Source organism: Oryctolagus cuniculus, chromosome 14 (genome assembly GCF_964237555.1).
Source record: "Oryctolagus cuniculus chromosome 14, mOryCun1.1, whole genome shotgun sequence".
Taxonomy (NCBI): domain Eukaryota; kingdom Metazoa; phylum Chordata; class Mammalia; order Lagomorpha; family Leporidae; genus Oryctolagus; species Oryctolagus cuniculus.
In genome coordinates this window covers 36,474,171-36,546,259 of record NC_091445.1, presented here as the reverse complement: position 1 = coordinate 36,546,259, position 72,089 = coordinate 36,474,171, and positions in this window count along the sequence as shown.

Sequence of the window (72,089 nt, the reverse complement as noted above, 5' to 3'; positions counted from 1 at the left end):
GGTCAGGGCGCCGGATTCTGTCCCGGTTGCCCCTCTTCCAGGCCAGCTCTCTGCTGTGGCCAGGGAGTGCAGTGGAGGATGACCCAAGTGCTTGGGCCCTGTACCCCATAGGAGACCAGGAGAAGTACCTGGCTCCTGGCTTTGGATCAGCGCGGTGCGCCGGCCGCAGCGCACCGGCCACGGCAGCCATTGGAGGGTAAACCAACGGCAAAGGAAGACCTTTCTCTCTGTCTCTCTCTCTCACTGTCCACACTGCCTGTCAAAAAAAAAAAAAAAAAGAATAAAAAAATTATCTAGGCAGGGCAGTGTGTGAAAGTACTTGAGACACCAGCATCCCCTATCAGTGTGCTGGTCCAGGACCTGGCTACTCTGCTTCTGATCCAGCTTTCTGCTAATGCACCTTGGAAACCAGCAGATGAAGGCCCAAGCACTTGAACCCCTGCACCCGTGTGGGAGACCCATATGGAGTTCCTGTCTCCTGGCTTTAGCCTGTCCCAATGGCTTTAGAAGATCCCCCACCTCTCTCTCTCCCTCTCCCCCCCCGCTTCTTTTTGTTTTTCAAATAAATAAAATAAGTAAATCTTACAAAAACTAATCTCAGTACAATTTCCCAGCTCTGAACACCTGTATATTGTAATGACCCCATAATGAACGCTGAGTTGATATTTTGGAAATTTATTTTGGACTGCAGTGCACAATCTCTGACACAGAGAAACTGAGAGACTTTTACCAAGCCACAGTTACAAAATGAGCGAGTAGAAGAGCGCAAATTCAAACCCAGGCCATCTGTCTCCAGAGTTTGGGCTCCGGAAAGTCCTAGTCACTCTTGTTGTATCATGTATCACTTAGACGGAAAACCCAACTGAGAGTGGCTCTAGAAAGTAGGAATTCATTTTTCTTACTTGGCAATGGATATGGAGATTAGTACTGGAGTTGTATCCAGTGCCCTTGGGAGCCAGGCACTCCCAATTTTGCTGAGCCATCAACTTAGAGCTTCATACTTACCACCATGTGGTCCTGGCGCGTCCAGATTCGGCCTCTCCTTTCCAGGGGAGTAAAAGGGGTAGGAGAAAAACATCTTCTTAGTAGACTTTTTCACTTCCATTTGAGAAACTCAGTGAACCTCAATACTTTTCACTGATAGCTCAGTAGGCAAAACAGGAATACACACACATCCTTTCAACCACCAAATCCCAGGTAAAGTAAAATTATTGTGACCAGTTTTAACTATTTTTGGTACTGAGAAAGGAGCTGAACAGAAGAGATCTCTAACTCCTAATTGTACTTCTTTCCCTGGGGACGAGAGGCAGCCATGAAGGAGGGTGAGTGTTAGGTAGCAATGAACAGTTCCTGCCACACTCCCCTACTTTGAATTTGGTTTTCTCCGTTATTCAATGCCTATTTCAATTGAAGTTGGGAAAGCATTGTGTGAAAAGTGAGACTAGTGATAAAAGAAATAATCTTTGTATAATTATAGGTAACTTAAAGGCTTCATTAGAGAGAACCAATTGCTTAGTAAATTATTTTAAGCTTGTTTATTTCTATTTATCTGAAAGGAAGAGCAACAGAGAGACACACAGAGAGAGAGAGAGAAAGAGAGAGAGAGAGATCTTCTATCTACTGGTGCATTCCCCAAATGCACATAACAGCCAGAGCTGGGCCAGGCAGAAGCCAGGGGCCAGGAGCTAGGAACTCCATCTGGGTCTCCCCTGTGGGTGGCAGGGATGCAAGTAGTTGAGTCTGTTATATCTTAATGTTAGCCGTCGCAAAGCACACCGGACACCAGAGTAAGGGAAAGGGTTTATTGGGGAACAACCTACAGACCAGAGTGAAGGGGCGGCGAAGGAAAAAGGGAAAAAGAGAATATAATAGAGAAACAGAGAGGAGAGGAGCTAGCAAGGAGAGAAGATAGAGCAGAGAAGAGGAGAGAGGAGAGCAAAGCCAAGAAACCAGAGGAGGAGGCTAGAGAGAGGAACTGAGAGAGAGAGCAGGAGAGGAGGGGCAAGAGAGAGCACGTGTTCAGGAACAGGCCCTTTTAAAACTTTGCCTGAGGGCGGGCAGCAAAGCAGAAGCAGCGAATCCCATTAGCCTGGCTCAGGTAGCTGGGCCATTCAGCCACCTGGCTACAACTGCGCCAGTTTCCTAAGAGTCCACATCTGCTGCCTCCCAGGTGCATTAGCAGGGAGCTGGATGAGAAGCAGGGGTGAGCCTTGATCCCAATCACTTTGATATGGGATGGGGGTGCCCTAAGCAACAGCTTAGCCCACTCTGCCATAGCACCCACCCCTGCATGCCCCATTTTAGATAAAAGAATGAAAAAATTAAATCACGTGTGGCTGAGTTGACAAATGGTTGTCAAGAGAATCCAGGAGGTTTTTCCTTGACTCTGAATATATAGCAAGTGAGAAAGAACAAGCCCCAAGGTACTGTCCTTAGACTATAAAATGATAAAAAGGGAAGATTTGTGTATGTGCTCAAAAATAGACAGTATATTTAGTATTCTTGAGGCATTAGACACTTGGCTTATACCCAAGTGTAACCTGAATTTCTCCGAGCCTCACTGCCACTAAGTATAGAGTCGGGGAAAGCAGGGCAATGAGGGAAGTGTGGTTGTCTTCTTGGAACTGCACCTATAGAAGCATAAAATCTTTTCTGTTTATATTAATAAAAAATTAAAAAGAAAAAGAGAATAATGACTCAAACTTCACTTACACACGTCCCTACCAGCCCCCTGAAAATCACCCTGCTGTCGTACTGGGAATCCCCACGGGATTCTCACATGTGCATACAAACAAATCCAACCCCATCGGGCTGCCCCTGCCCTGGATTTGCCACAGACTATGTAATGGCTTGGAGCAGAGCATCAGCTATCAGAAGAGTCTGGAAGCAGAGCCGCTTGTGGCTTCTCTCTCCCTGGACCACAGACAGATGCCCACAGGGCTGGGCTGGGCACAGATTCAAGTGATAATGACTGTGATAAACTCAGCATCTCTCCTGTTCCCCAAATACGACAGCTTGTGATTGCATCAGCTCATCTTGTCTGACTCTTTTTTCCCTTAGGACAACTGAATAATCATCTCTGTTCTAGGAACTTATTCTTAGGAAATAACCGGACACATGGCCAAATATATGCATAAGGAATCAATTACAGAGCTCTTTATAATGGTTTTTAAGAATCCTCAATTTTATCAGAAGACTGGCTAAATTAATTATAGTACATTCATTTTGAAAAATAATATGCATCCATTTAAAATAATGAGTTAGATATACATTTATTAACATGGAAAGATATTCATGATATATTGTTGAACTGGGAAAAAGGATGATCTCATTTTTGTAAAAATATCAATAAACACATGCTGTCGCATAAATGTGTGAGCACTAATGTGTGCATGCTCACACAAAGAAAATAGAAGTTATCTACAGACAGCGAGATCAGGATATTTCTGCTGTCCTCGCTCAAGCCCTCTGAATAGCGTAAATGTTTTTATAGGAAGCAGGAACTGATTTCACAATCATAAAAAGATAAAGCCATATTCATTTTGAAATATAATTCTTTCCATAAGATAGGCTCTCGTAATTGATGTATGTCTTAAGGCGAACTGGGTAGGGGTATAAAATCTCCATTTAGTGATGACATTCAATTTGAGGAAGATCTGATCATTTGCTGGAAATTCCTGGGTAATGTGGAAGAAAATGAACCTTGACAGAAAGATGGTTAGGACTGTGCATCTCCCGAAAAACCCAGTGGTGCTGGCCTGCAGTGCAGTGCCCCTAACACTGCAGCTCCTCGAAGCCTGAGAAACTGCAATTTCTGGAAGAAAAAAAAAAGCACGCAGAATGGAACAAACACATGGGCTGCATTTTGTGGCTGCCTCCTTGTAGTCCTGGCTCATTTCATCACTTGGTTGTTTCTTTTGCTAGTATTTGTAAAAGCTCAAAGCTTAACAACACCTGGCATTTATGTTACATATTTTTAGTCTCTATTTGTTTGTCTTTCATATTTTGCGGGGAAATTTTATACTACACAGAAGTTTTCATGGTTTGTGTGATCAACTATAACAATCCTTTCTTTTATGAATCTTGGCTTTGGTATCCTGCTTGCAAATGCCTGTTCTACACTCAGAGATGCCAAAATTATCCACCCAGGCTTTTCCCAACCTATACCTTCTCATCTCTTATAATTAAATATTAAAGTAATCCGAATGTTTGAATGTGCCACATATGAGGTAGTGATATAGATATCTTGTCCTAGAAGTTGTTTTTCCCAACACAGTTTATAGACAGTCTTTTCCCACTGATCATAAATAAAATCTGTATCATACACCAAAACAAAACAAGTACAGAGAACACACATTTGAAAAATCTCCTAAAAGTTCATGGAAATACATATTCTGAAAAAGAACTATGCAGGCATTTCAACATTTTTGGAGCCAAAATAAATTTATCTTTTAATCTCATTTTTCCACAAACCTTTGGAAAGGTCCTCGTCGATAGCCTGGGGGTCACTCTAGACTTCCACTGCCCTGTTCCAGCCTTCAGCCAGCCTACTCTGGGCCAACACCACAGCCAGGATCACGACACTTTTAAGATGTGTTTTATTTTCTGATACGGCCAGGGTTCTCTTCAGATTTTTTTCAAAACTATATTAGCTATTCCTAAATGGTCATCCTTTTGAATATTTGTGAATTATTTACTTTAAATTCCACCCAAGACTCCATTAAGATGTTTACTGAAGTTACATTAGCTTGCACACTGAAGTATAGAAAAAAGGTGTTCTCAATCAGAAGCTTTCATTTTATTCTCCCATGAAGCCTCTGGAAGTCTTGTCCCTCCATTTCTGAGTGTTTCTTGGTGAGTCTGTGAGAAACTGATTCTCTTTGTTCCTCCCCTGCCACCATTTCAGTTCCATACCCGGTACTGGAATCTGCTTATCAGACTTAGAGCTGTCAGACAGGTTTCTATATCTACAGTTCTAAGGCAATGATCTACTTCCCCATACTTGACTTCTGTCTTCTTGAGGTGGCAACATCCTGTGGTTTCTGGTGTCTGAGAAGCGATGAACCATTCTGATGCCCAGCACGCCCTGCGCCCAGGTTCTTACTTCCTCCCTGCCGCAATGTTCACACTGCAGAAACTATAATTCGCTGTATTACATTCCTTATGCAACCTCACAAATTGCCGCAAACTTTAGCAACTTAAAACAACACGTGCTTACTTTCTCACATTTCCTGTGGGTCAGGAGCCATAGAGTACTTAGCTAGTCCTCTGCTCAGGGTCTCACAAGGCTCCAGTCAAGGTGTTGGCTGGATTCCTCTTACAAGCTCTTGGGGTTGTTGGCAGTTAAGTTTCTTGCAGCTGCAGAACTGAGGCTGCTGGCTGGCCGTCAGCCAGGGCAGCAGCTAGCATCTAGAGGCCCCTTGGAGCTTCCTTGCACATGGCCTCTCAGGTTTGCTCACAATATGACAACTTAGTTCTTCAGGGTCGGCAAGAGAGTCTCTCATTACAGTCAACCAGGATAGATCTTAGGCAATGCAATGTAATTGTAGGAGTGGCATTCATCACCTTCACCATACATGGCTAAAGCCAGTCAACCTGCAGTTGAACAGTTCAACCTGTTCTCAAGTACAGGGAATTAGTCAAGGGTAGGACCCTTGGGGGTCACCCAAAGTGTGTCTACCACACTCGTAGCTGTTGCTCATTGCCAACCATATCACACCACTTCCTGGTCACTTCTTTTCTGAGATTTGGGGTCTTAGCCTAATATAACAAGATGGTGACCTGTGTGGGTACCAGAAGGAGCAATAGGGCATTTGGTGGTTGGAGAAACAGAAAGGGAGGACCCTCTGATACTGAGTCAGGACCAGGACTGCTCTGTTTAATGCAGACACCAGGTTTCAATCAGAGAGGCAAAGTGGAGCTAGGATATTACTGGTTATTTAAAAAAAATTTTTTTTTCATTAAAACAACTAGTGAGAAATGAATAGAAGTTAGAGAGCTGAGGGGTCAGCACTGTGGCACAGTAGGCTAAGCCTCTGCCTGCAGCGCCAGCATCCCATATGGGTGCTGGCTTGTGTCCCAGCTGCTCCCCTTCCAACCCAGCTCTCTGCTTACAGCCTGGGAAAGCAGTGGAAATGGCTCAAGTGCTTGGGCCCCTGCACCCACATAGGAGATCCAGAAGAAGCTTCTGGCTCCTGGCTTCGGATCGGCTCAGCCCTGGCCATCGTGGCCACTTGGAGAGTGAACCAGTGGATGGAAAACCTTTCTCTCTGTCTCTCTGTGTCTGTAACTCTCCCTCTCAATAAATAAAATCTTTAACAACAACAAAAGAAGTTAGAGAACTGAAAACAACCTGGTCTTACATTGAAATGTTACAATGACAGTGAAAATGGGTGAACTACATCCTCCTCCTCCTTCTTCTTCTTCTTGTTCTTTATTTATTTATTTATTTACTTGAGAGGTAGTGTTACAGACAGAGGGAGAGAGAGAGAGGAAGGTCTTCCATCTGTTGGTTCACTCCACAATGGCCACAACGGCTGGAGTTGCCCACACCCAAAGCCAGGAGCTAGAAGCTTCTTCCACATCTCTCACATTGGTACAGGGCCCCAAGCACTTGGGTCATCTTCTACTGCTTTCCCAGACCATAGCAGAGAGCTGGATCGGAAATGGAGCAGCCGAGACATGAACCTGTGCCTATATGAGATGCCAGCACTGCAGGTAAAGGCTTAGCCTAATACACCACAGTACTGGCCTCTAAACTACATTTTTCTATATCAACCAGAAGTGATCTTAAAACATAATTCAACAAAAAAAAGTTTCGGAATAAGCTTTGGAGTATGAGCCCATACATTAAAATTCTCAGTTTTTCATCTGTCAATCAAGAATAAAAATAGTACAAACATGCAAGGTACTTATGAAAATTAAATGAGCTTTAATAAATTAAACTCCTTAATTTGCTCAAAATAATGCCTGTAACATAGTAATTGTTCAATAAGTGTTACGCATTTATGCTCTTCTTATGTCAAGTTATTTGGGGAACAGAGAGAAGTGTATACTCCACACTCTTCACAATGGTTGATGATCCAGGTATTATAAAATATACACTGACAAGATATGTAATTGTAAAAATGTAAAGAAAAAAGGGAGCTACCTGCAGTAGAAGGGTAGAAGTCAACAAGCAAAGGGAATAGAAGTTAGGGAGCTGAGGGGCAAGCTCTGTGGTGCAGTAGGCTAAGCTTCCACCTGTGGCGTCAGCATTCCATATGGGTGCAGGTTCTAGTCCCAGCTGCTCCCCTTTCAACCAGCTCTCTGCTTATAACCTGGGAAAGCAGTAGAAGATGGCCCAAGTGCTTGGGCCCCTGCACACATGCAGGAGACCTGGCAGAAGCTCCTGACTCCTGGCTCCTGGTTTCGGATCGGCCGAGCCTAACTGGAGCCCGCTACCCACGTCTTGGTCATTCAACGGTCAGGAACTAGTGAAAATGACTCAGTGTTCGAGAGTAAGAAAAATGTTACTACAAAGAACTTGAGAACTTGGTGCTGGCTTTGTGGCTCAGTAGGTTAAGCTGCACTTCTGATGCTGGCATCCCATATGAGTGCTGGTTCAAATCCCATCTGCTCCACTTTCAATCCAGCTCCCTGCTAATGCACCTGGGAAAGCAGTACTTGGCCCCAAGTACTTGGGCCCCTGCACCCAAGTGGGAAACCAGAGGAAACTCCTGGCTCTTGCCTGGCCCAGCTGCAACCATTGCGGTCATTTGGGGAGTGAATCAGCAGATGAAAGATCAATCTCCCAGGGGCCAGCACTGTGGCACAGCAGGTAAAGCCACCCACTGCCTGCGGTACTGACATCCCATATGAGTGTTGTTTTGAGTTCTGACTGCTGCATTTCCCATCCAGCTCCCAGCTAATGGACCTGGGAAAGCAGTGGAAGATGGCCAAAGTGCTTAGGGCCCTATGCCCACACAGGAGACCCAAAAGAAGCTCCAGGCTCCTGGCTTCTGATGGGTCCAGCTCTGGCCGTTGTGGCCATTTGGGGAGTGAGCGAGCAGAAAAAAAGAACCTGAGAACCTTACATGGCTGAATAGAACCTCTGTTTCTTTAGAAAAGACTTGTTGGGGTGGACTTGTAGCCTAATGGTCAAGATCCCATTAATGATGCCCCCTTCATGTTCCACAGTGGCTGGGTCAATTCCTGGCTCCAGCCTCTGCACCCAACTTCCTCTCATGCACATCCTAGGAAGCTCAGTCGCTGGGCTCCTGCCACCCCTGTGGAAGTCGAGTTCTCAGCTCCCAACTTCATCTGGCCCAGCTCCAGCCATTGCAGGCAGTTGAGGAGTCTACACTGAATATTCTTGGTCCCCTCCATCGGTCTTAGAATTATTGTCAGTTCCTTCATAACTCTGGAATTTGGCAGTTCACCATTTTTCAACGTTGTAACTTTTAACTTTTTCTGAAACGTCTTTGTATGTTTGTTAGTAAGAAGTTAAGGAAAACAGTTAACTTCCAGACGCTGTGAACCAGAGTCCCAAGGCATTTCTGGCTCATTGTTGCTTCTGTCTTCCTGAAATGGTGCCACTGCCTGGTTTCTATTTCTTTTGAACCAAGTGCAAGTTTGAGTTGAACACTCTTTATAGGAACCTTTCTGGGTTCATTGTGATACCTCAGAGAAAGCAAAGCAATAGCTCCTCTGTGCCTTGGGACACCATATCAGAAATGTATCTACATTATTGGTAAGTGTTTCAGCCTCATAAAGTCTCATGAAGCAAGTATTATTTTCCTCAGACTAGACAATAACTTCCCCATTGCCATACAACAAGGGGGTAGAGTTTGGACTCAAATTATCCTTTGCCAAAGTTCCTATGTCATGTCATGTGTTCCTGAAATATTTGGAGGCATTTCGTAATAGTCATTAAAGCAGTCTACGACCTCACAGCCCTCAGGCAGCAATGCACTACTACTTTCTGAAACAGGGAGCATCTCAACATGAAAATGGACAACCATCCTGCTTCCAGGATTCTACTGCACCACCTTTGTCCCATAAACTTTAACACCTAAAAGACAAACCAGGTAAAGTCAGTTACTAAGGGATCCGATCTTGATACAGAGAATTGTCTGTCAAACTGGGGCATCAACTGTAGAAGCTGTGCCCCAGGCCTCCCTGGAGCAAGCCACCCAACAGTAGGATAAGCAAGTCATGAGTGGACTCTCACAAAAATCTTTAGTGGGAGCTACAGCCAATCAGGAGACATCAATCTGTTCGAGCTGCAAGAACAAAATAAAGCCATTCTAGACTGGATGGCTTACAAACAAGCAACTACTGTTTTTCCTGTTCTGCGGGCTGGGGAGGCCTGGATCAGAACACTAGCAGCGTTGGTATCATGTGAGGGCTCGCTTGCTGGCTCTGTCCTCACATGTCGGGCAAGCACACTCCTTTGGGCCTATTTCTAAGGGCAGGGGACCCATTCATGAGGTTCGTTACCTAATCGTATCCATAAATACTGCACCTTTCTAATAGTTCTACCCTGGGGCGTGTGACTGACATGAATTTGGGGAGAACACATTCCGACCACAGCAGAGCAGGACCCAGGTGCTAGAATCAGGGTGCCTGGGTGTGATTCTTAGGGCTGCGTGCCTGCCTGCTGCCTCTATGGGAAGACTGAGTGATGGGAGGTGGGATGCTAACAGTCAGTGCAGGTTCTTAACTAGCAAGTGTGTTAGTCAACTTTCCATTGCTTTAACTAAAGAGAAGCTAACTTAGAAAGGAAGTTTATTTGGCTTACAGTTTGGAGGCACACAGTCCAAGCTCCAGAATCTGGTGGAGGTTAGCAATGGCAGAGCAAGTGCAGAGGGATCACAGAGCGTGGAGGCAGGAAGCAGAGAGACACAGGGAGCACACTCTTCCTTCAGTTCCATCATGGGTCCCACCTCACAACCTAATCCAAGCTGATCACTCTCTAATACCCCACCTTCACACACTACAATTCCATTAATTCCCATCCTGAAACCATTAACCATTAATCCATTAACCAGTAACATAAGACTTTGGGGTTTAAACATCAGCATGAGTTTGGGGAGACAAATCCTGTCCAAATCATAACAGCAGGTGACACAAAAATTAAGGCCGATATCACACAAAAGAGGAAACCAAGGGTCCGTATTTGGTTCAGCACTTAATATACTACTTCAGACACCACAATCTCATATCAGAGTACCTGAGTTCAAGTCCCAGCACCACTTCGGGTTCCAGCTTCCTGATGGTGTGCACCCTGGGGGGCAGCATGAGAACACTGGCTTAAACTCCAGGTTTTGGCCTGACCCAGCTCCAGCTGTTACAGACATTTGAGGAGTGAGCAGGCAAATGAAAAAATCTCTTTGTCTTAGCATTTCAAATAAATGAAAGAAAAGAAAATTTTAAAGAGCAGAAACAAAAACAGGAGACCACAAAAGCATGCTCCCAGTTAGAGGTATGGACTTCCTAGGTTCCTGGCCCCCATGACAACCTAGAGCTGCTACTGACTAGGAACCCAGCTCCCCAGCAGACTGAGTAACACGCCTGCTTGCTAACTAGGTGCAAGTAACTCCTGAAACCAACCCCAGCACATTCCTAAGTGGTTATAGATCATTAAAGGTCAATTTCTCATGCATAGTTGCCTCATTAGGCACAAGTTTTAGCCCTGCCTTGGGCTCATTCCTGCAACAATCTTGGGCAAGTCACAAAATCCTGCTAATTACCAGCTTCCTCTAATACAGGAGTCCTCGAAATGTGGCTCCTTTGCCAGCCACACCCACAGCCTGTGGAAACTTCTTAGATATGCAAATTCTCAAGCTCCACCCCAGACCTACTGAATCAAAAACTCCAGGTATGGAAAAGAAGGATCTGCTTTAACAAGCTTTCCAGGTAATTCTGATGCGTGCTAATGTGAGAGCCATTGCGATAAAATCTCATGGAATTATGAGAATTAAATGTTCTACAATGTGCGTCTCTATAGTACAAATCAGCTCATCCATGATTGGTCAGAGGAACAACATCAGGATAATGTGGAAATCACATTGCTGTCCAGATTATCATGAGTGGTTTTTCCTAACCCAAAAGAGTTAGGAGAGCAGGGGTAGAACCATTACTTCCAACAGGAAGTACAAAACCGGGGGCTGGCTGCCTCACCAGTAGCAGGAACCCTTTCTCTGTATTCCAGGAAGTTTTAAAATGATCACCTGCAACCAGGGCTACCTCGTCAGATACACGCAGCCCAACCACGCGAGCTCTCAGCTCACCAAGTGGTCCGGCTTCCTGTGCTACCATCGCAACAGCCCTGGCCTCTCACAGGTCCGCTTCCATGGCCCTGTCTCAGCCCTGCCAGGGTGCTTTCCCACTGAGGCTTTGCCAGCCTTCCTCCTCTATTGCTGTTGTGCATTTCAATACCCCATGACAGCGCCAGCCAGGCAGCTGCTGCCAAGGTGGTCCAAATGACATCCCTAGGTAGCTGTGATTGTTTTTGTTAATCAGAGTTGTATGGAATTTGAATAGGCTGCTTTGGCCCTATTTTCCCCATAAGTCCTATTATTTTTTATACTGAGTTTTGCAGACTGCAAGCATTTCTGCAAAGTGTGATTTTGTGTTAGAGCAGAAATGTTTGTGTATGTAAAGTAACCGGCATGCAGTAAGGGCTCATTCATTACTACTATCAGTCCACGTCTGCTATACATTGTTCTTGAAACATTAGCAAAAACAACAAAAATGGAGCCTAGAAAAGCCCACAATGACAACACCAGTGCAAAGGAGCACAACTTCATATAACAGGTTTTGATCATGAAAAGGTGAAGTCTTCACCCTTTTTGATACCATTTGGAGCAGTTCCTCCTGTGTTCATTTTCTTTCCAGTTTGAGCAGTTGTTTTTCTAAGCCGGGAACATATTTTACCCTTTTCTGTGCACTGAAATCCTGCCATCCTCAGGTCCTTTCAATCTCTTTCTTTGTGACTTCAGAAAATGAGATAATTATCCTGGGAAAGAAATCGCCAGGTGGAAAGGCATTCTCTCGGCCATGATCCTCTGATCTTTACACAGCGTGGCACTTGGACTGGAAATCCCAGAAGGCCCCTGCGGGAAGTGTTCCCTGCAGCCTCCTCATTTGACGTGAATGGGGACTGAGGTGTGGTCCAAGGTCTGACAGCAGGATAATCAGGCCAGGAAAGCCAGCCAGGTGTCCTGGCTCCTAATTCACTCCTCCGCCTCTTCACATTTATCCTCTAGTCCTGTCTGGCTTCATGAGGTCACTTCTAAATTGTTTCCTGGAACCTGGGGTTACCAACTGGTGGTCCGCAGGTCAAAGGCAGCCCCAGACATGTTTTGTTTGCCCATGTAGTATCTTAAAAGTTGGAAGATTTCATGTTTCAAGAAACGTCTAGCTTCCCTTGGAAACTCAGAACATCTGGCAACACTGAGCCAGTATTCTCACATGGCAACAATTAGCTGCTGGCGAGCAGTGTCCCTTGGAGGCAGGATCAGCTCACTCAACGCCGCCACATTCCCTACCCCTCTACCATGCTGCATGCACACTCACGTCTTTCTGCCCTCGTGCACTAGGGCTGCTACAACAACATACCTCCAACTGGATGGCTCAAACAACCAAAATCCATGTCATCCGGGAAGCTTAATGTATCAGCAGGTTTGGCTTCTGAGACCTCTCGCCTTGACTTACGGAAGCCATCCTCTCCCTGTGCCTTCACATGGTTTCCCTGAATACGGCTCTGTGCCCACGTTCCCCATACGGACACAGGTTGTCTTGGGTTGAGATCTACCCTCAGGGGCTCTGTTAACTTAATCACCTCGCTCAAGACCCCTGTCTTCAACTGAAGTTGCTCTCATATTCCAAGATACTGCATATTAGGACTTCAACCTTTGAATCCAGGGGAACACAACACATTCTTCTCCCCTTTTACACAACCTGCTTGACCCTGAAGGTACTTAAATCTGCAACCGTAACAATAGAAAACTTTGGTTTGCTATTTAATTTTTCACAGCTGTTTTATCAATTAGTTCCAAATTGTCCAAATAAGGAAACCCCCTCAGGTATACTTTAAAAACAACAGTTTAAAGACAGAAAGAGGGGCAGGCATGGCGGCACAGAGCTGGCATCAATGCTGGCATCTCCCTGCTGATCTCCTGGGAAAGCAGCAAACGAGGGCTCAAGTACTTTGGCAGACCTGTCACTCATATAAATTCCTAGATCCTGGCTTTGGCCAGGCCTTGCCCTGGCTGTTGGAGAATGGATCCATGGATGGAAGATCTCTCTCTCTCTCTCTCTCTCTATCTCTATCTCTCCTCCACCTTTCAAATAAGTAGGTATATCTTAAAAACAAAACCAAAGACAGAGACTAGCTCCTCCAGTGGATTGCAAACCACTTTGAGTAATGGGCCTTCTAACAGAAGTTCACAGGAACTGATACATACAGTCGCTAAAAGCTTCACATCTGTTTGTCTGAAATGGTATCCAGGGGAACTCCAGAATCTACTGGGCCCTCTTACATGAAACTTGATTTGAAAACCACTGATACAATCCCAATTATTCCATTTAATATACTCAAATGAGAATGCCAAGAGCTATCCACAGGCCCAAAGCCACGTGGAGCTGGGAACAAGACCAGATCCCCATCTCCTGCCTCCCACGGCTCCTTTTCTCTATGTGGTTCCAACAAGGACATGATGACCATGGACCTTGATGAGGCTCGTTGAGTTACATCATCAGGACAGGGAAATCCTGATACTCTTCCCGGGAGAGGAGCAGCCTGGAGCCTAAGTCTAAGAAGCAAGAACCCCTGGTCTGGGGCTGGCGTTGTGGCACTGTGAGTTAAGCTGCCCTGCCTGAGATGGCAACAGCCCATATGGGTTCCAGTTGCTGTCCCAGCTACTCCACTCCTGATCAGCTCCCTGCTACTGCACCTGGGAAAGCAGAAGATGATGGCCCAAGTCTTTGGGTCCCTGATATCCACTTGGGAGACCCAGATGGAATTCCATGCTCCTGGCTTCAGCCTGGCCCAGTTGCAGCCATTATGGTCATTTTGGGAGTGAACCAGTGGATGGAAGATCACTGGCTCTCCCTCTCTCAATCTGTCTCTCCCTTTCTTTCTATAACTCTGCCTTTCAAATAAATACATATATCTTTAAAAAATAAAACAAAAGCCCAGTTCTGTGTGTTGCCAGTACTGGCTGTGTTACCCTATGTACAAAGGGAGGCCCCCTCTGTTCCTCTTCAAATATAACACAAAAGAGATAGACTCCATGTTGGTTCTGCTAATCTTACTTTGGCTGTTTGTGGGGACTACATGATAACTTCTTGCCCCAGGGGCAAATGTACCAGCAATGGGCAAGCTCACCCTTCCCACACACAGAGCTCTCTGCAGAGAACAGGGTCCTCAGACCCAAGGCCACCTCAGCATCCACCCACCAGCTTGCTACCGCAGAAGATAAAAAAAGAAAACGCAAAAGACCTTTCTCAGACGAGGCAGTGCCACATGACCCACTACTTCCCCAGTAGCATGAAGAAAGCATTTTGCACCCCAAGGAAAGTGGAAGCAGAGGCTGGGAGGAATCACTAGGCTGCTTAGGAGCTGAAATTCTAGCACCCCAGAGTAGGAGCAGCAGGAATTTGTTCTCCAACCAGCATCCCAGTGACAGTGAGCTTATTACTTCGTAAGGTTGCCTGCTGTGGAACAAGCTGATTCTCAAGGGTAATTAGTATCTCCTTTTGAGCCAAAAATCTATGACGCCAAACATCCAAATTTTGGTTACCACCAACATGCACCTTCTCCCCATCCCCCTAGACAGACAGCTGGACTACATTTTCCAGCCTGTCCTGTATTTGGTTTGGGCCAGAAGTCTGAGTTCTGAGCCAGGTGTTATGCTTGACCTCCAGGTGTGGTCCATAGAAATCTCCCACCTGTGATCCCTGCACTTTCTTCATCTGCCAGGGAAATGCGAAGGATTCTGGGGACGGGGAGGAGGAGGAGGCCCCAGCTAACTGGGCAGAGGTCCCTGAATAACTGCATGGAGCAGATACAACCCTCCCCTCATCCTCACTGGCCTGGGAAGTGCCCAAGAGCTAAATGTTTGTTCCGTTTACTTATTAGAACTTGAGAGTTGTTTGTCTCAGCAAGTAACATCATTTACTTGAACATAAATATTTTTTGAAGCAAAAGAGGAACTGACTACTCTTCATCTCCCTTGCTAGTCCTACAGATCTTCGAAGACGGCTCTCATCTAAAGGTGACAGGGTGACAATTCTGACATTCTCCCTGAGCATCTCCCATTTTCACCCTTTCCTAGTGGAAAGAGCTGCCTGATGTGCAGTCCCAGCATCAGGACAGTGGTTTGCACACAAGATTCTTTTTCTTTTTCTGGCCAAAGTCTCCAAAAATCTCAGCCTTTGGTAGATCAGGGATGATCCCCAACAGAAACAGAACACTTGGGACACACCGCATCAGTGACAGAAGTGGGACTCAGGAGACTGGAGCTTCCCCATGCCCGGATGGGGCAATACTCCACAGACCCAACAGTCTTTCTCAGATTTAGGTGTACAGCAGAACTGGGCCTCAATGCCCTATGAGTCCATTGCATCTAATGAATTAACTCCTCTCTTTCATATCTTGGGTGATGCTACTTATTTGGGAGAATTGTTAAACATTATATCTGAGAATTGAGGTTCAAAAGAGAAATTCTACTCCAGAAAGGCTGGCCAGAGAGAAATAAAAAGGGTGAGGCATTGAAGGAGCCTGGGCAGCACAGAGAAAACTGCCAAGGAGTCTACAGAATGCCGAGCACATGTGGCCTAGGAGGCTGGTCTTGCCGACCAGGTGGAGCCCAGGAGGCAGCAAGAGCCAGGGAAGGAGGAGCAGCACGGCCAGCGGCAGGCAGCTTCCTCTGGCCTGGGAGGCTCCCAGGTGGGGAGAGCCCCCTTCTTGAAAGACAAGAACGGTCAAAAGGGAGATTCCCTTCAGTTGTAACCTGAAGGACCGATCATTGAGGAGTCCGTGGGTCAACAGGCATCTCTGTGAATGTCTCTGCGTACAATTCAACGATTTCCTAGAATTCCCTCATTTTTCCATTCACCTGCCAGGCAGGTAAGAGCAGGCCTACACTGACTCAGTCGGATACTGCTCGGCCAGTGCTTTCAAACTGCAGCATCATCAAGAGTAAAGCATGTCTCCTCCAGGCTCTGTTTTCTCTCCATGGGGACACAGAACATCTCCAAGACCCCAGCACAGCCCTTCTTCCAGTGCTAACTCAGTCGTGGGACTCCTGGACCTCACCAGACCCAAAGGCACTCCCGACAGGCTCCAGTTGTCATTTCACTTGATACTTTTTACCAGAAGAATCCTCTTCCTCACTGCTTGCAGAGTCCAGCGTTCACCCGAACAGCCACTCTGAAATAGAGGCCATGAGGAGAGGAGATTCACTCCAGGGTTTCCTGCAGAAGGCATTGATCACTGAGGCCAGGGCTGGCAAATATACAGTCAGAAGGAAATATTTAGTAGAGATATGGAAAATCATGAAATTAAAAAAGTAAAATTTTTGTCAGCAAAAGCAAGTATTTCAGTAAGTATAAAGTGTCAAATGCAGGAATTAAAGTAATCCTTAATGAAATGTTCTTAGCACACATAAAATATGTAATTACATGGATGACTGGAGAAAAATCCACGTGCTGTTGTTAGCCCGGGGCTTTGTATCTTCAGCAGGACATAGGAACACAGGAGAGAATATAAGCAATATGAGTTATTGAAGGTCCTGGGAGGAAGATTAATGGAATTAAGACGGTTTTATTCTTGGTGAGGAAGCTAGAAGAAGGCTAAACAGCTGTTCACAAATATCTTGACCATTAGGCCCAGCGCACAGGCCCTTCCCAACTCAGAGCACGTGGACTCAAATGCTAGCCGAGAACTGCTGTGTTTAGTGGGAGGTAGTCACCTGCTCACCCATCCCTCCTGCCAGCTTGCTCCTGGGATCCTGATTTCTCACCCACATCCCTACTCCCTCATCTCATCCATCACGTTAGCAACATCGACTACTCCCCAGGCCACTCCACCCAAACAGCACCTGGAGCCTGATCAAGTCTGATGCCCACCACACTGTTCTTCAGTCCTCTGTCCTGCCCTACTCAAGACTTCTGGCTTGTGACAGGCCTCCCCTCCTCCCGCAGCGTCCCTGAACTCACTTGGCAGTCTACCTCCTCACACCACCACCCCCGGAGCCACCACCCAAACACAAGTCTAAGGGTATCACTCACCCGCATAAACACTTTCCACAGATCTCTAGTTTCTCATAATAAATAGTATTGTTTAAAAATGTCGGCCTTGGCTTCTTTATGCATCCAATCTCAACACTGTTCTCAAGCTCCTTTCTGATCTGTCCCATACCAACCTCTTTCCTCTCATTTGCCCTTTCTCGCCCCCACTGAATACCAGCCACCAGCACATTAGACACTCGGGGGTCCTTGAACATGCTCAGGACTCCCTGCCTTTTTCCTTGCTAATTCCTTTACCTAGAATACCCGTTCTTGTCTCCTCCATGGGATAGAGTGTGAGTCATGTTTTATGACCAAGGTCAAAAATCACTTTCTCATGCCTTATCTACACCCAGGAAGAATTTATGACCTCCTTCTGTGGTTTCCATCATGCTTGGTCCTGAAGTCGCATTTGTCACATATTATAATGACTGTTATGCATTTTTGTCTTTTCTGCTGGACTGTTAACTTCCTAGAAGTAGGATCCATATCTTATTTATGTGAGTTTTCCTCTAGTACTTAGCACAGTATCTGGCACAGGTAAGTGCCACATAACGTTTTGGCCAATGGTGGACAACAATACAATGGTGGTACCATAATATTACCCCACCTAGTGACATGGTAACTACCTTGGTTTGGGTAAGTACACTCCTATGATGTTGACACAATGATGAAATCACTTAATGATGCACTTCTTAGAATACATTCCTGTTGTTAAATGACATCTAACTGTATTTAGTACATCTTTGATCATGGCCTGTTGAATGAAAGAATAAGTTCCCAGGTTAAAGATTCTCTTTCTGGTTTACCCAACAGATTCAGCCTGCCTGGGAGTGCAAGAAGCAGGATCCCAGGAGTTGATTAAGAGGAAGTGAGCTACAACTGTCTTTAATGGCTCCTGCTGGGTATAGTTTTTCATCCAAGTGTCTGGATCAAAGCTGGCTGTTTCTGCCCTGCCTGTTCCTAAATGTCATATTGGAGCACAACTCCTTCATCAGTCAGTCTGGCCACACCGCAAACACGTGGGTTGGAAAGCAAGGCTGCCTGGCTTTTCTCAGGTTGCCATGGATACAGTGCTTCCACTGGCCCCTGGGACTCCTCTACAGAGGCAGTCACCACTTCTGCACTGCAAGTACAGAGTGAACAGGCACAGGCAGGAGGGAAAGAAGGGGATGGCAAGAGTGAGTAGGGAGAGGGCAAGAAAGACTTGAGAGAGAGCAGATGGGCAGAACAGAGAGGCAGGCAGGTTTGCTACGTGTCCCTGCAGAAGACAGAATGCACTTGCCAGCTTATTGAAAACCAAGCACATTTTTTAAAGTTCCTTTGGCTAAATATAAAATGTAAAACTCACCCATGGAAGATTACCTTCCTCTCTGCAGCCGGAGCAGAGCTCCTGGATGTATTTGACCAGTATTCTCCAGACACATCCTTCACAGCCATGACCAGCAGCCCTTCTTCTGCCATGCACTTAATAAGAAGCACATTAGGCAGTCAATCTGCTAAAAGGTAGTATGGTGTCTTTTTCTTTCCTTTGCTCATTTTATTAATAAACATGTGCATTTAAGTACACGATAATAATAGTACTTTATATGGTTGTGTCATTACAGTATAAAAGATTTTCTGCTTAGAACTTCATAGAACCCAGTGAAATGGGCAGACCACACCTAGAGTTTCTGGGGTATGGGGCTGAGGGGGGAGGGGGTGGCAGTCAAGTCTCGAACCCAGGACTTCAGCTTTCAAGACTAGCTGCTATCCCCACACTCAATACCTCAGCTATTGAGGTATTGAGCTAGCCACGGGCTGCTTCTCAATTAGAGAGCAAAAGATAAAAAAAGAACGATGGAAAGGAGGGTGTGGGTAGGATTGGGCATGTTGACAAAGTTTTTATACTCCCCTGGTTTTTTATAACCCACATTAGAGTAAAGCAAATGAATGCATGTCCAGTAATCAACCACTGACTTACAATATTTTTATTCACTATTTTTTCTGACTTTATAACTTTGACTCTTGCCAATGCATTGAAGACTTGAACATGGCCCCTATGCTGGATCAGTCTTTGAAACTGAGATCGTGGTTTCTGTCCCCACGGGCACTTGTAAGTTTGGTTCTGTGTGGCAGCCTTTCGCTGCCTCCCATCCCCTTGAGCCACAGGGCACCCCTGCACACAACAGAATGTCTCTTTTTTAACCACGTGTCGTCAGTTTCTCAGATATCTGTATTTGTGGGTGCAGAGATGACATTACCTTTACAGATCCTTTGAGTTCATGAAGAGCTTTACTGTTTCATATACCTTGCTTACTATAGTGTACCTTCCCCCTCCCCAGCCATGAGATTGGTGGGGAGGTAGATGGCGCTATTTTAATTCTACAGATGCAGACAGGGAGCCAGAAGAGATTAAGTTGTATGTCTATTTTACATAACTAAAAAGTGGTAAACCAGAAACCAGGAACTACTAAATCCTGTACTGCTAATTCCAGTTTCAGTACTCTTGCCAGTATGGCTCTTTTGTTGGCCTGTCCCACTCCCACCACAAAAACAATGATAGCACAGGGAAAACCCATTACCATGTTTGACACACAAAACTGAAAGCACAGGTTAGCATGTTGGAGAGACAGTAGAATCTTCCTCTTCTGGGATCCCATTTTTCTGGACAAGTGCAGAGATAGAACATACTGACCCACATTCACCTAACTGTGCCCCCCATAACCTAAGAGAAATCCGTAAGTCTAAGCCCATGGGTGGCTCATGAATTAAATGGATTTTTCCTTCAGCGAGAAGGTCCATTGTTAACATCAGATTCTTAGAGGAGGGTAGGAGAAGCTAAAAGTCACTACCCCCATGTAAGTTCACCAAGCATGGTCTCTCCAGTGTCTGCTTGATGGAAGGATGAATGGATGCACGGTTGCATGCTTCTACATTTTGGTTGTGTATGAAGCTCTAATTCCACCATTGGCCAAACTATTATGCAAATTCAATGATGTAAAATTTGAGAAAGAAATTTTTTAAATGGAGAAAAAGTCTGATCTTAATTCTACTACATGTGATATTACTGACTGATATCACACTCTGCATATTCTTCCAATCTTCATACCCATCATTGACTATCACCAAGCAAGAAAAAAAAAGGACTTACATGTGACCCATTTGATCTGAGTCATGGGAGAAATTACATGCTGCGTGTTCCAGCCCTGGTTGGCTGGTTGGTTATATACTTCACATTTTAGAGCCATTTTTTCCAAGAACTAACTTACAATGGAGCATATCACAATGTCACAATTTAGCAAAATACAGTGTTTTCCTGATAAATACTGCATAACTAAGTTTTATTTGCACACTGTGGTCTTAGAGGCTGTTCAAACTACACGGTAATTTTGGACTTCATTTCCTCATCCCAAATATGGGACTGATTTCAAGAAGATAATTAAAGTCAATGATACCTGGTATATTAAACCAAACACCCATCCTCTACTCTCTGGATTCGGTAAATCAAAGACCATAAAACTGTCATAAACCAAGACAAAGGGCCACTGGAGAATAACAAATCCCTATTAGGTTTATGTTTTGTCAGAGCAGTCAGTGTAGAAATGGAGTCGGTGAATATGTCACTCCTCCCCCTGGCCTAGAGTGAACCACATTGAAAGAAAATTGGCCAGGCCTTTCCACATGTTGGCAAGGACCACCCCCGGATAGCAAGAAAAAGGAGGATGGGGAAAATGTGTTGCAGAAGAGTGCCCGTCTGTCCTGCCTGCCCTCAACATAACCGTGGCCAGAATCTGGCCCTGGTTATTTGTATGTAGCTATCAGTAAGCTGTACGTAAAAACTTACCTGGAGGCTGAGTCTGCCTCTGGGATTCAGTGTTAAATACCAGAAGGGATAAAGTGTCTTGCCAAGGACAGACTTTACAACTCTACATTCCTCTACGGGTGCTTTGTGTTCTTTTCCTTGTCAGATTTGAAAGAGGCAGCAAGGTACAATCAATGGATTGAATATCAAATCAAAAGTCCTAAGGTCTGGAGTCTATTACTCAATTGTTGAACAAAAGACATTCTAGGATTCAGGACATTGCTTCAACTTAGTCCTTACACCATAATGATAAGAGGATGGAGAATTCTTTGTAGTTTATCTGTTGTGTATATTATCGTATTTATCTTCACAACGCTGCAAAGCAAGCAGAACTAGCACTCAGACTCTGAGTGTGTAGATAGGGAATTAAAGATCAGAGATAGCTTTATTGGGTTCACACAGCAATGACTAGAGCTAGGGCCCCTGTTTTCTAAGCCCAGAGTTCTCTCCAAGGCAGTTTTTCTCTGGCGGTTAATAAGGAATCTATCCACTTTTATACAGCTACTCAAATGGTACCCTACATTGGCAAGTCATCTTAAACTCTTTTAAAAAGAGGTTCTTCTAGCAGTTTGATTGCTAAAGTCCTTTGGATGGATCTAGAAGGTACTCATTTGTTACTGCATTCTGTTCTCTCTGTAACAGCTTTATTTTTAGTAATATAATTATAAACAATATCCATATTACTATTGTATAATCTATGGACAAATAGCCAGGCTAATCTAAGGTCTTTTTGAATTTTTTAAAAAATATTTGAAAAGCATTATTTAAGGAAAAGCTTTCACCATTCATTCAATTCAAGAACAATTTGAGTACCCACCAAGCACTGTCCATTAAGAAGACAAAAGCAGTTAAGACAAAGTCCCTTCTGTAAGAAGTTTAAAACAGAGACAGGAAGTTGAATAGGAACAAGTAGATGCATACATCATACTAAGAGCCACAGTGGGATGAAAGACTTCCAGAAACACAGAGAAAGGGCATTTAATGCAGTGTTGAGGGCTTTCCAGGGGAAATAAAATCACTGCCAACAGTTCAGAAGAGTGGGACTTTGCAGAACTTGTCTAGCCTCGTCTGTGCCTCTAGAGCCACGTGGGAGTGAGCTCATATTTAAGCACCGCATGCATTTCTCCACCCAGCTCTATCCACACTATTGGATTTTGATTCCAACATCATCACAACTCAAGTCTCAGCTTCAGTGTGGCCTTTCCTTGGAAGCCTTCTTTGACCTTATTTTAAGAAATAGAGGGGGGCTGGCACCATGGTTCACTTGGTTAATCCTCTGCCTGCGGCGCCAGCATCCCATATGGGCACGGGGTTCTAGTCCCGGTTGCTCCTCTTCCAGTCCAGCTCTCTGCTGTGGCCTGGGAAGGCAGTGGAGGATGGCCTAAGTCCTTGGGCCCTGCACCCACTTGGGAGACCAGGAAGAAGCACCTGACTCCTGGCTTCAGATGGGCATAGCTCCAGCCATAGCGGCCGTTTGGGGGATGAACCAACGGACAGAAGACCTTTCTCTCAGTCTCTCTCTCTCTCTCTCTCTCTCTCAGTGTCTAATTCTATCTATCAAAGTAAATTAAAACAAATCAGGAAAAAAAAAAAAGAAAAGAAATAGAGGAGCCAGCACCATGGCATAGCAGTTTAAGCCACCATCTGCAGCACCAGCATCCCATATGGATGCCAGTTCTAGTCCTGGCTGCTCCATTTCCAATCCAACTCTCTGCTAATGTTCCTGGGAAAGCAGTAGAAGATGGCCCAAGTACTTGGGCCCCTGCACCCACATGGGAGACCCGGATGAAACTCCTGGCTTCTGCATGTCACAGCCCTGGCTGTTGCAACCATTTGGGGAGTAAACAAGTGAATGGAAGACTTTTCTCTCTCTCTGCCTCTGCCTCTACCTCTCTGTAACTCTGACCTTCAAATAAATAAATGAATCATTAAAAAAAATAGGTTGCATCATATGCTGTTTGGGCATTTGTGGGGAAGCCTAGAGGAGGAAGTGGCTGTTTGTAAATTCTTCCAAGGGTTGTGTTATCATCGTGTTGGTCTTCACCTAAAGCCAGAGGAGTAAGAAATGAAGTTACCAGATTCCCCCAGATCTCATGTAGGGTATGTAAGGCAGCCTGAAGGGTAACCACCATCAGGACCTTGGTCTACCAGTGGCAAATTTGGATGAAAACATATCAACGTTGCATTGCAGAACACTTCCACTGCTTCACCCTGAAATTATATAGCAGTTCTGTTCATCATCATATCTTTACAAATGAGATGAAAACAATTTTCCTCAGAGACATCAGGGAACTGAAGAGACAGCAAACTCTCCCAATGTCCTAACAAAAAAGTATAGCTGTTTAATCCAAATTAAGAAACTAAACATAATGTGGACTCTAAATAGCAATTTTCTATAATTTGAGGAAAATATTTGGTAGCTCAATTCCCCAAAGAAAAAGTTGGAAACAGTTCTGTTCTCTGTTAAACAGCCTGTCAGCTTTTCTTAAGGATAGGATCATAGCCAGAGAAGAACAATAGATTTAAAAAAAAACACACACAAACTTTATCAAGAAACTGTAATTGGAAATTTCCTTTGGACATATCAGTATTATTTTATAATTGAGGAAAGTATTAGGACATCATGGGGCCTACATTTAGATTTGCATTAATTCTACCGAAGCATGTCTTGGCTTTCATATTTTGTGTTATTACCTTGGTCTCCTTTGTTTTGAAAAGAAACTTTATCAGTTTTCCTGTGGCATGCCTTGTTATCTCTCTATTCTGCCTGCAATGAGATATCAGCCTTGTATTGGCAGAGCTACTTCCTACAATGATTCTTTGTTCCAGGGAAAAAAAAAAAAAGCATGAATAGTACATTATTAAAATAGAGAAGGAAGTGTGTTTCATTTCATTTATTATTTACTTAGTGAATAATGCCATGGAACCAGGCACTTTACAAAAGACAAATAAAGTGAGGCAATACAAGTGCACTTGGATCTTGCATTTAATATGAGGATCTCCAAGTACTCACCACACACTGCCTCATAAATCAACCCACTTCAAGAGGGACAGAAAGGTTGTTTTAGATTTGCAGTCAAGTTTATGGAACCTGCTGTGCTAATGCTCCCTGCCACCAGCATGGCACTGCCCCACTGGGTCTCAGGCCCCTGAGGACACAAAGGCAAATGAGATCAAAATGCAGATAGGATGATGAAAATGTGGATGAATTTTGAAAAAAGGAAGCTGGATTTGAAATGATGGCGAACAGAAGGGAGTGTTGGAAACTTAACACTGAAGCAGTGATTTTCATGGACAACTGACCGATAACTCCAGACTCTAAATCAAATGCACACTTAACAGCTGTCAGAGGAAATGCTTTACCCATCTCAAATATGGCTCTTGCCTTTGTCTAACCCACTCATGGCATCTCAAGGTGGGAATTTTTTCCGCACAAGAAAATATTTTTCGAAATACTTTCAAGATATTAATAGCCTCAACTATCCTTTTGTGTTCACGAAGTTGAAAGCTGTTCCATCTTACATAAGAATCACCAAGAACTTGCCACACAGCACCTTGATGTGATAGTTCAAACCAGGAAAGCCTCATCAACTCCAACCCCTCTGAATTCTGAATTTGTGGGATGACAACCAGAGATTAGGGAACATTAGGCTTATTAGGTTTCTCAGGTATCAGCCCAAAGGACTACCACACAGGACCACAGAGGGCGAAGGTGAAAGACAGCAACCACTCAGGGCCCCTGACCTTGGAAACACATAGGGCCTTCATGAGGAATCCAAACTCAAAACTTAAAAATGCACATCTTTTCTTGTGGGAGGAGTACAGTAAGCTCCAGGCTCAGAAATAAAATGGAAAGCATAGGGCCAACAAGTGGGTCTTCCAATTACTATTTCAAAACCAGAAAGCATAGCTATGTGGGGGATTTTAGCTTCAGCCTCGATTTCAGCCATCCACGTCCAGAGTTCGGACCTCTCCGGGCCTGGGCTGGTGGCTCGGGCTTGATGGAAGTCTACTGCATGGGGACAAGCTGCCTCCTGGGAACAAACCCTTACCGCACCTTCTACTGTAGGACATACAACTGGGCCATGTAACTGCAAAAACCCACTCTCAGGGAGAACCCAGGAGCCCCAGAAGGGAGCTCCTTATAAGAGAGACAGGAGCCAGGAATCAGGCAGAGAACCAGAGACGAAGGTTTCAAAGAGCAGGATGGGAGGAGGGTATGTGCAGCAAGGGGCTGCTACTCCACCCCTAGTGCAATCCTGGGCTACAGGTTCAGGTCCTAGAGACAGACAACACCATAACCAAATTGTAAAATAGCTGTTTCAATAAATGCTGCAGTTCCCTGGGGTCACGTCCCACACTCTACATCGTGTGACACAGGAGGGAGGGAGCCCTTCCCTGCTTCACCAGAACCAGAGGCCATCTCCCAGCTCTGGCAGCCATTTGTCATGGCTGGGCTCCGCAAGAGAGACTTCAAAGCCCAGGAGAAAAGGACAGAGGAGCTGCCGTCCCAGGGTTCAGCAGAGACCGTTGGTCTGGGGAGACTTGGGAACCACTCCCTGAGGTCCCCAGAATTACTTCAGGGGGAAATTAGAGAGCTGCTTGCGGAAGTAGGATATTTGTGGCTTTGATTCAAATAATTATATTTCTGGATATTTATACTTCTCATATCATTTGCGATTTGGGGTATCATTTGCTTCAAAATGACTAAATGATAAGGCGTTGCATGCCTGTCTTTGCAGAACGTGAGGAACAGGTGAGAACACGGCCTGCTTTACAAAGCCTGTTGGCAAGGACAGAGCAAAGGCCTGGAGAGGGTTGTTGGTGGAAGAAAGGGAAGCAGACTAAGCCATTCTGGCTTCAGGAAGAATGAAAAGTGTATGGACTCTGAAGAATCACAAAAGGACTTCAGAAAAATATTAGAAATGTCCCAAGCATATTGTGGGAAAAGGAACGTTCAAATTTCATATAAGAACAGACTATATTTAATCACTTAGCAGGGTTTATACTCTCCTTCAACCAGCATGCTCATTGCAAACAAATTCTTTTTCTTTTTCTTTGAGATGCAGTGAAATGGAGAGAAAGATAGAAAGAGCGCCAATTCATTGGTTCATTTCCCAAACCTGCAGCAGCCAGGCCTGCACCAGGGCTGAAACTGGGGACCAGGAATTCAACCCAGAGGGTAGAGGAATCCAATTACTAGAACTTGCACCATTGCCTCTGAGGGTCCTCATTAACAGGATGCTGGAGCCAGGAGCCAGAGCAGGTATTGAACCCAGGCATCTAGATATGGGACACAGACATTTTACCTCATGGTTTGATCATTAGACCACACATACAACTGCCCCAAATTATTTTTATCTATATAGGATTTGGTCACGTAGCAGATTTTCCTTCTAATCTCCTACATATAAATATCATGTAATTATTTTGATAAAATGATAATCCCAAAACTCTCTGGGCCTTCTGTTGGCAACATTTTATAGTCTTTAGTTGAATTACTGTGGAAGTGATAAAGTAATACAATCAGATTTCTTCTGCTGTTCAGGCCCTTTGGGGAATTCAAGCAGCTCTTCCCAACCACCAGGAGCAATGAGGGAGGTGATAATGGTTCCAAATTCCCAGGGGACAAGAGTTGCTCTGACAGATCAGGGCCAACAGGATCCAAAGGAAAACCCCTGGGATGGGAAGGACTGACACTTCAGTCAGCAGAAAATGGCTCTGGTTTCTCTTAAAGACTACTAATGTTCATGGTGAGGACAGTGGGCATGGTGCAAATGCACCCTACACAGTCCTCTCTTCTGGCCTGTAAACCACGCTCTTGGTGTCGCAGCACTGGCAAAGCCACGCAGTGGCCTCTGGCGGCTGTGCTCCCTGTTTTGGAATGGGGACCACCAGACAGCAGCAACCACAGCACCTATAGTTCAGTCAAAAGCACATGCTTCAGTGTTATGGAAATGAATCATTCTCTGTTTTACAGATGGTTTGTTTACCAAAGACGATTTCTCTTTTGGGGCCGGCGCTGTGGCTCACTTGGTTAATCCTCCGCCTGCAGCACCAGCATCCCATGTGGGCGCCAGGTTCTGGTCCCGGCTGCCCCTCTTCCGGTCCAGCTCTCTGCTGTGGCCCAGGGGACGGTGGAGGATAACCCAGGTGCTGGGGCCCCTGCACCTGCATGGGAGACTGGGGGGAGGCTCCTAGATCCTGGCTTCGATCAGCATAGCGCCGGCCGTGGCGGCCATTTGGGGGGATGAACCAATGGAGGGAGGATTTTTCTTTCTGTCTCTCTTTCTCACTTTCTGTAACTCTGTCAAATAAATTTAAAAAAAAAAAAGATTTCTCTTTTCTTTCCATTCTAAGTTTCCTTCCACTTCCTGTACCCCTCCTTCTGTTTGGACCCCACATGTCAGTTTATGATGTCCCCCTTTTTTTTAAACTACCAGGACACAGTCAGCTTCCTCCCTGAGAACAAGAGGAAGAAGTGAGAACCTTCCTTTTGGCCTTTCACTCTGTTGTCGTATCTCTCTCGCGCTCCCTTTTGGGTCTTGATTTCATCCTCAGGAATGGTCTACTATGCTTTCAATTTCTCATTCTGATCCAAATTCTGTGACTCAGTCTTTACTGCCATGTGTTCATATTTAAAGTTAAAGTAGCCACGTGGTGAAGTTTCCATGTTGATTATTTTGCCTGATCCTAAACAGGTAAAGAGCTGTATTCAGAGGTCCATAAGGATATTAGGTGTATCATAACAATCGTTTTTAAGTTTTGTTGGTTTGAAAGGGAGGGAGGGAGAGAGACAGAATCTTCCATCCACTGGGTTCACACTCAAATGCTTAAAACAGCTGGGGCTCAGCCAGGCTGAGGCCAAGATCCTGGAACTCCATTCAGGTCCCTCACACACATGACAGGGACCCAATACTTGTGCTACCACCTGCTGCCTCCCAGGGTGTGCATCAGCAGGAAGCTGGATCAGAAGCGAAGTGGAACTTGAGCCAGGCACTCATCACTGCTCCAGAATGCCCACCCCTATCTGCTCATACTTTTTAAACAATTTCAGTGCCATTCCACAGTTGTGAGAAATATAACTTCTCATGGTTTCTGTTTCCCCAGTTGACTTTTCCAGCTTTACCAGAGAATTACAACAGGGACATAGACATCTATTACGAGTCAAAAGAAATCGGATCAAGATCCACAGTTTCTGGGAATGGATCTATAAAGAACTGACCTATGGAATCCACTTGTTGTTTCATTTCTGTGGCTCCATGCCCCAACTGTCTTTCATACACAGAGTGAGTGTTGAGCATTGTACTCTTTTATTTGATGGACTCCCTAGGTTAGGTCTGATTCCTCTTCTTCATGCTGTCACTGCAACTAAAGGTTTATTTATGTATTTGGAAGTTAGAATTATGGAGGTGGTGGGGGAGTGGTATTCCATCTCCTGGTTCGCTCCTTAGATGGAAACAATGACCAGAGCTGAGGTAGGCTGAAGTCAGGAGCCAGAAGCCAAAATTGTCATCCAGGTCTCCCACATGAGTGTAGGGCCCCAAACACTTGGGCCGTCTTCCACTGCTTTCCCAGGCCACAGCAGAGAGCTGGATCGGAACCAGGGCAGCTGGGACAGGAACCAGCGCCCATATAGGATGTCCGCCTGGCAGGCAGCGACTTTACCCACTGCGCCACAACGTCAGCCCCAAACCTCGGCATTTTTAAAGGCAAATTCTTGCTCTGCCCCTGCCTCAGCCCTTCTCCCCCTTTGTAGCTTGAAAGGACATGGACACCCACAAGTCCTCAGGGCCACAGTGGGAGAGCCTAGCTGAGAATGCCAGCAGCTGTGAGAGGGGAAACATGGTGGAGAAGAGACACTGCAGAAGGGCGGTGTCAGCATGATGCACCTGGGAGAGCTTTTGCTCAATATAAAGAAGATTCCCAGGAACGCCTCGCCAACCACTTTCACCATCTAGCTTTCTATTTAAAGTTTTAAGAAATAATAATGTAAATAATCTTTTTTTTTAAAAAAAATCCTGGTTAACAAAACATAAGACTTGGCAACGTTATACTCATTTTCTACCAGCCTCTATTCTACTTTCTTTTCTTGGTGTCAAGGGCAAACCTACATAAAGGCTCTGCTCCACTTAATAACCTAAACCATTCACTTAGTCCTGAAATCTCAGGCATGTCTTGATGTCTCTCAGTCTTCTGGGAGACAAGGGCAACTATATTTTACTCACAACCTCAAAGTCAAGCTCGCCACATTCATTCTGGTTTAATATGCGTTTCTTAATTATTCTTCTGCCAGACATAATATAGTTCATCTTGAGAAGAGGTCTGGTTCGGATGCTAATTTGCGGTTATGAGTCGGCAAGAAGTTTCTGTCAATTATTTTTGTGACTACATGCACAGAACATATTTTCTCAAATTTTAACAAACCAGTGAATAAAATCTTCTTGGGAAGAATGATCCAAAGATCATCACCCAGACTTGGAATAATTTTATCACAGTCCATCTTCTGCGGGCTGCTTCAGGGACCTGAAGGGTGAGATTAGACCCTCATTATGAACTACTTATAAACATCATTTGAGATGATGGGAAAGTAATTTGAAGAATTTGGGGCCTGGTAATGAGCTTCCTTTGAAGTTGGGGAGGGACGGCAGTGGGAACAGAATTTGAGATAATTGCTACTTGTCTCCAAGGAGTCCAAATGTTGATGACGCTTCTGTGTTTAATAATTAAAGAAGCTAACCTCAGAGAAAGGCAGAGCAAGGTTGTCAGTAACCCTTGGACATTTAAAAAGCCTGCATCTTAATCTAACAATCCACTCTCCAACTTTATCCTCCTCCTCCCTCTTAGTTCCACCTCTGCACTTGCTGTGTCTCCAGCTTAGGCACTGAGTAGAACTTCTGAAAGCAGAAGAAATGGAAGAAAAGCTGCTTAAGAAACTTGACTGGGGCAGTGCAGCACACAGGGTAGTCACAGAATACCCACCTTTCTGCCTGAGGTTCCCTTCCTGAGAATAAGGATACCAACCCCTGGCATGCTCAGGAAATCAACAACAGTTTGCCTAATTCTTCGAAGTTTACGAACTTTCCATCTAGGCTAAGTCCAGTTGATGCGTTCATAGGAGGTCCTTTCTGAGGAACAAGTTGATCCTCTGGGTGCAGCTTTTGTTGCCAGTTTGAATCTCTGCTGTTAGACTCATGAGAACGTCACTCTAGTTAATTGTATCATGCCTGGAATATTCTCCCAGGACCTACTATCGAAAGAACTCACAGTCCATTTCCAGCGTTCTCCATTTGCTTGGGTAACCCTTAGTCCAATCAAGAGGGCTCTTGGCACAGCTGTGTGGGTTGGGAGAATTCTAATGGAAAGCAGAGAGTTGTGCTCATTTTTCAAGCAAATTCCCAGAGCATTGCTCTGGTCTACAGGCGCTTTACAACCAGGCCAACAGAGCACTACAGACAATGGAGAATGAAGAGTAGGGCCAGCATTACCCAACAAACAAGGTCAAAGGCACAACCCCACCTCAACAGAACTAATAATAACTGCAGTGAGTACATCCAAATGAGGCCACATGCCATGGGCTGGGACTTCAACACAGGAAATTAGAGAGGACACAATTCAACCCATAACACTCACCTAAATTGGTAATTCCCAAACCCTGGTCCCAGGTTGAAGTAGACGGAAGCCAAAACCTCCATCTCAGATCAGTTTCTCCAGATGGACTTGTCTGCTCTGTCGTGGGCCATGGGTGCTGTGCGACCATACCTCTTGCTAAGAGCTCCCTGGCTCCCTGTATCCCCGTACTGACCAGACACTGAGTCTGCCACTGCCTGCTCTCCTCCAACTCAGGCAGGGGCAGGAGAAGAGGTGGGAGGGAGAAAGTTATTGTTTCTTGGCTCAGTTGATTGACCCAGAACCCCAAAGAAGTGGACCAGCAGAACATCTTTCCCAGGTGCCAACCTAGGATACCACAGGAGCTCTTAAAATCCCCGAAAATTAAATAATACAAAGAAAACTGTTTACCAGGGTGTGTAGGACTGCGCCACCCTCTCAAAGACTGTTCAAATAACAACAGATGTCTCCTTGATTGTCTTCACAGGAAAATATATCAGGCTAACTGAAGGATTCTGGGTTTGTAGAGTAGCATTCTTAAGGTTGGGGGCAACATTTTTAATTGCTCAGATCAACCAAAGCAAGACTAGTTCTGCCACCAGTTTGCCTTCCCTGTCCCTCCTCTACTCCATGCCTAGCCTTCCCCTCCCCGCCCTGACAAAGGTCAAGCCAGAGTATCAGTGTGAAGGGAGTTCCAGGTTATTACATAGCTTCAGGCACCTGTAAGTATCAGTCTGCCTAGGATATTCCAAATTCAATGAAACTACACTAGAAAAGATTTTTTTTTTGCATCAACATAGCTATAGGAGAATGGATTTTTGGCACTGAATATAATTTCAAAATGTAGACCCACTTCATATTGAAGAACCTAATTCTTCAAACTGACAAATTTGCAACCAAAGGGGCCGGTGCTATGGCATAGAATGTTAAGCCTCGGGGCCAGTGCTGGGATGTAGCAGGTGAAGCCTTCACTTGCAGTGCCGGCATCCTATATGGGTGCTGATTTGAGACCCAGCTGCTCCACTTCCCATCTAGCTCTCTGCTATGGCCAAGGAAAGCAGAAGATGGCCCACGTCCTTGGGCCACTGCACCCACGTGGGAGACCAGGAAGAAGCTCCTGGCTCCTGGCTTCAGATTGGTGCAGCTCTGGCCATTGTGGCCTTTTGGGGAGAGAACCAGCACATGGAAGACCTCTCTCTCACTCCCATTCTCTCTCTCACTCTCCCTCTTTGCCTCTGCCTCTCTGTAACTCTTCCTTTCCAATAACTAACTAACTAACTAACTAACTAACTAAATAAATAAATCTTAAAAAAAAGAAAAAAGAAAGTTAACACTCCATCTGCAGTGCCGGCATCCCATATAGGCAGGCAATTATTGGAATCCCAGCTGCTTCTCTTCCTATCCAGCTCCCTGCTAATGTGCCTGGGAAAGCACAATTGCTTGGACCCCTGGACCCATGTGAGAGACCCAGAAGAAGATCTTGACTCCTGGCTTCAGCCTAGCCCAGCCTTGGCCATTACAGCCATTTGGAGAATGAACCAGTGGATGCAACATCTCTCTCTCCTTCTCCTTCTCTTTCTGTATTTCAGCCTTTCAAACAAATAAAACTTTTTTTTAATTTTTGCAACAAAAATGAATATAAAATATGATATAATGAACTAAAATTTTACTTGACCATTTTTCTACATTCAAAACTTTTAAATACACTAGTACTTCAAAAGTTCATTGAAAATGGATTTAAAAGATAAGTTTTCTTCAATGCAAAACAAATTTTGAAATCCATGCATATGAAGGGTCTTCCAAAAGCTCATGGAAAAAGTGTATATAAAAAAGTGCATGGATTTCAAAACTTTTCGCACCAAAATAAACTCATCTTTTCATTCCATATTCCACAAATTATTCAAAGTACCCTCATACACCTTCCAAAACACACAGGTGAGTTAAAGTTGCTGCCCATTGTTTCTTAGGGAGGGTGGTCCTGCTTCCTACTCTGCAGGGTTAAGTGATCCTTGTAGATGTAAAATAATGCTGAGAGGAGGTGACTGTATTTTTTTAATGTCTTTACTTGGCAAAAATAAAAACTGGCAGCCCTTAAGTGATCCGTCCTCTCTCTTTATACACACACACACACACACACACACACCTACTTTCACCATTTTTTTCTTTTCCTTACTAAGCTGTGTTATTCAGAAGTCTGGACCCATTGGTCCAAATGACCAAAACCAAACACCCTTAAGAGAAGGTTCTGCTAATGCAAGCTATCATAAAGGACTCTAGTAAGGATCTGAGGAAGGGGAACTTGATTAAACACAAAACAGAATTCCCAAATTGAAGCTAGCATGAGCCTCCACCAGCCTCCCCACTCTACAGCATCGGCTCATTTTCCTCCTTGGGTCTCCAGCCCTGCTGAGTTGCAAAGAACACTATTTCTTAATCCCACATAAAACTGAAACACCTGTGATGCCAGCGTCTGCATTCCCGCTTGCTGTCCACCCAGAATGGTCTCCGAGCACGCTACAATCTTTCTGTCGGAACAGCAGTCTGGTAAGTAGGCTGTCTCAGACTGTCTGGAGAGCAGGAAGCAGATGGAAAATAAATACAACTGAGGAGCTCTGGGGGCAGAACCACAGAGGACAAGAGGGCTGGGAGACAAACAAACAGGAAAGAGCCGACTGGTCTTTCTGCCTTTCATCCCTGGTCCTAGTAGATAAGACTTCAGCAGCCAGACGCCTACTGGGCTCATTTTCTAATTCTACCCGGCCTCTCCTTCAGGGCACTTTTTTTAGTTTGAGAAATCTCTGTCTGCACTTTTTAAAAGGATGATTAAGGGGGTGGGCCTGTGGCATAGAGGTTTAGATGTTACGTGGGACCCCCACATCCCATATCATAGTGCTGGGGTTCAAATCCCAGCTCTGCTCCAGATTTTAGTACTAATGCACACCCTGGGAGGCAGGAGATGATGGCTCAAGTACATGGGTCCCTGCCACCCACATGGGACACCCAGATTGAATTACAGGTTCCTAGATTCAATCTCACACAGCTCTGGCTGTTGTGGGCATTTGGGGCATGAACTAGCAGATGGAAAATCTCTGTCTCTCTCTGTCTGCCTTTCAAATATGAAAAAAAATTTAAAAGTCCAGTGATTTTTAAAAGGATGATTTTAAAATGCTCTTAATAAGGGATGGTAAGTTATTTCAGATGCTATTATCATTGTTACATTAGAGAGATGTAATATGCAAGAATTAGAAATTATCTTCACATATATTAGATATATGAAGGAACTTCAAAAAGTTCATGGGAAAGGTATAAAGCTATGTATGTATTCCAAATGTTTTTGCACCAAAATGAACTTACCCTTTAATTCCACTTTTGCACAAACTTCTGAAGTACCTCACTCGTTGACTCACACTCGGACTTAGAAGGATCCCAGTGTAGTAGAACAGAGCGTCAGGCCCAGGGCTGGGAGGGATTCCCAAGTCCCTGGACGCTGCAGAGGCTCCTCCTTCATCACCCTCCGGTGCTCACGGTGCTCGCCTCTCCCCTTGCTACTTGCCAAAGCCGGAAGGAAGGAAAGAATCTAAAGCGAACACTGACACCTAACAATAAGCCTAAGTCAAAGCATTATTTCTGACAGTATGTCGTTCTTCTTATTGCAATACTTAAGCCAGTTCTCTGGTTTTTCTCACTGAGAACGCCTCACTTAACTCTCCCTGCTACTGTGTCTCATGTCCTTGCAGTCCTCACTCACCCGCCGGACCCAGCCTCCCCACTGGCTTTGCTAGGGGACTGGCCTGAACAGCGGCTGACACTCAGGAGCTGGATTACCTGGAGCCTGACTTCCCCGCACTGGTTACACGACGCTACCCACATTTTTAAATCTGAGCGTCAGTCTCTGTATCTGTAAAATGAGGACTCTGTTCGTGGGATGGCTGTGAGATGAAGAGTGGTAAAATGCTAAGCACTTGGAATAATTGCTGAAACAGATCAGCTAACATGAATACTTGTCACTGTATGTTCAGAAATTACCGATATAAACATATTTTCCTTGAAATCATTGAGATGAAATTTTAAAAACAACTGATTTTGATGAATAATTTAGGAAGTCTTTTATTTCTTAAGGTCAGCATCTTTTTATAGAATTCTGACTCCGGAGTGCATTTATATCACATAAAACTACTTGGGTCGGCTGGTGCCACAGCTCACTAGGCTAATTCTCCGCCTGCGGCATCGGACCTCGGGTTCTAGTCCCGGTTGGGGAGCCGGATTCTGTCCCAGTTGCTCCTTTTCCAGGCCAGCTCTCTGCTGTGGCCCGGGAGGGCAGTGGAGGATGGCCCAAGCTCTTGGACCCTGCACCCGCATGGGAGACCAGGAGGAAGCCCCTGGCTCCTGGCTTTTGATCGGCGCAGTGCGTTGGCCGCAGTGGCCATTTTAGGGGGTGAACCAACGGAAGGAAGACCTTTCTCCCTTTCTCTCTGTCTCTCTCTCTCACTGTCTAACTCTGATTGTCAAAAAAAAAAAAAAAAAAAAAAACCCTACTTGGGTCACATTTTCTAAAGTGTAGTATTTTGAAGAAATTTCAGGTAGAAATAAATGTTGGAGCAAGAAAATATCTTAATGTCTCATCTTTTACCCAACATAGGAAATAATTATCAGTTGTTACAAATCAATTAATCATTACAGTATATCTTGATTCAAAACAGACTTTTCTACAAAATCTATTTCAATCTCTATGAGCAACATAACACGCTACTGAATCCAAAGTTTTCTGAGAGGAAGGAATGCCATTGAATGAACTATCAAAAGATAAACACAGTTTATTTTATCTCAAAATAATTTCTGTAACACTTCACATCTGCCACAGCCTAGCAGCCACCATAGAGGGAAACCATGTCCTTAGCCAATGTTTCCTGACTGTGGCAAGACAGGACCTACATTTTCAAGATCTTATTGTTACTCTAGGCAAGAAACCAAAATGTTCTGTGGTAGCTAAGTCTTACCTGAAGGAAATATCATTAAATGTCAAAGGAATCGTAAGAATCTGTAAGGGGAAGGGGCAGTGAAGTTTCTGTGCCCCTAAAGTCACCCAGTGAGCGCCGCCTCTTGCGTTGCCTTCACAAATAAGGCTGGCAGTTGGCCAAGGATTACTTTGCTTGTAAGTTAACTCCATTCTTCATTTCGCATTAAGTACAAACTGGCCAAAGTTAAAATCAATTTTCTTCTTGCTTGTGTTTTAATTTGTAGCCATGAAAGAGTGAAGTTGGAGAAGCCGTCCGTGCAAAGCCATCTGTCTGAGGTGACAGGCTTTTATCCAACACCCAGTCCCACCACGGCTTCCTGTCTTACCCTTCCGGTCCAGTCATGTAGCTTCTCGGTTTGTCTCCGCCACAAAGCTCAGATCAGAATACTTAATGACCTACAAAGGATGTTCTATGGATTAACTGTCCAGTGTTTTGAGGCTGCTAAGTACTTGATAAATGCTAATGAGACTTTCTAAGCAAGCTGGTATTGTTGGTTCGCCTGATAACGTTGTATTCCATCTGTCCCAATAGCCAGCTTTTATTTTTAAAACCAGGTTTTATTATTATTTACAAAGGCTAGTTTTGAAATTGTATTACAACTCTACATTGTGCTCCAAATAAATAAATCATCCAAATAATCATCATGTTTTAATTATCAAGTCTCAAGTGTTCAACTGTAGTTGCTCAGCCAATCTTCAGGGACTGTGCGAGGATCAGACAGAAAGTCATCTCCCTAAGGCCTTAGGTCTGGCTGAGAATCGCCAGGGCATGGTAAACCTGAGAGTTGTAGCAGAGACGTTTTAATGGTTACATGAAGGAAATAAGCTTGGTTGGGAAGAAAAGCCAAGGTGAGGGGAAAGAAGGGATGATGACTCTGTTCTAAGCTTCAAATTAAATCCAGCAGTCAGAGCAAAGACATTACAAGTCCTTCAGAAGAGACTTTAGAAAGCACAGACCTTGCAGTTTCTTTGATTTCCATCCTTGACACTAAACCTGTTTGTGACAGGCTAGAAAGAAGTACTGCAAATGTCTCTCTCCTAAGGGGAAAAAATGTCAGGCTGCATTTACTGAACTTTTTATTGGGAAAAAAAAAATAGCATAATCATTTAATATTGGGCTGCAAATGTCTAGTCCCATTCCCACCTTGGCCGTGACTCATTCAGGGCCCCTAAACTGGTCCTTGAACCTGTGTGTCCCTTGCCTTCCACACCTCCACCTATAAAAATGAAATAACAACAACTTGCTAGTTCCTACCTCACAGAGAAGTCATAAAGATTAGACTTAGAACATTGAACTTCAAAGATGAAAGGCTCAATATAAATTCCAAGCATTATTGTCAGGAAGGCAGTGTGAATTAAAAGAAACGCACTGCCTACACAACTGCTCCCTGTCTGCAGACCTACGCTGGGTTGACCTGGATATTCTGAGGGAAGGGCACAGGGCCTCAGACCAGAAAGCGCAGAGCATCTCGTGCCTGTCATCATCGTTTACACACGGTGGCTCACCATGGTCTCTTTCCTTGTTCCTCTTACAGATTGAACAGTAAAATGTAATGCACGCCTTCTGCATACACCCCCACTCCACCTCGATCAAAGAAAGAAACATTGATTCTGTGCCTACCATGTCAAAGTCTGTGTAAGGGCTAGAAATATAGAAATTAGTATCCAGTTCTTACCCTGTCAGAGATCACACCTAAAATAGGAGCTCTGAACTAGCACCACCATTGTGGAAGACAGTATGGAGGGAGATTCCTCAGAAATGTGAAAATATGTGAACATATGACCCAGCCATCCTACTCCTGGGAATTTACCCTAAGCAAATGAATTATCACACAAAATAGTTGTCTTTATCTCCATATTTATTGCAGCTCAATTCACAGTAACTAAGCTATGCAATCAACCCAGATGCCCATTAACTGATGACTAGATAAAGAATATGTGGTATATATACACAATAGAATATTGCTCAGCCATAAAAAAGAATGAAATCCTATCTTTTGCAACAAAATGGATGCAACTGGAAATCATTATGCTTAGTGAAATAAGCCAATCCTAAACCTGATATGTGATAGTTAATATAGACCACAAAAAAAAGTGTAAGAATGAAACTGACTTCTTGTGATTAAACAAAAAATGGAAATGTCAGTAATATTAATTATCTAATTTGATCAGATTATATTGCATACATGTGTGAAATATTGCGTTATACCCCCATTAAAATATACAAATATTATGTGTCATTGAAGAAAAGTTAATGTTGGTTTAAAAAAAAAAAGCTGTGTGTGCTTCCAGTTTAGTCCCAGAAGCTGAGAGCAAGGCCTTCCAACAAAAACACCCAAGGATTCTATAGCTGACTTCTATTAGCAAAAGACAGTCATAGGCCATGACATGTACTGTGACAAATCAGAATTTGGCACAACTCCCCTTGAATCTGTAACTGCTCCAAATTATTACTGAAGATATTTTTAAAGAGCCTAAGGCAACGGCCCCATCACTCGCCTCTCAGAGTCACTCAGCTGAAAGGGGTCCTTCATCCCAGTTGATACCAATGTTTTGCAGCTGACTGGTCTCAAGATGATTTCTATGTAGAGAACAGAATGCTGTCTGTGCATGCACACATACGCCCCACTGCCCTACCCCTGCCCTGGATCCCCTGACTTCCTCCTGAGTATTTGAGAATAAATGAATGACAAGTTCTGGTGCTGCCTGAGAAAAGTTGTCAGTCTTAGCTGAAGTCCTATCCTGGTTTAAAGATACCTAAGCCTTGAACTCCCTTGGAAACCTAGTTCTAACATCTGATCCATTTAAAATTGGGAAAACCAGGGCTGGTATTGTGACACAGTAGATGACACTGTCATTCTAATCGCTATGCCAGTTCGAGTCCTGGCTGCTCCACTTCCAATCCAGCTTCCTGCTAATGAGCCTGGGAAGGCAGCAGATGATGGCCCAAGTATTTGGGCCTCTGCCACCCAGGTGGGAGATCCATATGGAGTTCCTGGCTCCTGACTTTTTAGCCTGACCTAGATCTGGTTGTTGCAGCCATTTAGGGAGTGAGTCGGCATATGGGAAATCTCTCTCTGTCTCTGTCTCTCTCCCTCTCTCTCTGTCACTCTAAATTTAAAATAAATAAACAATTATTTTAAACAAATAATGCTGGAAAACCCTGTATGGAAATTGAGAATGACAGTTCAGCCTACTTTGCTAATAAGCTGCAGGTCACTGCTGTCATACCTATGACTTTCCAGCCTCTATCACTAAAGTTACCTTTCCTCAAAGAACATCTAACAATTGTTGATTTTCTTATCCAAGTTCCTGCAGTGTTTTCTATGTGTCCTTTAAAAATATAGACTTGCATTAGCTGCGACAGTGGGGGTATCCTTTTTCTCATCTGCAAACACAGGTGGCTGGATCTGATCTGGAGACCTGAGTTTGCCAACTGCAGTCTAAGAAAAACAAGTATTCTCTGAGGAGGTCTTAAAATGTATATTATGAAAAAAAACTATATAGAGATTGCAAGTTTTTGTACCAAAATAAAGTTACCCTTTAATTCCATTTTCCATGAACATTTAAAGCAACCTCACAACTCTACGTCTCTGTTCCTGCCTCTGTGTTCAGGCTCAGATTTTCTGAAATGACCAACAGTCACTCAGCAAGTAGCTGGCTTGGAAAGCCCTCATTTGCTTATGTATACAACACACACACACACACACACATACAGTGGTGGTGGGAAGCCAAACTGGCTTTTAATTCTGACTTTCAGGGTCAGTGAGGACCTATAGTTTCACTTGCTGTGTTTATTTTTTTTTTAAGATTTTTATTTATTTATTTGACAGGTAGAGTTATAGACAGTGAGAGAGAGACAGGTCTTCCACCCGATGGTTCACCCCCCAAATGGCCGCAACAGCCAGAGCTATGCCTATCCAAAGCCAGGAGCCCGGTGCCTCTTCTTGGTCTCCCAAGCAGGTGCAGGGGCCCAAGAACTTGGCCATCCTCCACTGCCTTCCCGGGCCACAGCAGAGAGCTGGACTGGAAGAGGAGCAACCAGGACTAGAACCCAGCGCTCATATGGGATGCCGGTGCCACAGGTGGAAGATTAACCTACTGCTCCATGGCGCCGGCCCCTCACTTACTGTGTTTATAATGAGAATCGATTTTTAGATTTCTTGGCCCTTATCAACAGCTATGACCACAAGTGAATGAGAAAAGTGTTCTTGACCTCCCTATTCAAGGCATCATGGGCACTTATTAGAGAAGCACAATCTTGGGCCTCCTGAATCAGAACTCACGTTTGAACCAGATTCCTAGTTACCCCTGCACTACAGTTGAGAAATCACCACGCTCCTCTAATAGGCATGGAGGACACGGAGAAAGGCCAAAGAAATGGCTGAGGGGGATGTGGCCGGAGTTAGATGAACAGAGAGACAGGGAAGAACCTTTGGACTAGCAGCAACTGAAGCCGCCGTGAGCCCTGGGGCTGAAAAGACGCGAAAAAAGAAACAGGGACACCGCGTCTGGTCTGCGACAGAACGCAGAGGAGGGGCAGCCTGTGGAGCCCCCTCAGAGAGCCAATGCAGCTTCTGGAGTAGTCAGCGCCGAAGCAGAGAGCTAATGGACAGGAGACACCCGCCCTTCCTTCCCCTGTCCTCCAGGCCCCTGCTCCTGCCTCCCCCCGCCGAGTCAACCCCACCAGAGACAGCCAGAAGCTGTTGGCTGCGGGAACCAGCCAGTTGGGGTTTGGTTTCTCCTGAGCCCTAGGCTGCTGTCCCTCCAGTGGGTGGTTGCCATCTGCCGTGGTCTCCCTCCTGGGTAGCTCAGTTGCTGGCTTTTCCCTTTATCCAGAATGCAAAATTGCTCAGCCTCTGTTATTGCCCAAAGGAAAATACCATAAAATAAGAAAGAAAAAAAAAAAGGTTTTATATCTCTCCACACCATCTCAAGAAAACCACACCTCAAAATTGCTCTTCACTGTCAGGACCTCATCCCAATTAAATTAAAACATCCCTGATGATGCCGCCCAAGCCGAGCTAGCCGACTGTGGGCAGGACTGTCTGCTTTAGCTGCTTTCTCACTTGCACCTGCAGCACATGCTCTGAGACTGTTTTCAAGTAGGACTTCACGTTGGTTGCCTGTGTTTGTCTAGTTATTTCCTAGGAAAAGCTGAGAACCAAGAGTATCACAAAGAATGAAAGGAGGAGGCCACAGGTAGATGCACGAGGGGTTTTCAGAAAGTTTGTAGAAATGCGTCTTAGCAGGAAACTAGGGATGGGTTTCAGAACTGTCTGCACCAACATAAATTTATCTTTTAATTCCATCTTTCCAGGGACTTTTGGAACTACCCTTGTGTAATGAAGCGTCTGCCTCTTACTCACTCTGTCCTTAGGCAAATCACTTCTTGCAGCTTCGATATGTTAAGTGGAGAATTAACATAATTAATTGGGAGGCCATTAGACTCCTGCAGCTCCAGTGTCCTGTTCTTAGGTAAACAAACTGAAACCCAGCCCAGCGTGAATGGCCACATTCTAGGAACCGAAACTCAGCTTTATCTGTCAGAAACCCGCCACCTAACCTCTAACTAGGGACCTTGCCAATTAGAAACCACCAGCCAACCTAAGGACTTTGAAATGACATTAACCAGTCTCAGTGTTTTCTTTGCCCTCCTTCCATTAAAAAAAAAAAAAAAAAAAAAAAAAAAAAAAAAAAAAAAAACCTCCTTTGCCTCCTCCTCCTGAGCCCCAGACCACCAGCCAAACTACCCACCCCACTCCTCCGCCCCTTTATCCCGTGTCAGGTCCCACCCAGATATTTGCTTGAGCTCTAAGTAGGGAGAAAATGCATTCTCTGCTCAAATAACCTCTTGAAATTTTAATGCACCTATGTTTATTTTTAACAGGAGGTTTCATAATAGGTAATAATAATAGTATCCATCTCACATGTTGAAAAAGAAAAAAATAGCAGAGCCTCATAGGCTTAAAAATGAGCAGATACATAGCAATTGCTGTTTTTGATATTTAATAACGTTTCAAATATGCCTAGAAACATTTCTCAGCCCCCAAATCCAATCTCCACCAGGCTATGGGAAAAGAGACAGTCTTTGATCAATCTTTGCTCAAGGACAACGGGTCTCCTGCTTTTCCTGCCACACGGAGTCATGGGGACAACCTAGAAAGAAACCAGCAGGCCCTTTCCGGTTGCTCTGGTCCAACAACAACAGCCACAGGGACAGATTTCTTTGCATCACGGCCTTCCAGTCTCATCGGACTGCTCAGCTCTTGCAAGGCAAGCCATCTCCCAGGAGCCTCAGCAGCCCGTCCACACTCCACCTCCCACTCTTCTCAAAAAGAAATAGTAAGCATGTCACTCCCTCCACCATCCTTTAGGTTCCCAGCCCATTCTCTCCTAAGAGAGGCTGGAGATCAGGCTTTGGTGTGCCGGAGCTGTGCAGAGGTATTGGCAGGAAAGGCAATGCTGGGAGTCGGAGTTATCTCCACCACCTCCCCGTCTTTTCTGTTTCCAGAGAAATTTGGCCAACCATTTATTTCAACCATTTATTTGCCAAATCCTTCTACCTCCCTGTGTATTTCCCATTGTACATTCCTGTAGGCATTGGTACTACTTGTCTGAAGACATGATGGCATAGTGGGGCTGAAAGGGTTTTATTTATGTATTATCTGACAGCATTGTGTGACGAAAAAGGCAAGAAAAGAGCAGGGCTTGCTGGCGCCGCGGTTCACTAGGCTATTCCTCCGCCTTGCGGCGCCGGCACACCGGGTTCTAGTCCCGGTCGGGGCGCTGGATTCTGTCCCGGTTGCCCCCCTTCCAGGCCAGCTCTCTGCTGTGGCCAGGGAGTGCAGTGGAGGATGGCCCAAGTGCTTGGGCCCTGCACCTGCATAGGAGACCAGGAAAAGCACTTGGTTCCTGCCATTGGATCAGCGCGGTGCGCCGGCCGCAGCGCGCCGGCCGCTGCGGCCATTGGAGGGTGAACCAAAGGAAAAGGAAGACCTTTCTCTCTGTCTCTCTCTCTCTGTCTCTCTCTCTCACTGTCCACTCTGCCTGTCAAAAAAAAAAAAAAAAAAACAAAAAAAAACAAAGAGCAGGGCTGTGGACAGACATAGGAAGGGCCTGTGTTGTGACACAGTGGGTTAAGCTGCTGCCTGTGACACCAGCATCCCATATGGGTGCTGGTACAAGTCCCAGCTGCTCTACTTCCAATCCAGCTGCCTGCTAATGCACCTGGGATACCATAGAATAGGGTCCTGAGTGGGCCCCTGTTACCCATGCAGGAGACCGGGATGGAGTTTCTGATTCCTGGCTTCAGCTTGGCTCAGCCCTAGCTGTTGCAGCCTTTTGGGGGGTAAATAAGCAGATGGAAGATCCTCTCTCTCTCTGCCTCTCTGTGTGTCTCTGTCTTTTTCTCTAAGTCTGCTTTTCCAATAAATAAATAAAATGCTTTTTTTAAAAAGAAACACAAAAGAGGGGCCGGCGCTGTGGCTCACTTGGTTAATCTTCTGCCTTTGGCACCGGCATCCCATATGGGCGTCGGATTCTAGTCCTGGCTGCTCCTCTTCCAGTCCAGCTCTCTGCTGTGGCCCAGGTGGGCAGTGGAGGATGGCCCAAGTGCTTGGGCCCCTGTACCCGCATGGAAGACCAGGAAGAAGCTCCTGGCTCCTGGCTTCGGGCATCAGCTGTAGCAGACATTTGGGGAGTGAACTAAAAGAAGGAAGACCTTTCTGTCTCTCTCTCTCTCACTGTCTATAATTCTACCTGTCAGAAAATTAAAAATTAAAAAAAAAACACTGACTGCCAGGAATAAAACAATAATTAAAAAAAAATAAAGAAACACAAAAGAAAGAAGAAAGCCAAAACTATATGGGAGGAAGGAACGGGAGAGGGAAATGAGGAAGGGGACTTAATTTGATACTGCAAGGCATCAGAACAAAAAAGCAAAATAACAGACTCTTGGAGTTTCTTATACAGATTTTATGCTTTAATATTGGCTTTATTTTAAATCACATTGGAGGAGGTGCTCCCATTTCCACCCAGCCTGCACCCCAAATTATAAAAAGGAACAAACCAGGATTGTACTGGGAAGTCCAAGCAAGATATGCCCCACTTTAAACCCCATCTGCCCTGTTGTGCATGGACATAGAAGGACGAGGACACTCAGTAGAAATCCCCTGTAAGCCTGCCACATACTCAAGGCATCTGGCCATCAAACTAGTGTTCATTCCACCCAAACTTCCATTCCCAGGGTAAGCAGGTGGTATTTGTTTTTCAAAAGTTCAACACAGCTATCAAACTATCAGCCACAAAAATTACCTGAACCGAGAGGAATCCAACTGCTTGCTTTGTTTGCATCAAAGCTGCCTTTCAGAGTGCTTGGTACCAGGAGGTCACATACTTCCTATGTGAAGTAAGGGAGTCCAGGACAAACAGTATTATTTGATGTGTGTGCATGAATTGCAAAATCCGGGCTACCCAGCACAACTCCAAGGAGTTGCCAGGGTCACCAAGTTTATTTGTTAACTTTTTGCAAATACGCATTTGACTCATTAAACTTGTTTTCTTTCCTAGATTAGTGTGCAAAAGTCACAGGAAAAAATTACTTAGCAGAAGAATATACTTGAGTGCTGTTTAAACAAGATTTCCTCACCATCACTTGGCAAGAGAAAAACACACAAAATGGGAACCACATTGATCAGTCATCTGCTCCAATAATTTTGGGGCATCTTTTGATTTTTGTTTGTGTGTACACTTGACCAAAAAGTAAAAGTGGATTCTAGAAAAACCAGCAAACCATAGTTTCCATGTTTTCTTCAATAATTATTAAAAATATCTTTTTTACAGTTGTAAAATATACATAACATAATTTTACTATTTTAATTATTTTAAGTGTACGGTTCTGTTACTTTAAATATGTTCACATTATTCTGCAACCATCATCACCATCCATCTCCAGAATTTTCTCATCTTCCTGAACTGAAACTTCATCCTCTAAAACAGTAACTCCCCAGCCCCTGGGAACTGCAGTTCTCTCTCTCTATGAACTTGACTATTCTGCGCATCTCATACAAGTGGCATCATATAATATTTGTCCTTTTATGATTGACTTATTTTGCTTCATTTAATGTTCCCAAGGTTTGACTCATATTGCAGAATGTATTAGAATTTCACTCCTGGGGCTGTCGCTATGGTGTGGTGGGTTGACGCCCTGGCCTGAGGCGCTGGCATCCCATATGGGTGCCAGTTCGAAACTCGACCCCTCCACTTCCGATCCAGCTCCTGCTATGGCCTGGGAAAGCAGTAGAAGATGGCCCAAGTCCTTGGACCCCTGCACCCATGTGGGAGACCCGGAAGAAACTCCTGGCTCCTGGCTTCGGATCAGCGCAGCTCCAGCTGTTGCAGCCGATTGGGGTGCCTCTCCTCTCTCTGTGTAACTCTGACTTTCAAATAAATAAATAAAACTTAAAAAAAAGAATTTCATTCCTTTTAAAGTTGAATAATATCCCATACATATATATACCACATTTTAAAACCCATTCACACATTCTTATCCATGTCTTTTAAGTGACACTTGGATTGTTTCTACTTTTTAGCTATTGTGAATAATGCTGCAATGAACATGAACGCACAAGTATCTGTGAAGTCCCTGCTGTCAATTCTTTGGGGTGTACATGTTCCATATTATTTTAATTATATTTGTTGAAGTGCTTTCCTCTATCAAAGAAGACCATTCTTTATTGTTGTTTTATTTGATAGGCCAAGAGACACAGAGGAGAGACAGATAAAGAGTTCCTATCTGCTAGTTCACTTCCCAAGTGCCCACACCAGCTGGAGCTGGGTTGATGCCAAGGTTGGGAGAATATTTTGCAGGCTTTTTCTTTCTTTTTTTTTTTTTTAGAGATTTATTTATTTATTTATTTGAAAGTCTGAGTTATACAGAGAGAAGGAAAGGCAGAGAGAAAGAGAGACAGGTCTTCCATCTGTTGGTTCACTCTCCAGTTGGCCTCAAGGGCCAGAGCTGCACCGATCTGAAACCAGGAACCAGGAGCTTCTTCCAGGTCTCCCACATGGGTGCAGGGCCCAAGAACCTGGACTATCCTCCACCGCTTTCCCATAGCAGAGAGCCGAATCGGAAGTGGAGCAGCAGGGACTCAAACCGGTGCTCATATGGGATGCCAGAACTGCAGGCAGCAGCTTTACCAGCTACACCACAGCCCTGGCTCCAAGGGAGCCAGGAATTCTATCCAGCTCTCGTACATGGGTGGCAGGAACTCAGTTACATGAGCCATTGCTGCTACCTTCCAGGATCTGCATTAGCAAAAAGCTGGAGTTGGGAGCCAGACATGGGTATCGATCCCAGGCCCTCTGATATAGGATGTGGGCATTTTAACCACCAAGCCAGACAACTGCCCTCCCTGGTGTCTGTGTTTGAGAGAGCTATCACAGGTCCGGTGAGAGAGGAAGTAAGCAGCTCCCCATCCAGCACCAGCTAAGTCGACTCTGGCAATTAGTGGAGTGATAGAAGTTGCAACCACAATATCCCCTCTTTTTTCTTCTTCTTCTTCTTTTTTTTTTTTTTTTTAGTATGTTTTAATTTTAAGAGTGTTTAAATCCTAGGAACTTCTTTTAAAAAGACAGAGATTGTCTTCACCATGAAAATGTGTGGTGTGAACTCCCAACCGGCACCTCAACAGCAGAAGAAAAAATGACCAGGCTGGGTAGAGAAGGAAGTCTTAGGTGAATGCCCAAGGGGGCTGATGCTCAAAGGGGAGATGCTGGGGAAAGCTGAAGGCAATTTCTTTGATAAACAAAGGCATCTAGGATGAAGAATAAGAGACAGAAAAGGGAGATAAAGGCTCTTAGATACCAGAGAAACGTGATTTGTTTAGGAATTAGGAACAGAATTTCTGCAGGATTCTGAAGCATAGGAATCCAATAATTGATTTTATAGAATAGCCAAAATGATGGGATTTACAGTGAAGCCCTGGCCAAAGACAGAGAGAGAAGATAGGAAGCGAGAACCCAGCTTCAGTCAGTACCAAACGCTGGAGAGATGACAAGACTTACAGGAGTTCAGCCAACAGCTCCAGACGGGGGCAACTGGCACGCACGTGGAAAACGTTGTCCTTGTCCCAGAGATCACAGATGAGCTGAAGACTGTATGAAGAGCCAGGTCTCAGAGCAGAAGCTAAGTGGTGTCTCCAAGACGTCTGTAGCCTCAGGAGATCCAGCACAGAGCACTAAAATGGAACGCGGGAATGAGTGCACGTAGGATTCTACACCGCTTCAAAAAATAACCACACCGTGTGAGCTGGACAAGACGTGACGAAGGCCTCACCTCACAAGGTCTCAGGGTCCACTCAGTTTCAGTCCCGGAGACCCACAGGGTCTAACGCCACGCGAGACTTCAGCAGAACATACCATGGGAAAAAAAGGGGTGGGGGCAGAGAAAGTGCCTGGAGCCAATGAGTTCTTCCTCTCATGCCCTCAAAGCCAGTTTCACTTGGTATCATCAAAGGGTGAAACCCAGACCCTGCCAAGCCATAGACAGGATTCCCTGTGATCCATGTGATCCTGTTGATCCGTTTGAAGATCTCCCATCCGGCATTGATCTGACAGGTTCACTCAAGGTTGCCTGTCCACACTGCATTGCACCAGGAACACAAATAAGACCATTCCCTGCTCTCAGGGAATTCACATCTAAGGAGAAACAACCAGTGGAAATGGCAATTACAAAAGAGAGGGCCAGGAAAGAAGGAAATTGGGGGCAAATAAAGGCGCCTGGAGCTTTGGAATGTGGGAGGAGTGCATACCCCGGGGATTAGAGCCACTCCACTAGTCTGATTTCTTTCTCCTTCTTGCACAAACCTAGTGACTTAAAACAGCACAACTCTATCTTGGAGTTCTGGAGGTGAGAACAAATGGCAGGGGCTGAAACACAGCGCCGGCAGGACCTGTGCCTTCCGCAGGCTCCACTTGTCTTCTTTTCTCAGTTTCTGGAAGCCGTCTGCCGTCTGCCGTCTGCCGCACTGACTCATGCCTTGTTCCCTCAGTGGCGTCCCTCGGACTTCCGCTTCCATCGTCTCGTCTCCTCCTGTCCTTTGCTATCATTGTTACCTCCTTCCCTCAGGTTCTGCCACACCTGCCTTCCCCTTAGAAGGGCCCTTGTGATTCCATTGGGCCCACCCAGATAATCCAGGAAGATAGTTCCATCCACGATCCTTAATCACATCACAGAGGTAACATGTTCACAAGTCCCAGGGATTAAGACATGGACTTGGCTGGGAAGGGGAAGTAGGTGGCATTAATCTGTCTTCCCTGAAGATAATTCCTAAAAAAAACCTAACAGCCTATGCTTGGCTAGGTCATACTATTATTATCCTCAGCAAAGGTTGCCTTCTTTATTCCTACTCTTCATTTTATATAGAAATTAGAGAACTCCCATAAATTTTCTTCTGCTTGAAAGCTTGCCACAAATCAGCTAAGTAACACATGAAAATTACTATGAATAACATCAGGCACCAGAGGTCTTCTACAAGCCCATGCTTCTTTGGCCACCTCTGGTTTCTAACTTCCCCAGTGTGTCCCTCTGACTCCCCACATGCTGATCGGTCTCATTCTCTAGTCCCCTTTGTCTGTGGTAGAAACCAGTGAATCCCCTGAGGAAGCCTGCCTTTCACAGACTGATAAAATACACAGTAGTCAATATCACTTTAGAAGGTAGGCTTAGGAGGAGAATTTGAAATATTCTTTGAAATTGTTTATTTACACCTATAAAAGAGTATGTGGAAAGTCTAAAAGTCTTCTATTATATTTCTTCAAAAGAAAAGAATCTGACTTTGATTGCAATTTCTTTTTCAACCCATGATTCTAGCAGAAATACAAAGTGTAATCCAGGGAGAACGCTGATTCAGCCTCACAGACCTACAGTTTGTGCTAGCGTTTCTTTTTTTGTTATCTTTCATTTTTTCTTTTAATTTTAATTAACTTTTAGCAGACTCAATATGACTTGGAGACACAAGCCTAACAACAGAATGCTATTCCAACTCCTCCCTCCCTCCCAGTCTCCTTCCTTCTACTCTGGGTTGGTTTTTGTTGTTGTTTTGTTTTGTTTTTTGCTTTTGAGATAACATGTTTGAATTTATATGACAATATTAATATAATTGTGGCATGTGAGTAGGAATAAAGGAAAAATCATAATCAAACTGGAAGCAAAAAGAGTTTTCAGCCAAGTCACACAGATTACTAACAGCCTAACCCAACCAAAATCCACAGCCTCTGGACTCCAGTCCCAGTGCACGGCCCTCTCCCCGTCCAACTTCTCTTTGCTATAAAAAGAAAATGGCAGGAGTTTGCTCTCAGGTACACATTAATGGCTGCTACTCCTCTGGATTGAAAAGCTCCTGTCAACAGTAATGATGGACGGTCTATGGACAGTACTTCCTGTTGGTTACCGTGAAACAGAGGACAGAGAATATGGATGTGACACAGGCTGGGTCCTCGTCCGAACCCATGCCTGGGACTTGATGCCTGTGCAGAAAACGGGTGTTGGGAAGGAAGATCGCCCTTCCTTGAACATCAGAACGACAGGCGTAGGGGCGATGGTGTCAGCGAGAACGTATCTGCCGACAGTCTTTGTGGGTCTCGGGTATGGCAATATGGCGATCCTCTTATTCCTCTCTAGAATTCCCAGGGAGGTTCCTCCAGACCCCCACGTCCCTTCCAGCCTCTCCTCATAGCCAGCTGGCCTCAGCAAGTAGTGTGCAGAAGAGACCTCATCGTCCCTCACCCATCCCCGTGACATTCCTCCTCCAGATCTCAAAATCACTCAGCTTCTCTTCCTCCTGCTCAGTTCTGAGCCTGTCTTGTTCAGATTCTGTCTCGGCTCACCTGCCTGCTTCCCGCAACCCACTGGGTGCACTCCTCACACTGTGTGCAATTCACGAGCTGCCTCCCTGCCTTGTTCTCCCCTTTCCTTTCACTAAGACCCCTACATTCCTTTGCACCCATTGCTTTCTCTGCCGGGAAGACCACTTTTCCATTCTTTGCCTGGAGAACTCCTAATCATCCTTCAAAGCCCAGTCCAATGTTGCCCCTTCAGATGCTATTCTTGACCACTGGCTCTTCCCAGTAGAGGTTAATTCTCCATGCCCTTGCAGTCACGAGCCCCCAGCATTCCTCCTCCAGAGCTCTTAACCCTCAATAGAAGCTGTGCCTGTTCACATCTCTTCTCCCTTACAAAGTTCCCAGAGTACAAGCTCTTTGAGAGCAGAGATGGCTCCTTTTTTTTTTTTTTTTTTTTTTTTGACAGAGTGGACAGTGTGAGAGAAAGAGAGACAGAGAAAGGTCTTCCTTTTGCCGTTAGTTCACCCTCCAATGGCCGCCGCGGCCAGTGCGCTGGCTGCGCTGATCCGAAGCCAGGAGCCAGGTGCTTTTCCTGGTCTCCCATGCAGGTGCAGGGCCCAAGCACTTGAGCCATCCTCCACTGCACTCCCAGGCCATAGCAGAGAGCTGGCCTGGAAGAGGGGCAACCGGGACAGAATCCGGCGCCCCGACCAGGACTAGAACCTGGTTGTGCTGGCGCCGCAAGGTGGAGGATTAGCCTATTGAGCCACAGCGCCGGCCCGAGATGGCTCCTTTTATCTCTGGATCTTCAGCACTCAGCACTCTCCTTCCTACTTAGTAAACACCCCATAAACGTTTGTTGAGTGACTGAAAGAGTGTCCCAGTCTTCACATCCTAGAAAGAGATCCTGTCATTCTGCTTCCTTCTGGAACTGCTATCCAATCATGCATCCCAGCTTCCCTTTCTCACAAAGTTCTCTGAACCCAGTCCTCGGCCCTAGGCTGGCTGATTACTGCTGTCAGCTTGTGCTGGATCCGCGTTCACAATGCCAGACTACTTCCTGGCCACAGAGTCTACGGACTACTCCTCATTTCCACTCTCCTTGCTCCCCTGTGGCACCTGACGGCTTTTACATTCCTGGCTCTTGGGCCACTGCCTTCTCCTATTTTATTCTTATTTTTTAAAGATTTATTTTTTTTATTTGAAAGTCAGAGTTACACAGAGAGAGACAGAGAGGCAGAGAGAGAGAGAGAGAGAGAGAGAGAAAGGTCTACCATCTGCTGGTTCACTCTCCAGTTGGCCGCAATGGCCAGAGCTGTGCAAATCAGAAGCCAGGAGCTTCTTCCAGGTCTCCCACATGGGTGCAGGGGCCCAAGGACTTAGGCCATCTTCTACTGCTTTCCCAGGCCATAGCAGAGATCTGGATTGGAAGTGGAGCAGCTGGCACTCGAACTGGCGCCCATATAGGATGTTGGCACTGCAGGTGGCAGCTTTACCCGCTACGCCACAGTGCTGGCCCCTCCTATTTTATTCTTAAGTTTTGAGCTGATCCCCTCTTCTACCTTCCCATCCACCCCCAACGTCTCGGCAATATTCTTCTCTCCCAGCTCCTCAGGCGTCAACCTCCCAAAGGTGCTGGCTCCAGCCACTCTCCAGGAGCCCATAGAGTCGACAGATGTCAACTGAAAGAGGCCTCCTCAGGGCCAGCCTCTGAATCGAGACAGAATTAAATGAGGTGATGTGCACCAGGCCCTTAGCATGGGGCCTTAGATACACGAGAAGTGTTAAGCTCTGCCTGGGCAAGCTGGCCTCCGACCCGGCCACTCCTGCCCCCTGTTTCTCATGGGTCTCATTCACCCTAGGCACTGCAGCATTAACAGCATTTTGAATGCAGAGGGACCATTCCAGGCAACAAGCCATCGGTGAGCGACGCCCACACCCAGCCACGAGCAGACATTCCCCACATCCTTCCATCGCAGAAGGGGAAAGCGAGACAGCGCGCTGAGCTTCCTTCCAGCACCATTCCACAGCTTCACCTAAAGCTTGTGCTCCATCTGACATTGGACGCTCTGCCTTCTGCGCGAAAAGGCCTTTTCCATTGTTACACAATGACAATTCTGTTTTGTTTCTGCATGAGGGTACCTTAGAAAGTTTGTAGGGCTGAGCTAAAACAAAAGTTTATTTTAGTCCCCCCCCCCCCAAATTGTTAACCTATGCATAAGAGGAGTCTGCAGAAAACTCATGGAAAAATACCTGTTATAAAAAAGTGCATGAAGTCTTTGGTTTTATTTAATTGCACGAAAATAGGAGGCTAGCATTGTAGCTTAACAGGTTAAGCCACTGCCTACAATGGGTACCAGTTTGAATCTGGCTGTTCCACTTCCCATCCAGCTCTCTGCTATGGCCTGGGAAAGCAGTGGAAGATGGTCCAAGTCCTTGGGTCCCTGCACCCACATGGGAGACCTGGAAGAAGCTCCTGGATCTTGGCTTCATCCTGGTCTAGTCCTGATTATTGCAGCCACCTGGGGAGCAAACCAACGCATGGAAGAACTCTCTCTCTCTCTCTCTCTCTCTCTCTCTCTCTCTCTCTCTTTCCCCCTTTCTCTTTCTGCAACTCTGCTTTTCAAATAAATAAATCGCACCAAAATAAGCTTACCTCTTATTTTTATTTTTCCACAAATTTGTTGAAATACTCTCATTTCAGTATACTCCCTTAGAAAAATAAAGATTTTTTAACTTAAGTAACCTAAATTCTGATTTTGGGGAACTACATATAAAACTGTTGCTGCTCTGGATTTCAACAACCAACCAAATGGACTCTGCATTCTAATCACATTAAATGAGGAGTTTACTACCACTTACGGTATTTTTAAAAGTGAGATACAGGCAGAGACCAAGAGAAACAAATGTGTGATAAGGAAGACCCACTGAGAAATTTGCAGTCTTGTTTCTTTTAAAGAAGGTGCCCTCCATTGTAACACAGAACATTCAGGGGATGGTAGCTTTTTTTCTGATGTGAATAATCTGTGCCCCATTTTATATTTGGAAATCACGCATTCAGCCAGAAATGAGATTTCCTTGGCTGCCACATCTGTCAAGGGAACAGAAAGTCCGGACAACTCCAACAGACTTTCTGTTTATGCACACCTTCCAGTTCTTAATGAGGATTTGCCTTTAGTTTGCCTTTCGTTTTGTAGACACAAGCATACGTATAGCGACTCTCATCAAACACACATGCACATCCAAACACATACGTTAAAGCAGGCAATTAATCATCTTTCCCCCAAGACCATATTTTACAGTCAGAAGCCAATTGTCAGCACACATGCTGCTAAATAAGCCAACACACACACCAGCTAATGGATTAATTCACATGGAGAAGGCGTCGTGGGAAGAAAACCTGTGTTCCCAGATTTCTCAGGCAGGTGCTTTGCCTGTTAACATAGAGATCAGTCCTCCTGGCTCCAACCCCTCGGGCCCTCTGCTCAAAATTACTTACAGTTCCTAACGCAGAATCGATGCTAAGATAGTACTGCGCGCAGAAAGGCTGGCTTGCAGCACAGGCTTTGAGGGTGTTAATTATTGGTGGTGTTTTTTGGTGGTGGTGGTGGTGGTGGTGTATTTTTGTTTTGTGTGGGGCTGGGGTGTTTGTGTGATCACACAGCTGACTTGTCTAACAAGAGATACTCCTGCAGGAACACTCTGCGTTTCAGATGTCTTTGCTGTCACCACCATCGTCCTTTATAGTCCTCTAACCTACTTGTGAGTGGGTAATGCCACAGGTCCTCTGGAAACTAATACCTATTGGGATTCATTTGCTCAAAGGGAGAAGGCTTGCACACATGTGTGCATTCCCATGTGCACACTCACCGGCTGCCTCGCCCCTTTGCGTTTCCAGTTCTGCTGGTCGGGCTTCCCTCTTCCTTAATGGTATCGCTTAAGCTAGCCTTTTATCCCACACAGCCTGCTCTTCTGAATGGCAAGTCCAGCTCTTCTATAATACACCTTTTATTGAGAAAAGGGATCAAAGTCCCAGCAAAGAAAACCTTAGGGTCTATTTCTCTACTGCACCAAACCACGCTTCTCAGAGCATTTATACAAAGGATGGCATGAAGGGCGGGATGAGGTTGGGAGCATTTACATGATACAATATCAGCCTTCCAAAATGCTGCACAAGAAGTTATCCACAGTGTTCTGTAGAGCTGTCGCTTGGTATCCAGGGGTATTAGTTCCAGAATATCCCATAAATGGCAAAACTCACAGATGCTTAAGTCCCTTATATAAAATGGTGTTGTATTTGCATAAAACTTGCACACATCCTCCCATGTACTTTTTTTTTCTCCTGTGTATTTTAAATCATCTCTAGATACTTACAATGACCCCTACAGTGTAAACAGTTGTTGTATTGTTCAGGGAATAATGACAAGAAAAAAGTGTCCGTGCTCAGTGCAGACATCATCTTTTTTCCAAACATTTTTGACCTGTAGTTGGCTGAGTCGGCAGAGGCAGAGGCAGAGGCAGAACCCACGCGGAGAGGGAGGCCAATTGTATGTAGCTGTAGTTTTCATGAACAGAAATCATCCCTATTGTTTTCCAAAGAGGATTTACAAAAATGTCACAGTCAGTGACTGCAAACCTCTCTCAGGTCCTTGGGAAAGAGGGGTTGGGGTGGCGCTGAGGTTGCTCTGGGGGACACCAGAGGGGCAGGATGCTCCCTGGGGGTCTGGGAATCCCAGCTCTGTCCGGAGATGCAGAAAGAGGCTGCCCCCAGCTGGGCACTGCCCTCCGGTTTTGCCTGTTCCTCTACCAGGAGCCTTCAGTAACCCCACCTGTTTTCAAAGCCACCCTCTGCATTGTTCCTAAGGCCCACAGAGGGAGGAAAAAAAAAGGATTAGGCTCCTGCAGACCAGCCTCCCTCTTGTTCTGGCACCTGAAGAAGTGGCCGATTTCCCTTCCCTCCTGTAACTGGAGCAAAGCCCCCTCCCTGCAGGGGACGTGGCCCCCGGGGGGTAGCGTTTCCTCCAGAGAGCTGGCTTTTCTGAACAATGCCCCAACTGTCTGTACAGGATGGGAAAACGCAGCTCGCTGGAGCCGGAGCCCGGAGCACACCCTCCTGCAAACCCCGACATGTGCAAAGTTCCTCCTCTCACCGCAGGAAGGAAGACTGGTGGCTTCAGGCATCATTAATCATTTTGAAGTGATTATTCTTAAGAAGAACATAGAAAGCAGGGAAGCAGCTTGAGTTAAGTCATGCCCAATAAAAATCAGAACAAAATCACATTCCCCCGATTCCACGTGGAGTGCTGGCTGAAACGCAGAATCAGCTCCTTCTTTCGTTAGAACTTGGGCGAATATCTGAGATGGGACATGATCAGATCCCGGACCGAGTGAAGCAATTGGACTTCCTGGCCAGGGATACACACAATCAGGAGGAGGAGAAGGCAGGAACAATGGGAGGTTTTGCTTTCTCCAGGAATCTTCATTTTCCCCACTGCAATTCCATTAAACAAAGTGTGGGACAATCCTCCTTTGTGCTCTAATTTAGCTCCGGGAAGTGTGCAGGGCCCCCCACCCCCACTCCTCCAACACCCCCCACCCCCCACTTCCCCACCCCCGTCACTGGGCCTCCTGGCTCCTCAGAGAGGGAGCCCAGCACCTGTCACTGGGCTTTGCTCACCCTTAGGGAAACATCGCCTAGGCGACACCTTTGAAGTAGAACTTATTTCTCTGGCTAGGGGAAGTGTGACAACTAGAAAATGAAATCCTCAACTCTGTCTTTCCTGAGAGATTGCATTTCCTGCTGTCCCGAGTGGAGAGGAAATTCACTTACATCAGCTTGAATTAATTACTTTTTTCTGAAGTCACCTGGTCTTACCAGAAGCCTCTGCTGCAGTTGCTGCGTTCTGCCCCAGTCTTCATTTACGCCTTAATCAGGATATCTGGCTCTGGAGTCAAGATCAGAAATCGTAAAATACGGAAAGGAGCCTGCCTTTGCGTCCTTGCTGAGTCGGCTCCTGGCCTAGTCCTGTGTAACTTTCACTCAGATGCTAGCTGTCCGGCAGTCTCCCAGTTGTTTAGCTGAGGTGCAAAGTGGAGGACAGGAGAGGCGCATCAAGAACAATTCCTTTTAGCACTCTACATCTCTCGTAATGTAACACGTATTAGTAAGTATGGTTTTGTCTTTCGGAGCCTGGCTTCTTAAACACTGCTTTGCAAACACCGGAGAGGAGCCTTGTCCTGAATCACAATGAAAATGACCAATAGCCTGAGCAGAGTGGGTGCAGGTTTGAGTCCCAGCTACTCCACTTTCAATCCAGCTTCCTGTTACTGTGTCAGAGAAAGCAGTGAAATATGGCCAAAGTGCTTGGGCCCCGCCCCCCCCATAACTCTGACTTTCAAAATAAATAAATAAATAAATCTTTAAAAATAAATAAAATAATGATTGTTAGTTCATGAACACCTTTAAGGGCAGAAACTGGAAATTCATTCTTCCCCAGCCTGTGGCACACACCCAGTCTAGGTGAGTGCTCAAGAAATATTGGCTGAATTTACGTGTTCAACAAACTTTCTGGAATATAGAAGGAACACAGTCGGCTGGCGCCGCGGCTCAATAGGCTAATCCTCCGCCTAGCGGCGCCAGCACACCAGGTTCTAGTCCCGGTCGGAGCATCGGATTCTGTCCCGGTTGCCCCTCTTCCAGGCCAGCTCTCTGCTGTGGCCCGGGAGTGCAGTGGAGGATGGCCCAAGTTCTCGGGACCTGCACCCCATGGGAGAAGCACCTGGCTCCTGGCTCCTGCCTTCGGATAGGCACGGTGCGCCGGCCGGAGCGTGCCGGCCGCGGCGGCCATTGGAGGGTGAACCAATGGTGAAAGGAAGACCTTTCTCTCTGTCTCTCTCTCTCTCTCACTGTCCACTCTCCCTGTTAAAAAAAAAAAAAAAAAAAAAAAAAAAAAAAAAGAAGAAGAAGGAACACAGTAAAATGGCTTCCATTAAGGGGCATGCATTTGATTTTACAAACACTTGAAGGATTTATTACACACCAGACATTGTTCTATATAGTACTTTGCAGTAGTTCTATGAGCTAAGTACTATAATATATCCACCTAATGGAGGTGGGAACCAAAGGATGGTGAGGTTATGTATCTTTCCCCAAGTCACACAGGTAACCAGCGGTGGAGCTAAGAGTCAAATCCAAATCCAAGCAGGAGGGTCGCAGAGTGCCTGCTCGCAGTCACTTTGCTAGGCCGCCTCTCCAGCATCTCTCTGGAAGAACATTTTAACATTTAAAGTCCTTCCTGTTCCAAGTATTTCTGCATATTCAAAACTTACAAAATAGGGAGCCAGTATTGAACACAATAGCTTTCTCTCTCCCTTGACTTCTCTCTCCCTCTCAAATCAATAATTATATAAAAATTTAGCATGCACAAAGTAACATAACATCCTTTATTGCATAATGGATAGAACCAGCCCTAAAGAAACCATTCCAGAGCTCAATGCTCATTCTGTTGTTGTAAAACAACCCCTTAACTAGTTGGAAGAGTTGCTATAGAACCCCCAAACCAGGGTCCGCTCCCCCAACATGCAGCAGCAGATCACTGACACTGGGCTGGTGGAAGAAAGTAGGCATTTATTTATAAAGCACAGAACCAGGGGCTGGGCAACTGTTGCTTAATTCCTGGGCTCCTCGAGGAGTTAAGGGTGAGTTAAATTTCTTCGATAGTAAAATTGGGGCTCAGAGGTTCATGTTCAGCTTGTGTCCCAATTCCTGGTTGATCAGTGGTACCCGTGACCTTCCTTTGCTTGGTCAACTTGGGGGAATGTTTATGGCATCCAGGTGGGCTTTGCATGCAGATGGTTACATTCTGCCTCAGACCTGGAATCTCCCCTAGCGGATTGCGGACTTGGAATTCCCCTAAACAAAACCCCTCTGAACAATACTGGTCAACAGCGCTTTATCTTTTGAAGAAGAAGTAAATGACTTGTTGAGTTAAATGATTAGAATCCTCTAGGGCTAGCTGTATCGTTGCCTCAATTCACTGAATTCCTTTTAATGAGTAGTTAATCCTACTGGATGGGCAGGGACACCTGGAGCTAAGGGAGATGGATGAGAGGCTGGGACCTCTACGTGCAGGACGTCTGGAGTCTGTCACTGGGAGCACAGCTTGTCTCCACCATTGCTCTTCACAAAAGTGTTGACGGTCCACGTAGACCTTTAGTCCTTAATTCTGTCACCCAGAGTTTACGTGGCCTCAGTTTTCTGGATTGGTACCGACTAATGATCTTTCCTTCCTCTAATTTGCATCAGGATCTTAACTGGAGTAGGTACATCCTGAGGATATCCACAGTAGAGCTAGTGTTCCAAATGGCAAGGAAAGTCCCAGTGACCATGGACTAAGGTAATGGACTATGGCATCTCACCAACATATTTCTCTTCCTACAGAAAGGAAATGACTCTTTGAATCAAATGGGTCTTATAATGGCAAGGACATTTCCATAGTCCCTGTTTAAAAAATTGAAGACATGAGAACTTCAAACAGTTAATGGGAAAGGTGTAGTATGAAAAATACTATGTGTGGAGTTCATGTTTTCATGAAAATAAACTTAACGCTTAATTCCATTTTCCTTGCAGTACCTCGAATCTGTTGAGGCCCCCTCATACTCTGTCTTCCCTAGCCTGTGTGCCTCACTGTCTCCTGTGAAATGTGAGAATCTATTGTTTTCTGCACATTTATGGTCTTTCAGGGAATGGAGTTCCCTCAACACCCAGGTGAAGCATTCACTAGAGTCTCATCATAGCAAATGGCTCACAAAAGAAATCTAATAAATAAATACTCTTCTCTGTAATTCAGGCTAGTATGTTGCCTAAGAAAACTATGACATAATGAGTCCTATTTCATGAGCATGACTTCACTATTTTTGTAGGCTACAATGTTATCACAAAATGTATCGCAGGTTTCAGATAGACTTAGAACAAGATCCCTGTTGCCAAACAATCGCTCCTTACATTTTTATCATAGATACTATTTGATCACAGGAACAATGTCTTCCATTTGTTATTCCGCATTTCCAGAGAGCTGAAAGCAGCAAAAATGAAACGGGAAGAAACAAGGCATTCACCCACTCATAAGTCCTGTTTCTTTTTTCTTTTTCTTTTAAAACTAATTTATTTCAGATGCAGAGTTACAGAGAGATAGAGGAGAGACAGAGAGAGAGAGATCTTCCATCACCTGGTTCATTCCCCAAATGGTACAATGGCCGGGGTGAGCCAGGCCAAAGCCAGACACCAGAAGCTTCTTCCAGGTCTCCCACATGGGTGCAGGGGCCCAAGGATCTGGGCCATCTTCTGCTGCCTTCCCAGGCACATTAGCAGGCAGCTAGGTCAGAAGCAGAGCATCTGGGGCATGAATCGGTGCTTCCATGTGGGGTGCCAGCATTGCAAAAGGTGACTTAACCCACCGCTCCACGATACCTTACAGTAATTTCTTGTTTCCAAGTTCACTTTGCCACTTTGGAGAGAGGTAAGGCATGGTGGTTCGTGTTTTCAGGAGTCGTCCTCACTCATGACTGAAGAGTTGGTGCATAAATACCCCAGCTCCCTTGCCCCTGGAATAGGATAGTTTTACAGGAGCATTGTTCCACACTGGCTGCCGGAATTTTCCCAGAGGAATATGTCACTCACAGTGGTAACTGGCTTAATGACACACCTTTTATTATTGTCTTCTCACTTTCCTGTCTTCCTTCCCCACTCTTATGGTATCTTCCAAATGAACTACAGCCTTAGATTGCCTACCAATAGTGAGGATGTGTTCTGCTAGGCGATTTTATCATTGTGCAAACATCATGGGGTGTATTTACGCAACCTAGTTGATATAACCTACTACACACTTAGGCTATATGTTGTGTATCATCCTATACATGGTCTGTAGTTAATCAAAACATTATTACTTGAACTTTAAACCTTGCCTTAACATCTTCCCTTGGGGGAACCCAAACTAAACCAATCACTTCCCAAAGAATATGCAAGTTGACAAAAGTCTGTTAGACAAACAGCTGTCCTGCTGTCTCTGTTGTTGACAATTCTCCCACAGAAGAACCACAAAGCAAAAGTCGTATCCAGTCCTTCATTTTGGCCCACATTCTTTTATAGTCTTTCTTTTTTCTCCTCCCTCTGCCAAAGTTCAGTCTCTCAATGGTAGATTTCTTCTTCAATATCCCTTACCCGAAAGTTTTACTTCCTGATAATCTGCTGTCAGAAATGTCCACTGTTTGTGGCATAGACGCCTTTGTTTAATTGGCTTTTATGAACAGTGTACTTATTCTTCCACTGTGAACAACAGATAGAGCCTACCATATGTTTATTTCCACCGGGGTCACCCTGCCATCTGGACTGTGGAAGCTGATGCCCCAGGGAGACAGAGACATAAGCCAATTTACATTAAGACACAGACTCTAGACCAGCTTGGACACAGAGCTGACTCCAGCTGACGATGCCACCAGCCTCTGATTGATTTCACCCACAATACACAGAGGTTCCCATGTCTCATAGTCAGAGGCAAAGACATTATTTACACTGCATGACTAATCTGATCACTTATTCCCTTGCTATATCATCTTTATTTGATCTGAGGGCAATAAGTACAGGATAATAGATTCAGGCACTCCCTGCCCCCTGAAAAAAAAACGCTTATCCAATTCCCTCCTGTTTGATCTGAGAGGGACCCACAGACACTGTGTCAATTGGTCAGTGTTTTCTTTATGGATATTGTTAACATTTCTGTAACCATTAATATTTTTGAAGATGACAGAGTTGCTCATAATAATACATAGAATGATCACTTAGCATAGTCTCTCTTGCTTTCCACATACGATGGACTATGTGCAGACTTGATTTTGGCGAAGTCTGTAGTCCAATGCAGCATTTCTGCTTTCTCATTTCTCCATGACACTTGGTATGGAAGGACTCTGTCAGCATTTTCAGCAATCCTCTGTCCTCTCCACCCTAGAGCTTCACACAAGACTCTCTGGAGCCCTGAAGCAGGAGGCAGCGCACTCTCCTATCCACAGCCACCATTAGCGAGCTGCACTTCAGGAGTCCTCTCTGCCGATGGAAGATTTGGGGTCCTGTTGCGAGCAATGCTGCTGTTCCTTGTGCCTGGTGCTGATCAGTCTCAGATCCTCGTTGGCACATCTCTCTCTCCGACTGACAGCCTCCTGAGGCAGGAGCTTCAAAAGCTGATGGGTTTTCTTGTTTTCCTTCTCTCGCTTTTACACACACACAGAGTTCAATTTTTTAAACATACTGGAAAGTTCCACAAGCTTTTTCCAAATCTAATCTTCACAAGGACCTGCTAGGGAGTTTTCTACAGGGCTAAATAAAACCTTACTGTATAGCATAATATCTGTCATATGAGCACTATCTAAGGATTTTTTTTAAAGATTTATTTATTTATTGGAAAGTCAAGTTACAGAGAGAGAGAGGGGGAGAGAGAGAGAGAGAGAAAGAGAGAGACAGTCTTCTATCATCTAGTTCACTCCCCAGATGACACAACACCCAGGGCTGGGCCAGGCCGAATCCAGGAACCAGGAGCTTCATCCAGGTCTCACATATGAGTGGAAGGGACCAAAGTATTTTGTCCATTTTCCATGCTTTTCCCAGGCCATTAACAGGGAGCTGGATAGGAAGTGGGGCAGCCAAAACATCAACCAGGACCCATATGGGATGCCAGCATCACAGGCAATGGCTTTACCACTATGTCACAAAGCCTGCCCCTGTCTAAGGATTTCTTATTTTATCTTATAACCTACTTAAAAGAGATAACAAGACAATTAAAAAAGCCTAAACAGAAAAACACCACTCTTTAAACATCAAAAACAGAGTATTACTTTATGTGAATTAGTACAGTAAATTAATACAAAACTAGCTCTTTCCAGCCCCCCCCCCGCCCCCGCAAGCTTGATTTCTTGGAGAGCTTGTCCTTCACGTCTGATGCTGATTTAAGTATCTTAAAATGGCTAAAAATGTACAACTATATGTTATAAAAGCAAAGCAAAAAGAGACGATTCAGCTTTCTGATGATTTTGTGTGAAAATTCGGTCAATGGTCACCAAAACTGTGCTTTCATACAAAATGGGGATCCTCCTCTCACAGTGAGAACTGGTGGTTTCTTTGTGTCCTCAACAACATGGAAGCAGACTAGCCTGGGTTGTTTCTGCATTTCCCGTGCCTGACTAGTCTCATGCATGGTATCCACTCCACTGGTACAGGAAATCACTGTGTCACACAAGTTAATGTCTTCTAAAGACCTAGGCACCTACTTAGACAAGATGGCCTCTTCAGAATCAGGCCTTTCTGAGTCCAGGATTGAATTTGAAACCAGCAAGGACCCCACAAGGGAAGGCCCAGCCAATGCCTGAAGAGGTTAAGAATGTGGAAGCCTGAACTCCTTGTGTGGACTGGGGCACACTCTGAGAGCTGATGGTTTGCCTACAGGATCAGAATGGAGCTGCTCTCCAAGGGGCTTTCCCTGGAAAAGCACCCTTCCTGGTCTTTCTCTTCCATCTCTTGCACCTCACACTCCCCACACAGGAGAAAAACAAGCTAAACAAAAGGACAGATGCCAGGCTAGAGGCCATGTGCAGACCATGCCATTGCCTAGAAGTAAATCTCAACTGTTCTGCATCCTGTCCACAAACTTGAGCTCCGCCCAGTCTCTGTCTTCCAGGCTCCCTCCTTGAGTCCACTCTGCTTTTTCTGTTTAGGGGAATTCCAAGTCCACACCGGGAGACTCCAGGTCTGGGGCAGAACATAACCACCACCTGCATATAAAGCCCACCTGGCCACCCTAAAAATTCCCCCCAGAGCCCCTCTCCAAGGTGCCTCCCTGGTTACTTTGCAGAATGCCTGCGCTGTGAAGGCAGCACATGGGCTGCTATCTGGTCATTGGGACTTGGGTGACAGCAATTTCCGCTGAGCACTACAGGACTGATTGCCAGGAAGAGTGTGTCCGTACCAACCCATTATAGAAGGTTACCTGATTAATTCAGCTTTGTGAGTCCCTGTCAAGTTCATGTGGATAGAGAAAGACTGACATTCATTCTTTCTAAGGTCACCTGGTGTAGCCTTGCAGGTCATCCTGCTCTTCTCTTAGTTTGTTTTGGTTCCATGGGTAGAGAGTAAAGCTGTATTGGAATCTTTTTCTTTTTTTCCTCACTTAGCATGCCCCCTGCTTCTGCTACTATATTTGTGACTGTAACATTGGTAGGGAGGTGTAGCCCATTGGTCCATCTGTCATTTTACCTTCCCTGCCATATCTCTTTTGAGAAAATGTAATCATTCCATCCTTCTGATTGGACAGCAGGCTCCAGGACTCTGGCACTAGGCTATGTTCATGAAATCAGAAGGAAGCATCCACATTAAGGCCAGGAAAATGAATTGGGTTCTCAGGAGGCATCCAGGGAATCATCAGTCTCTATGGGTGCTTGAAATGGGACGTGATGTAAAGCTGAAGTTCAGACAGCCATGTCAGTTCAAAAGAAAATGAAGACCAGTGTGCTAGTGAGAGGAGAGCCAGAGGAGCATGCGGAAAGAGGCAGACAGAAAGTGGCCCATTGAAACAGATTAGTTCTGCAGCTGCGCTGGTCCCTCCAGATGTCTGGCTAGAATCCCTGCTCTCAGATTCCATGGCACACTCCACGGCCTTCTAGTAAATCCCTCTCTTTGCTGACGTGAGCTTGAGTAGGTTTAATTCCAAAAACGAAAAGAAGAAAGAATTTTGAGCCTTGGTTAGAGCTTGGTGAATACTACCTCAGAGACAAGGAACATTCGATTAATCACTAATTCCTGATTTCTTAGCATTACAATATTATCTTTCATGGTAGGTCAGGAAAATAATCACCTACATTTAAAATCAATTATATAGGCTCTTCTCAGTTTAGGAAATAGATTAGATAGCAAAATTTCTGAATTTCCAGACAACTCAACAGGGTTACATAGACTCTCTATATCTAGCAATTGTTTCTGTCCTGCGTCATGAGCTGACAAACCCCTACAGCTTCAAACGTTACAGAAGAGGGAGGCAGTGGAGAAATACACCTATCTTCTTTGTGAGTTAGCCTCAATTTCAGAACCAACTTGCCAGTGCCAAGAATAACTGATTATTATCCCTGTGATGAAATGTACTTTCCAGCAAGAGTGAGTCCTTCCCACCGGTACTGGGTTACGATGTCAACATGGCTTCATGATTCTTACGCCAATGTGAGGGTTGGCCTCATTATTCAGACACCAATGTGGGAGCTGATTCCTCAGTTTCTCTTCCAGAAAAGAAAGAATGACTACTCTGATAAACAAGATACCCCCTACTGCCAAACATCCCTCCACAAGAGACCACTAACCAAAGCCATGTGAGCTACAATGCTTTCTCTTCCGGAATTTGATGTCACATTTCACACATACATTCAAGCTGGTCGCCAGTCTTTGGCAAGTCCCAAGTTTCCCACAGATTAATGAAAACTCCAGCTGTTTCCAACTATTTGGAACAGAGCTATATGTGATAAAATGAAGAGAGAAGGGAATCTTTATCCAATTTCTCCAGCAGTCAGGGAGATTTGGAACATATTGGGAAGAAAAATTACAAGCTCAATTGTTCAAAGATTTAAAAAAGAAAGAAAGCTTTGTATCACATTTCTGAGAATTCTTTTTATTTACCAAATGGAGAGAACTGAAAAGCTATTCTTTGATTAATCAGGAATGAGCTCATTCTGCCTTCCTCATCCAGCCTGGGAGTAATTTCAGTAAAAGGTAAGCAGCCAGGACTCACATGAAAGACATGTGGAACGCTGGGCCGTACTGCCCACAGAACTCAGGGCAGCAGTTGAAGGAAACTGCTGTGTAGCAATAGTCTGAATACGATTTTGCCCCTGAACTCATGCAGATGTTTACAACCCAAACCCATCAGTTAACAGTACCGAGAGGGTGGGAATGTAATGTGATTAGTGTTTAGGAGGCGGGTCTAGTGGGAGGTTCTTTGGTTTCTGGGGGCATGCCCTCAGAAGGTAGTTTTTGTGAAATGGTTATTATATAAACCCTAGTTGGGCTCGCTTTCTCTCTCTCTCTCTCTCTTTTCTCTCTCTCTCTCTCTCTCTCTCCTTTCTGGCCTGCCATCTGATCTTTCCCCTGCATTCGCCTTACCTATGTCAACTGCCACCCTCATCAGAGTCTGAACCAATGGGGTCACCTAATATTGGATGGTGAAGCTCCAAAACTTTGCACTAAATAAATCTTTTCTATTTTTAAATTTAGTTGCCTCATGGGGTTGCTATTGTGGCATAGTAGGCTAAGCCTCCAACTGCCATGACAACAACCCATCTGAACACAGGTTCAAGTCCTGGCTGCTCTTCTTCTGATCCAGCTCTCTGCTACAGCCTGGGAAAACAATGGAAGATGGCCCACGTGCTTTGTCCCTGGACATGGGTGGGAGATCTAGAAGAAGCTTCAGATCAGCCCAGCTCTGGCCACCGTGACCATCTGGGGAGTGAACCAGCGGATGGAAGACCTTTCTCTGTACTCTCTCTGTATCTTTCCCTCTTTCTGTCTGTGGCTCTGCCTCACAAATAAATAAATATATTTTAAAAATTATTAACCTCAGATATTTTCTTACAGTGACAAAAAGTTGACTAATATAGTTAGTAGTATTCCTCCAACTTTCCTTGAGAAGAAAACACTTTGTTAGCTAATTTAATGTTTTTCAGGGTATAAATAGTGCTCAAACAATTGGATATTCATAAGCTAAGAAAAATTCCATACTTCCGTCCTTTATAAAAATTAATACATTGGGGCTGGCACTGTGGTAAAGCCACCACCTGAAGTGTCAGCATTCCTTATGGCACTCATTTGAGTCCCGGTTGCTCCACTTCCAATCCAGCACTCTTCTATGGCCTGGGGAAACACTGGAGGATGGCCCAAGTGCTTGGGCCCTTGTACCAGCATGGGAGACCTGGGTGAAGCTCCTGGCTTCAGATTGGCCCAGCTCTGGCCATTGCAGTCATTTGGGGAGTGAACCAACAGATGAAAACCTCTCTCTCTCTGCCTCTGCCTCTCTGTAACTCAGCCTTTCAAATAAATAAATACATCTTTAAAAAAATTAATGCAAAATGGATCATAGACCTAAATGCAAAACCTAAAACTAAATAACTTCTAGAAGATTCGCTATGTCACCCAAAGCACAACACATAAAAAGAAAAAATGACAAATCAAAGTTCTAGATTAAGAACTTCTGCTCCTAGGTAGACACTGGTAAGGGAATAAAAAGATAACACAAACCAGGAGAAAATATTTGCAAAGCACATATCTGATGAGAGGCTTATATTCAGGATACAGAGAACTATTGCAACCTAATCATGGCAAACAAGCCAAGTTTTTAAATTGGCTAAAGATTTGAACACATGCTTCAACAAAGAGATACAGACAACAAATAATTGCATAAAAAGATGTTCACCATACAAACACAAATTAAAACCATATTGAAATATTATTACACATTTATTGCAAAGATTATAGTTTTAGAAAACCAACAATGGCCCAAGTTGGCAAATCTATAGAACAATTGGAACTCTAATGGTTTGCTAGTTAGAATGCTAGATAGTGCAATCACTTTGAGAAAATTTTTCAGCTTTTTTTTTTTCCAAAAAAAAGCTTTTTATTTAAGGAATACAAATGTCATGCATTCTATAAGTACAACTTTAGGAATATAGTGATTTTTTCCCACCATACCTGCCCTCCCACCCACATTCACAGCCCCCTCTTCCTCCTCCCTCTCCCATTCCCAATCCCATTCTCCATTAAGATCCATTTTTAATTAACTTTATACATAGAAGACCAACTCTATACTAAGTAAAGAGTCAACAATTTGTACACACACACAAAAATGTTTCTCAACAATCGAGACAAGGGCTGTTCAAAGCCATTTTGTCTTGAAGTTAATTTCATTTCTTTTTTTTTTTTCCTAAGAAACTTAATTAACTTTAAAGAAGCACCCAAGAATGATAGATCTTTTGCAAGCACTTAGACATAATTATAATACAACTCTTTGAGGTCAGAGGTCCTGCATGGGGAGTTAGTGCACAGTGACTCTTGTTGTTAATTTAACAATTAACATTCTTATGTATGATGTCAGTGATCACCTGAGGCTCTTGACATGAGCTGCCAAGGCTATGGAAGCCTTTTGAATCCACAAACTCCATCAGTATTTAGACAGGGCCATAAGCAAAGTGGAAGTTCTCTCCTTCCTTCAGAGAAAAGTATGTCCTTCTTTGATGATGACCACTTCTTTTCAGCTTCTTAAAAATTTAAGTGTTGGGGCTGGCGCCGTGGCTCACTTGGTTAATCCTCCACCTGTGGCACCGGCATCCCCAATGGGGGCCGGGTTCTAGTCCCGGTTGCTCCTCTTCTAGTCCAGCTCTTTGCTGTAGCCCAGGAGGGCAGTGGAGGATGGCCCAAGTCCTTGGGCCCCTGCTTCTGCATGAGAGACCAGGAAGAAGCACCTGGCTTCTGGCTTCGGATCAGCCCATCACCGGCCGTAGTGGCCATTTGGGGAGTGAACCAATGGAAGGAAGACCTTTCTCTCTGTCTCTCTCTCTCTCACTATCTATAACTCTACCTGTCAAATAAATAAATAAATAATTTAAGTGTAGACTTGTCATAAAGCCCTGAAATCTTCTCATAGACACTTTAGTGAAATAAAAAGCCTATGTTCATGCAAAAAATAACCCATACACTCAGTGTGAATAGCAACTTTATTCATAATTTCCCCCAGACCAGAAATAGAACAGCCCAAATGTAGCTCAACAAGAGAATTAATTTACAAAATAGCAACAACTGTGGCCCACCCAGGAAATGCTCCTGCACAGCAATAAATAGGAAAAGCACACTTAGTGCACATGAAAACATTGATGAATCTCCAGTAAAAGAAACCGGACTCAACAGACTCCATCATGGACGGATCCATTTAAATGGAAAAGACAGACTGCAGGGACAGAAAACAGGTCGTCACTGCCAGGGGCTGCGACTGGTAAGAGGGGCTGATTACAAATGGACAGAGGAAGATTCGGGAGGGAGGCTTGGCTGCAAAACTGCACCCACTTACCAAAACTCAAACTGAAAAGACTGATTTTTATTGTATATAAACTACATCTTAGTTTTTCAAGTGGGAAAAGTTCTTTTCAGACTATAATTATAAAATACAATGAAAGCAAATTTCTAGTAAAATGAAGCAAAACTATCACATAATACAAGCCCAACTTCTGTATTATTAGATTCAATGAACATAAAATATGTTTGAACGTGTCCTTTCTGGGGCTGGTCGTGTGGCATAACAGGTAAAACCACTGCCTGCAATGTCTACATATGGGCACCAGTTTGTGTCCTGGCTGTTCCAATTCCAATCCAGCTTCCTGCTAACATGCCTGGGAAAGCAGCAGAGGATGGCCCAAGTACTTGGGCCCCTGCACCCACGTGCAAGACCTGGAAGAAGCTCCTGGCTGCTGACTTCGATCTGGGCTGGCCCTGGCCATTGTGGCCATCTGGGGATTGAACTCGTAAATGGAAAACCTTTCTCTGTCTCTTCCTCTCTCTTTCTGTAGCTCTGACATTCAAATAAATAAATCAGTCCTTAAGGGCCGGCGCCATGGCTCACTTGGTTAATCCTCCACCTGCGGCACCGCCATCCCATACGGGCGCCAGGGTTCTAGTCCCAGTTGCTCCTCTTCCAGTCCAGCTCTCTGCTGTGGCCTGGGAAAGCAGTGGAAGATGGCCCAAGTGCTTGGGCCCTGCACCTGCATGGGAGACTAGGAAGAAGCACCTGGCTCCTGGCTTCAGATCGGTGCAGTGCTGGCCATGGCAGCCATTTTAGGAGTGATCCAACAGAAGGAAGACCTTTCTCCCTGTCTCTCTCACTGTCTATAACTCTACCTGTCAAATAAATATATTAAAAAATTTTTTAAAATAAATCAGTCTTTAAAAAAGAAAGGCAGGCCAGCGCCGCGGCTCGCTTGACTAATCCTCCACCTGCTGTGCCGGTACTCTGGGTTCTGGTCCCAGTTGGGGTGCCGGTTCTGTCCCGGTTGCTCCTCTTCCAGTCCAGCTCTCTGCTGTGGCCTGGGAAGGCAGTGGAGGATGGCCCAGGTACTTGGGCCCTGCACCCGCATGGCAGACCAGGAGGAAGCACCTGGCTCCTGGCTTCAGATTGGCGCAGTGCTTCTCTGTGGCAGACATTTGTGGGGTGAACCAATGGAAGGAAGACCTTTCTCTCTGTCTCTCTCTCTCACTATCTAACTCTGCCTGTCAAAAGAAAGAAAGAAAGAAAGAAAGAGAGAGAGAGAGAGAGAGAGAGAGAAAGGAGGGAGGGAGGGAGGGAGGGAAGACAGGCAGAAAGCATCATTTCTGAGCCCTCTTCTGATCCTGAAGTTACTGCATTACAGACTGAGTAGTAGACAATTTGCCAACCTGCACCAGTCTGCAGACTGCACTTGCAGTGGCCCTTCAACAGGGACTTTGCGGCTGGTCTCCTTGGGATCCATTTCAGCTTCTTAACAGCAGCCTCCTTTCCCTGTGAGCAATGACCTCCCCGCTGCCTGTAGTCCAGCAGGGCTGCCCTCCAAGACCCAGCCCTCCCTCAGGCAATCTACATGGCCTCCCAGGGAAATGGAGCCAATAAGATGTTGTAGCAGTCAGCTAAGGCTGTCACATGAGACGCCACAGACTGAGTGGCATCAGCAGCAGAGGTTTATTTCTTTACAGTCTAGAGGTGAGAAGCCAGAGACCAACAGCCAGTGTAGTAGGGTTCTGGTGAGGGCTCTCTTCCTGGTTTGCAGTCACCTTCTCATTGAGCCTCATGTGGTGGAGAGAAAGTGATCTCTCTCCATATATTCCTAGAAGGGCACTAATTCCATCATGAGGGCCAGACTTTCATGACCTCATCTAACCTTAATTACCTCCCAAAAGCTCCACCTCTAAATACCACCATAAAGGTTAGACTTCAACACATGAATCTTGGAGGAGGCGGAAGGAGCACAGGCATTCATTCTATATTAAGAATGTGTGTGTGTGTGTGTGTGAGAGAGAGAGAGAGAGAGAGAGAGAGAGAGAGGTCTTCCATCCACTGGTTCACTCCCCAGATGCCTGCAACAGCCAGCACTGCACTGATCCAAAGACAGGAGCCAGGAGCTTCTAATGGGCCTCCCACACAGTTGCAGGGCCCTAAGGACTTGGGCCATCTTCCACTGCTTTCCCAGGCCATAGCAGAGAGCTGGATTGGAAGTGGAGCAGCCGGGACTCAAACCAGTGCCCATATGGAATGTCAGCACTGCAGATGGCAGCTTTACCCACTACGCCACAGTGCTGGCCCATATGGGGTCTTAATAAATTCATGGAAAATACATATGACACAAAAAATACACATGGATTTTTTAAAATTTTTCACAGAAAATACCTTTTATTTACATTTCCACACCTTTTTGAAACACCCATATGTGTATATATAATGTATGTATGTATATGTATATATGTGTGTGTGTGTACAGCTTCATACATGCACACAAAAATATTTATTTTAAATAGCTGCCTCAGAAGATGTGGAGGCATGAGGAGTCCAAAATGTGAGAGGAAAAGCCATGGGCTGGAGACTCGGGAAGGAGTTGCCATTCAAGTCCAAAGGCAGTCAGCCAGCGAATCCAGGACAAAGGCCTTCTGCTAGAACATTCCTTTGTGCTCAGAATTCTTTCTTTGTCTTAATCTGACCTTCAACCGATTGGATGAGACCCACCCACAATATCAAGGGCACTCTGCTCTACCCGAAGTCCCTCATCCAAAAATGCCCCCACAGAAACACCCAGAATAACATGACCAAATACCTTGGAACCATGGACTAGCCAAGTTGACACATGAAATTAACCATCACAGGTAGGTTTTAATCCTATTTTATAGATGAAGACACTGAGGTTCAGAAAGCTTAAATAACTTGTCAAAAGAGGTAAAACATCTGAGGTGAAAATGTGAGTGGATGGTTGAAGGGATGAATGGAATGAAGTATCTCTCTGGGTAACTGTGGATGCAAAACACAAACATCTCTGGTATTTATTCACCACTGTCTTAGCTTTATACCTAGGTTGTTCAAAAAGAGTAGCCAATAGCTACATATGCATATCAAAAGTAAAATTTTAATACATTAATATTAAAACAAGTAACAATTCACTTCCTCTGTTGCAGTGGTTACATTTCAAATGCTCTGCATCCACATATTGTCAGCAGTTGCATACTGGACAGCACAGATGCACAGTGTTGCTACTGTTGCTCCCATCATAGACTCTCTCATGAAGGTCTCTGTTTTCGTATCCTTGTGCCTGGTGGATGAATTATGAGAAAACTTGTAGCTGTCAACCAACCATCGTCTCACTGGCCAAAGCCTTTCTTACAAGGATCAGTGCAAAGCGGACTCTCTGGAGCCTGTGCCTGCCCCCACAGAGGCCAAGCAACTGCTTGCTTCACTGATCTCTCCATCGACCAAAGGTACCAATGACGTTTGGCTCCGTTCAACCTAAACGCATCTAACAAGCTCCAGATGCACAAGTAGTAGATTTAAAGTCCTGTCAATACGAACACTAGAGCCTGAAATGAAACACTTGGCATTCAATTTGACTAAAATGTTAAACTTACAATTTATTGATTCAATAAAATGTGAATGCTAAGAGCCAATTTTTAGGTTGGAGCTTCCACCTGTGTGTAGAGGGGTGCGTGTGTGTGTGTGTGTGTGTGTGTGTAAATGCAATTTTTCAAGGAAAAGCTCATAGCAGAATTAAAACACTGTCTTAAAATAGAGCTTTGATTGTAATATTCATTTTAATGGGCCCAAAACATCATGCATGATAAACATGTTACTACACCAAATCCTTTCTTGTGTTGGGTGGTAAAACAAAATTGCTGATAAACGACACTGTCTGTGAAGAATGAAGGCCCAGATGGCAGAAGAAATTAGAGCTGTCAGGAAATGCAAGCCTGCGACACTGTCTTCCAGGGCTTTCCCCTGGAAGGGCTGCCTGTGAGGCACGAAGCTGCAAGTGGCCAGCCTTGGAGAAGAGAGACAGGGAGAGCTTTGTAGCATGGAGGGAGACTGGAGGGCAGCAACAGTTACACCAATGTGCGACTCAAGAAAAGAGTAACCGTGGAAAACAAAGCCAAACTTGCCTTTCTCAGTTAAAAGGAGTTATAAAAATACTTTTTTCCTCTGACACCAATTTTATCCTTCCTTATTTAAAATGCAAACATAAGAAGATGGGACAGATGTATTTTCCCCTATTCTTCCTACTAAATACAACACAAAGCCTATATATTAAATAGGAAGTGTTGAAGACTGGACAACACGGGGCAAAGGAAGAACTGTTAGGAACAGTTAAGAGATGCAAGGCACAAAATGGTGGTACATGTCCTGGGTTACTGTCATAATCCAG